The sequence below is a fragment of the Leptosomus discolor genome, chromosome 4 (assembly GCF_034619465.1).
Source record: "Leptosomus discolor isolate bLepDis1 chromosome 4, bLepDis1.hap2, whole genome shotgun sequence".
NCBI classification, from domain to species: Eukaryota; Metazoa; Chordata; class Aves; order Leptosomiformes; family Leptosomidae; genus Leptosomus; species Leptosomus discolor.
In genome coordinates, this window is record NC_141394.1 from 17,711,343 (window position 1) to 17,783,431 (window position 72,089).

The 72,089-nt window shown below is 41.9% G+C and overlaps 1 protein-coding gene across 1 annotated transcript; it reads right to left on the reverse strand.

Annotated features, from left to right (window-relative positions):
- Positions 1-9,508: 9,508 nt before the first annotated feature.
- On the reverse strand, positions 9,509-34,804 carry SMAD1 (SMAD family member 1). The gene is made up of 6 exons (XM_009958083.2): positions 34,405-34,804; positions 20,795-21,052; positions 17,915-18,031; positions 13,856-14,077; positions 11,530-11,786; positions 9,509-9,652 (listed from the first exon to the last, which is right to left on the reverse strand). The coding sequence occupies exons 1-6, from the start codon at positions 34,802-34,804 to the stop codon at positions 9,509-9,511; spliced, it is 1,398 nt and encodes a 465-aa protein (XP_009956385.1).
- Positions 34,805-72,089: the final 37,285 nt, after the last annotated feature.

The window sequence follows — 72,089 nt, forward strand, 5'->3', positions numbered from 1 at the left end:
AAAATTCATACTTCCTCTGAAGAACACAGCATCTTCCAAATCATTGTGCCACATGAATATTACTTCCCACCTAGCCTAGGTTTGATTCTACACACTACGCATGTTTCACTTTGCCAGACACCACAGTCTCTCAAGTTTAGTTTCTTAACACTTAGTCCATCATCACTTTGAAAGGTGCTACGGTCCAAGTAATGAGTATAAGCACCTGGGCCCTGGGCAACTGCTGTGCCAGTCAGTAGCTCCCAGGTACTATGAAAATGGGACTGAGCTCCATTTTTCAGGTACAGTAATTTCAGGTACTCTACTCTTTCGATAGTCAGAGAAAATGCATACAGAGTTCACAACAGGTGCTGCTAGACAACAGCAACAAGCACAGTCAGCTCCTACAAACATCACACACCCGTTTGTTTGGCTGTTATCCTCAGACCTGCATTCCCATGCACAACAAACCCATGCTGAGCAAAGTAAATCACTGCTTTCTGTTCTTACCTGTGCCTTAGAAACAGGGTCTTATAGAATTTCCCTTCTGTGGACAAGGCAAATTTAATTCCTATCGCAGAATTTGTACCTTAGCAGTGAACCAGCAATGCCAGGTTAACCATGTCAGACTTGCAGTCTGGAAGCTACATTCCAACATCCACAAACAATAAACAGGATACTTAAAAAAACCAAACAAACCCAAACCAAACCAAAATAAAAAAAACGAATAAAAACCAGACTAAACACCAAACCAACACAACTGTTTGTTTTTCCAGGTATACACTAAATACTTTCTCATGGTACCACATTAACTTGTACTCTCTTTCCTCAACCAGCCCTTCTACTATGCTCTCAAAAACCTCTGTAAGAGCTCAGATGAAGAAAGGTTTTGGAATCAGAGGTAGGAACTTCACAAAGAGTGTTCTGGTTCTGCATTTGAAAAACCAAAACCAGATACAGAATATAATCCATAGATTATGCATGTGAAAATATGGAAATTGAGAGTACCTAATTGTTATATATGCCTTAAGAGGCTATCATCAGTCTATTGTTACATTACATGGTATTCTTTTCGAGGAAATTAAGCCAGCTTTTACTGACATACTAGCCAGCACTTAGAAGTACATTGTATTCCATCTCTGACAACTGTCTTTAATAATGTATGCTACCTCTTTGGTTTTTACTACTTATTGTCATCAGAAATTTCAGATCATCAGAGAAATCCCAACTTTGCTTCTAGCACTGCAGGTCCAGCCCAGTTCCTGTGTAACTAATAACCTTCACACACGCAGGCTTTTACTCACAACTGCTGTACGTAAAATATTTGTGTCTCAGATAAATTTTAGAAAATTACTTAAATGTGTAAGGCAATATCTGGTATCTACACATCCATCCAGCATGTGGAAGCCAGTTACAACCACATTTTCCAAACTTGCATGGCACTGAAAGGTTACCATATGGAGATGACTAGCAGTGCTATTTGGATGAGGCTTTCAGCTACACTCAGTCCCCTACAAGGGCCGTTTCCTGTTTATGTGACAGGCATGTCACATTTTTCAGGCATGCCAGATACAGTTGTAAAAATAATGAATTTTGACTGGACTTCTCATATGCACCCCCTGTGTGACGCCACAGGTATTTCCAATTCAAGGAGACACAATAATGTTTTACAAAACACAAGGGGTGACCAGAGCATGGAGAAAGACAAAGGGAAGGCCTCATAGTCTGCGTATGCTTTCATCCAGCTTATTATTGAAGGAAAACCAGTGCAAGAGCACCCAGACAACATCTGAAATAAACACCACACGCAATGAGATCACTCTCACTGCAATTAGGCAATCCCTTCCCCCCACTCTAGTCCAACGCAATGCTCATATGCAAGACAGCCTCCACACATGTTCAGCTGTGAAGTTCCAGGTCTGACCAACATGTCTGGGATTGTTCCATGTAACGGCACAGCCATATCCCAGCCACCCACCCTCAGCTGCTGGCACAAAAAGGAATAGTCCCTGTACTTTCTCAAGTGATGGTAAGGAAACCTGGCTGTGAACGCACTCCCTTGGTACTTCCCCAGCTAGCCAGTCTTCCTGTACCTGCTGTTCACTGGCTCAGCTCCCCAGCTACATCAGTGCCACCACTGCTGCTCCTCTCACTCCTCCCCAACAAGGCAGTCGCCGAGACAGTGCTGGCTTGAGCTTGTTTCTTAGAGTGACTGTGGCAAAGAACGGAGAGAAATTAGACTAGGAACATCTTTCAGTTCTCTTCATCTCCCTAATCAGTTTTGCTTATTGTAAAAGCAACACCATACCCACATCCAGTTGAAGGAGGGGGTGGGTGTTGGGAGGGAAATATCAGAGGCCACTACACTAATTCTACCTCTGAAAGAAGATCAGGAAATCAATTGCAGTTGTGTAGCTCTAACCCTAACAGCCCAGCCTGTAAAAAAAAAAAAAAAAAAAAAGTCAATGAACCCTCCCTTGCCACTGTATACACACGTTTTTTGCTTTCCTTCCATTGATTACTCATAATACTGATTAATCTGGGGCTCGTGTGGTGCCAACAGATCCCATAAGCCAGGATGGGTGGCCCCTTACTGAAAGTACACTCTGCTGAATCACACTCCTCAAACTTGAAGTTCTTACCTCAAGGGAACTGCTTTAAATTGCCACATGTGCCCATGCCAACATTAAGGCATCCCAGCACTTTTCTAGGAACTGTTTTGAAGATGAAAGATTTCTAGAAAGTTTCATGTTTTAATATTTTCATTACAAGAATCCAAACAGCCGCTTTCTATCAATGTAAGCTCACCAAATTCAAACTAAGACCTACTGCTGTATCTGTTCAAATTTGCTCCTGTGACTTAGAGGAATCACAGGAACACTTAGGGCAATGATAGGATTCTTGAAAGACCAAGAGCATTACAGTGGGTCAGAAACCAGACTGGCCACAATGCCAAGAATGTATTCCAAACTAGCGCCAAATCAATCATTACCAGTAGGGGTACAAAGAAACCCTACACCCAAATTAAGAGCTACCCCATGAAAGGGTATTTACAAAGCTGCTCTCCTGGCATAAGATAAAAATCCAGCTCCTGGAACCGTAAGTTTTCAGAGCATGCAGATCAAGGTAGCTTCTTTCGCATGGACCAAACCCAACAGACACAGGGATCAAGCTGTGTTTGAGAGGTTTGTAAAGTTTGTTTGTAGTCAAACCATTGCCCAAGTCATGTTCAAAATGAAGCCATGTTTGGATCCAGATTTTAAATAGCGCTGTTGCCAGCACTACAGCCTATGGTGATTTTGACTTGAGACTGGTCCACATGCTTGAAGAAATATCTGATGGGACAGCAGCCATCTTCCAGTCTCCACATAAACATCTGAAAACGCTCAGGATAACCAATCCCAGAAGTATCAACAGCAGGCAGAAGTGAAGGGCTCAGAGACGAGACAGACCCTGCTCTCCCACCAAGAAGCAAGTGCTGCAGGAAAATAGCAAGTCTTACGGCAGCACTACACACATCGAGTCTCATTCTCCTGCTTGCACTAAGTTCGACTCAGTAATCTAAAGAAACAGAAAACCAAGAAGTTCAAAGTCATCACATAAGGAAGGGTAAGGAAAGGGGAAGTTAGGCACTCTATTTTTCTTCATATAAAAGAATGTTTTTACATGTTACAGGGATACTGGGGAAAGAAAGAAGCTGCAACAGGAAAATTAGAATATTATTTACAAAGGCAAACTGCACTGTTCCCATCACATCTAAGCAAGGGACCTGTCCACTTAAATCAAACTCTCTGAGCAACAAAAGCCTGTTTATAAGCCTGTAACAGAATTACAGCTTATTTTACGTTTACTACAATACAGAGCTGTAAATGGCAGGTTCTTATCACAGCTATGCTTAAGCCTTGTCTACAATCTGAAGCAAGTGAAGGTTCTCACTTCTTCAAAATTTACATACAGCAGGCTCCTCTGAGATTTACGGATTTAAAATCTCAGATGAGCTGGCAGGATCATGAAGAGATGATACAGATCTTTCAACTCATACCTTAGCAGCAAGATAAAAAGGGAAATCGCAACCCAGTTCCTAAGAGAAAACTTAGGAATCTGTACCCATTACAATAAAAATTCTTACATTCCTGGAAGATGACTGAATCAAATTCCAGACTTCTGGACTGTTTGTAAAATTTTGGGATTTGACGTTACTTTTTATGACTTCATCTGCACACAGGTTAACATACACTGAGGATTCACATGACAATTTTAACTGCAAAGCACTTATCAGACCCGAGTAAAAACTATACCCACCTTGTCCATTCACTGCAATAGACCTGCTCATCTTTGTACCCATGTCAAGCCCAGGGGATGCTCACATTCTAAATCCTACTGGGGTTACTTTTGTGCTTGCCCAGGCTTGTCTCCATTGCAACTGCTTCATGACAACTAACTCACCATATACCCTATCAGATGTAGCTGTTGCAGCTGAAGAGATCATCATCTCCCACAGCTGGGATGAATGAAGTAGGAGCTGCCTCGTCACCCACCTCAACTGAAGGAAAGTGGGAAACTGGAGCCCTCTGCCTCAGCAGTTCACAGCACTTGAACGTACACAGACAAAGCGGTGGCAGTTTGCCACGCCACACAGACGTGTGACCTGCAGTGGCAGGGGAACCGGCACAGCACTTCACAAGGATGGCAGTCCCTGGGAACAAGAACCACTTCAGCCAGCCTGCACTTATCAGCAGCCCCTGTGACTGAGAGCCAGGTCCCAGCTACACAGCTCCATTTGTCCTGAAGAGATTTCCCCTCTGAGCAAGTCACCAAGGCGAGCAGAGAGTATAGGACCTTTGTTCTGCAAACCATGCAAGTTATTTATTCTGGAGCCTGCTGGGCAAGAGAGATGATGAGAACAAGTGCCAGGCTTGCTTGTGAAGATGAAGGCAGCAGAGAACACCACTGCTAAAGACAATGCTTGAGGACCCTGGCTGACAACTTCGGTCATTTCAGATACTATCATAGAGAGGAGGGAAGGGAATCTTAGTAACTGTGAAAGCCTTTGAGACAATAATCCTAAGCAAAAGTGAAATCCAATAGCATGAACCTGTCTCACTTCACCTTCCTCTTCCAAAAAGCACTTGAGAGAGCAGGGGTTGAAAAAGCAGAGCTTTTCAAACATATGTACCTGGGGTGGCTCCCTGTGCCTACAGCAACCCCTAATTCTTTACCCACCTTTGGCAAGCATACTGTAGAGGGTTTTTTGTCTGACTGAAACATACAGTGTCCAGCAGGTATGAGAAAAGATTCAGACAGAAAGCTATTTGTAAAGACTTCAAAAAAATAAGGAAAGTCATCAAGAACACAGGAGTCAGAGAGGGGGGCTTAGGGAACAGAGAAAAGAGAACATCCCCTAAAAGGGTAACATGACAAGGATGTCTCTGTTCATGGAGCTGTTCAAGTCAAGGACAGAAGGGAAGAGAGTAAAATAAGAGCCATTTTCCCTTCTCTGCCACACAGAATTACAAATGTATTTGAAGAAAATGAACTGTGAGATGATGCATGTAAAAAAATATATTCCTCTACCGTGACTGGTGATGGTAGAGTTATGTTGTGTATTTAGGCACGCATCCAGAAAAAGGTGACTGCCAGTTCACAGTTACGAATCATGAATCTCAAGAGCAGAATAAGAGGCTACAGTGTGCTGAACGAACCAGCAGCAATTAATAAAGAGACCATCAAAACACAGCTGACTTCCAAAATGTCAATCAAAGGTTTAAAGTGTGGCAAGACAAAGGAAGAGTCAAGGAGACAGGCACACCGAGAAAGCACCATATAAATTTCAGATATCTCTGCACTGATTTATTGTCTTCAAATGACAACAGTCACAGAACTGCATTCTTTGAGGCTAGAAAAGACTACTGCAGTTGTGAAAACACAGCTACAGTAGCAAGAGAAGTGACTTAGTAAGGGAATGGCTTTATCAAACTAGATAGCAATACCAGGTTAGTGAGCATTAGACGATCAGGTCCATGATTCCAATACAGGATATATTAAAACATGATTTATTTCTCTCCATACCTTCCTGAAGTGACACAAGTAACCATGACTACCTCTCTTAGCTTTCATCAAGTCTTTTAAAAGTTCACCAGAGACTTTTAAATGGTTAAAAAGTCATCTCCGCCTGGGGAGAATTATTTTCTTTGCAGCACTTAGAAGCCAAAGCACAGATTTCAAAACACATTCAGCTCGACAGAACTATTTGTGTCCATGTCTACTGTTCACTGCTCTTCCTCAATTCTTTTTCTAAAAGCTATCCATAACTTTTTTTTCAGTTTCTCCTAACATGGACTGTCTTGGCTTTTCACCTTGAAGTAGTGTCTTCTGTGTTTACCTCTATTGTTCAGAAGACTAGACCCAGGAAACTATGGGGAAATAAAATTAAACAGGCAGCAGGGACTCACCTGGTTACAGAGTTGACACTGCAGGGCTCTCTCTGAGTTTCTAGCTCTCATCATTCTCTTGTTTTCTCAGAGGTTAGCAAGGAACCCTTTTCCTTATGTCTTGTCCTGTGCCTTTTCCAGCTTTCTGACTCCAGCTATGTGAAGCAGAGCAAATCAGTAAGAAAACATCTCTAAGATACTCCAAAAATCTTCACAAGAGCCTCAGGCTGGCAATTAAGTCCTCCAACCTAACTTCTGTCCTACCTCCTATTTTTCTGGCTATTAGTCTCAGGTGTTACTCCAATCCACTCAGCTTATTTAATAAAATGCAGCAAGGATACTCTGTGCCATCACATGAAGGTACACTTTTTCCTTACACCTAAGGTCTCCTCACCACAAACAAGAAGCTGGATAACAGATAGAGAAAATGTTACGTATGCTGCACTTCAACAGTATTAACAGCACAGAAAAAATTCACAACGGAAGGAACTTAGAAAAACTGGGACCCCACAGAAGTATTACCACTGAAAGTTTCTGAGACGCTGCAGAGCTAGTGTTTTCTGATTTTAATCCCTGTTTAAGGAAAACAGAGAGGCATTACAGCCCAAAACATACAAGACACTCAAAAGCAGTCACCATGTGAAACTGACTTTTCTTACTCCAAAGCTATTTCAAAGTTTACCAAAACTTGCACAGGATCATCCAAATATGAAAACATCCAAACAGGAACACTCTTAAGGCTTGCATGACAGATGGTTACAGTACTGATAAAAAAAAAAAAAAAGGGTTACTACATCAGTGCTGCATTCCAACAAAATGAAGGAAACTGGTTGGGAACAGCTGGGAGTTAACGTAGCAGCGGCTGAAGATGGAAAAAACAGACAGTGACAGAACAGCAAACAGCATTCTTTCTCTTTTTGGTCATCCTTAAATTTTATTTTCAAGACTTAACATTTGTGCTAGGACTGCTTCTTTATGAAAAATGTATGTTAAACTGAATTAAAAAAAAAAAAAAATCTGTTCTTGGAACTTACAAATACAAAAAAGTTACTAACCAAGTTCTCCTAAATAGGGAACTTGAACATTATGGATTTTTTTTACCCCTTAGCAGGGGAAGCAGTGTTAGTTTTAAAAACATATACTTAACCAATCAATGGAATTAACTTTTTTTTAAAAAAAAAGAAAAATATGGGATTGACTCATTCTCCAAAAAGAGTTATTACTCATTACAGTGACTTACACACGCATACAACTGGCTGAATGTACACATTCATCTCTTGCTCAGCTTTCCCTCACGCTCCTGTTAGGACTGCATGGTCCATTATAGCTGGGCACAGGCACTGGATCTTCAGTCAACCCTCCACCTCTTGAACTCCATCATCCCAGCACCTGACAGACACTTCACAGCTGCAAAAGGACAGTCCTTCCCTCACCTCTCCCCAGAGCAAAGGCAGAGGTGTTGGGAAAGGAGCATAAAGGCTCTTCATCACAACCATGGCAAGGAGCCACTAGAGCCTGCTCATGGTCTAGCCTCCGCAAAATCTCTTCTCGTACGGATATTTTATGTTGAAAACTCACAGAAATTTAACTAAGTGGCTAGGATACTGCAGTTTTAATACAGCCATACTAATCTTGCCTGGTAAAGAAATCTTTTTCTCTAGAGTACTCACTTATCTCACATACTGAGTTTAGCAGGGTTACTAACCTGTGCTAATCATAAATGTCTAAGCTCCGTGTGTCTTCATTTCTAGCTGTTCCTCCTCCAAGACCGTAGACTCTTAACAAACCATGTAAAGATACTAAGAAGTCGACAGGACAAGGTTTTAATCAAATGTAAGCAATAACAACAGGTTTTATTTAAAACTTCCAGTAAAGAGGACCCACTAATTTTGGAATAAAGGTACTTGAAGTACTACAGCTTACGTGAATATAAAAGATGGAAGATAAGAAAATAAACCAAGCAGTAAAAAAAATAAAAATTAAAAATATATATTTTTTTAAAAAGTTTGAAATAGACCCACGCAGGGATTTTTAAGTCCTCCAAACAATTAACAGTTACTAGGTTTGGCAAAACAAAATTCTCTTACAAAATTAAAAGCCTACTTCTGTTACATAAACTGTATAAAACTGCTCAATAGTTAAAGAGCACTGTACAATTTTGTCTTGAAATACACAGAGCTGCAGCCTTCAAACTGCAGGAATTAATCATTTTGTCCTCTTCACAGGTAAAAGAAGTAACCAGCTGTGCAATTGTTTTGGGGGAAAACGAAGAGGCAAAAATAGTCAGAATTAACCAGATGAAGCCACTATAAAAATGAAATGCACAGCAAAATTCAGACCTCAGTTTAAACTAACAAGCTAAGTTTACAATATATTCTACATTTCAGTTGTCATTTTCCCTTCCCCCTCCCACCTCCCCCCATTCAAATATTCCTAATTTCTTTATGGTCTAAATCTAATTAATTTCTAATCTTTCAAATACACCGTACATACATTTAGCAAAAAACATACCTAACATTCTTACAGCAGTATGGTCAGGACACAGTTTCAAAGATTATTACACAGTTATTGAGATTAAATTTTATGATATTTTTTTCTTTTAAAGACAACAGCAACCATCAACTTAGACAAATGGCTTTAAAATGTACTGCAGAGAGCCTGCAAGAAGCAGACTTCACCAACATCAGGTCTTAGCCCCAGAGGACACAGGCGGAAAACTGTGAGTGCTGAACGTAAGGAAGAAAGAGAATCTCAGAGTGCCAGCTACAGGAAGATCCTTCGGGAACTCGGTCTGACAGATTGTGGCTTTGGCTCAGTTGTCCCGGTTGCACTAAGCCCTGCAAATCAACTTGGCAACAGTACGTTACAATGTAAACTAAAATTCTTGATACCAACAGAATGTCAAAGGGTTTGGTGGTTTTTTTTTTTTTCCTGAATCCAACAGTTGGTCACAGAAGTCAAGTATTTTCATGGCTCTTATTCAGCTGTTGCCAGTTCAGGGGAGGGGGAGCAGGGAATAAATGTGTGTGTCTGACTCATACGTCCTTCAAGTACATGCAAGGCTCAACTGTTTCCAAAATGCAGGAGTTTGGGACCTTTTAAGACACTGAAGAAATAGGATTATGAGGAGAGCCCATCTGAGTAAGTACTTTATCCAGCCACTGAAGCGGACCATGAAGATGTATCTCTATCCAGCATGGAGTGCTCGTTACATCTTGGCGATGATACTCAGCTCCCCAACCCTGGAAAAACAATCACAAGTGGGGAAAGAAAAAAAAAAAAAAATCACCTTGTTTTATAACATCAAATACATGAGAAGCATACTTCAATCATCATCTCTCTCACCAAAATACTCTAGCTTCAACAGTCATTATCAGCAGGATAGCATAACACCCTTGATACATTATTATCACTTTTCAACAAACAAATCTGAAGTTAAAAAAAAAAAAAAATTCAGTTTGGAGGAAGTGTCATTTTGAGATCTCTTGATCTCTTGGAATGGAATTCCTTAAATTCTTGAAGACATAACCTGTGGCAGCGCAAAATTTCCTCAAACCTCACCAGCATGATGTCCCAATAAAGTCTTTGAACAGGGGGATAATCAAGTCTCTGCCAAGACCAAAAACAGAACAAACTGGGGGGAAATGCTGCCAAACAGACCAACAAATTAAAAAATTAGGTCATAAACTGACATTACGGAAGTGGAGGTGAGGCATCTGTTTGACAAGAATCAAAGTATCATCTGCAGGATGGACACAAACTGAGCAGTAAGTCAGACACATTCCTCTTTGGAGAAAGAGGTCATTCCCCAGTGGGCCATTTCTCAAGTAAAGACAAGATAGGTTTTGTTTCAGCTCACACCTGATTCAGTTACAGTAATTACCAAAGATATAAGCAGATATTTAAACAACAGTCAAAATCATTTTGTAAGTGAAGCATTTTTGGGGCAGGTCTGGAGACAAGACTCAGACAGCGGCAGGTACAGTTTGCTCTGCTCTGCACTAACCCCTAATGAAGAGATTACCCAGCTCCCAAACACAGGTGGCAGCAGCTCTTAACACTGCAGTGCAACATCCAATACACAGGAGATCCTGTGCAACTGTTCAGGCAACGCTGGCATACAACACTAAAGGATGCAGAGCTGTAGACAACCTATTCCATTTCAGGAACCCCTGTCCTAACACATCTGGAAGTTTCTACCCTCCTATCGAGCGCAGCACTTCTTGACAATTCTTGATAATAAAGAGTATATTACCATCTTCATTTGACTTCTTTCATGTATGTGACCAGCCCTTTTATATCAGTACCTATGTTGACACTCACAGCCACATCACAAATCTTGACCCTGCATGCCCTCCCAGAATAGAAAGGTACGTATATTATTCTAAGTAAATACTGCAGCTCCTAATTTGGGAGCTGCTGGCCAAGACAGATTTAGAGGATTATGCTACCTACACTCCCACAACCACTACAGTGACTTACACTGCAGTCCCAGCTCAGCTCTCCAAAGACACCACCCAGGAACAGGAGCATGAAGTTCAGATGGGCTTCTAATAGAGCACAAGATGGCACAGACCATAACAGTGGGCAAAAGCTGATGCTACATAATGAATTGGTGGCTCTTCCACTTTTAGGCCAAGTAATTAATGACTCAATTGTTTTCAAAACTTACTTGTACTGTATCTTGCCATATCCCACAAAATTAAAAAGACAAGCCCTGTAATTCCAGAATAATCACATAAATAATTCTATACACACATACATACTATCTATACACAAAATAAATACAAGAATTCAACTGAAACACTAAAAATTTACAAGAAGCAATTCAATTAAATTCAAACAATTAACAGACATGATAGAAATGCTTCACAAGTGACCACAGACTTCTGTGAAGAAACACCTTCTGGCAAGTCACCTCAAGCTTTCAAAGTATGCCTGACGGATTTTTGTCCACAACGACAACTTGGTTGCATTAAGATCTGTCTCACACTTAATGAACATTATTCCACACTTAAAATTCAAAGCTAGTAACAGGTCGATGGAGGGAGGCACTGGAGCATTAAGAAAAAATGATTTATTTTGCTTACAAAATAATCTCAAGCAAATTTTCACATACCTTTACAAAACTCATACGGAGAGTGCACATCTTAGTAAGCTCATACACTGTCTCAAAGCCATGGTTCACTGACTGAGCCAAAAGCTGAGCAAACTCTTGATTATTGAAAATCTTCAAACTGCAGCCACTGGGGATTTTGCAGACCGTGGTGGGATGGAACCCATGATGGTAGTTGCAGTTCCGACTTTGCACAAAAATACTGCTGTCGCTAAGACATTCCGCATACACTTCCCCACCAACGTAATAGAGATGAACACCTGGGGGGAGAAGGTTGACACAAGGAGGTTAGACAAATTCACACTGTGTATCTATTTTTCATGCTCTGCCTCCACAGAGATATGTTTCTGCTTAAAGAGATAAACATTAATTGTGTATCAGACCATCATCTGTCTGTCTTCAAACTTGATTTTTACTTTTCTGTTTCATGAGTATGCAATTTGAAAGGAGGGTGTGTATGTATGTATGTATTTATAAGAGAAATCAGTCATCCCTGCATTTTAACACGTATATCCAACAACAATAAACTAGCAAGCACTGCAGTAGTTTTGATGCAGTACATTGGGATTACTTGACCACTTGAACTTTTTCCTCATTATATTTATATAAAACAAAAGCTGGGAATGCAAGAGGACAGAGCAGAAATGTACTGCATAACTTGTGGATAACTAAAGCGGCCTCAAGCTGGATTCTCTGGAAAAGTCCTGAATGCTGTTTTGGGTAGCAGGAGTTTTTCCAGATTGCTTTAATTCCAGAGAGCTGGAAAAAGAAAATGGCCCTTATATTCTTCAGATGTAGCTGTCAAATGAGGGTACACACCAATTCTATAGTCCTTTCCCCTTCTACTGCCTGCTCCCTCACCTGCCACTGGGGCAGCAAGCCCCAGAAGAGCAAATTACAGGGAATCTTTGTGGAGATTTGCTACCAGTAGGACTCAATTCCAAAGGCTCTGAGAAAACAAGAAAATTTGCCTTTTGTGTTTAAAAATGGATTATTTGCTGTTTAAATCTTTCACCTCCCATAATGTCACAAATCAGAGAAGTGAATGCACAGAATTTAAAAACTAAACTGAAGTCCAGTCAGAAAGCCTTAATAGTGCTCTCTCATGCAAGACTTTGTTGCTGACTATGCATATACCTGTGTGGTTATGTAATACTCTCACCTGATCTGCGAAAACATTTATGACTATGTCTTCCAGTTTGGGATTTACTCCTCCTTCCTCAAAGACTAACAGCTCTACGTCATCATTAGTTGTCCACATTCACTTATTCAACAGCATCCTTGTCTCTTCCACACTCTGCTGCGGCACAGAGGCAGTTAAGTGCTTCAGCAGAACTCTGCTTGCAGCTGGGTTATTTTTAACAGGAAAATGAATGAGGTGTTAAATAAATATCCTGAGACTTGGTAAGATGGATGGGGAGGAAAAGAAGGGTGAAGTACTAGGACTCGAGCAGCACAGCACAGGTGTGGTGTACTGCTGAGAGCTGCACAAGTCCTCCTGCAGACAAAAGCTCTCCAGATAGGGGGCTCAGACTTGAAGTCCTGACAGTTCTCTTCAGTTTCAATTCTTTCCTCCTCTAAGGAGGAGGAAAGTACTTCATTATTTGGCACTTACAACATACACCCCACTGTGTGGCCATGCTGAACCCTCTCAACTGTCTCAGAAAATTTAGAGTTTAATAACGTAAACACCCAAAAAATTGGTCTGGCAGGAACGCGCCCCATTGCAGGGGGCAATGTCAGTTTTGCCTGTCATTTGCATTACAGGCAAGTTCTCAGAAAAAGAGGACTGGACGTAAACCAGAAGCTTTTCTATTTTGCAGAACACTGTCACAGCCATAGAAGAAAAGCACAAAATTCCCACTGAAAGAATCACTAGCCTGTGAAAAATGCATTTGGAAAAACTGTTTTAGCTGGTTGCCTCTCTAAATATGCGTTAGGATAGCTAATTTATGTTGGAACTAAAGCTAGGTAAAAATTTGGTGCCAAGAACTATAACTTGGATTTCCATCCACACCAATAATCAAGATAAATCAAGACATTTCACTAGACAAACCAACTTAAGCTCTCATTCTAATTAAGATTATAGCCTTTTGACAATTAAAAATTGATTAAGGGTAAAAGCTTCCTGTAATTACACACCAGGTAAGAACCACACTTTGCTTATAAGACCTGTCCAGAAAATTATATATTTACCAACACAAGCACTTATGCCATGTACCTGGAAAGACCAGCTTGCTCTTGCGGCAAGTGGCCCAGGTTGTCATGTCTAGGGGAAACGGCCCCCCAACAAAACCCCAAGAAACAGATGCAAAGATCCAAACCTCACCTTTGCCAATATGCCGCCTAGTGTTCTCAATGGTGGAGTTGCGGTTAACGTTTGAAAGCAGCCCCAGGCAAAATCTGTTCTTGTTGTTTGAAGGATCAGTGAAACCATCCACCAGGATGCTGGTGGAAGAAGCATGGAATGCCTCCCCGACGCGATTATTCAGCTCATAGTAGACAATGGAGCACCAATGTTTCGGCTCTTCGTAAGCAACTGCCTGAACATCTGTAAAGCAACAATGGAAACATTACATTCTAACAGCACTGGAATACAGGCTCCAGATGTAAAGATTCATAAACCTGCAGATTTTGGCTGGAGATCACTGAAAGATGAGCCAGATAAGCACTCACAGCGAAATGAAGGCCTTTCCATCTTCACTTATTTTTGAGCTTTTCATAGCCACAGACATACAGTAAAATAATTTCACCTCAACTTTACTTGCACAAGACTCACAAAGGCTGTCACTGCCTATTGACAGAAAGTGCTCCTGGGCACATACCAAGCAGAGCCCCGATATCCCTGCCGCATGTTCTACAACATGCTATGGTGCAGGCCCAGACAGCAGAGAAAGGCTGCAATTATAAAAAGCTCAGAAAGCTCAGCTTCCTTTCCAATTCAGTACATGAACTTCTACTTCAGTTCAAATTACAGGTCACCTCTGTACTGACTGCAAAGCTGTACAGTGACAGGGAAAAACAGCATCGCACAATTGCACAACAGACCATTTGTGACTATGGGTACCAAGAAGCATAGCAAGGTAGCTTAAACAGACAGTCAGCCGATCAATCTTTCAGCATTCGGGGCATGCACAAATAGTCCTCCTGGGCTTCTTGTGGGAAGTGTGGGAGACTTTCAAAACTAAGAGATTGACATTTGCCTGCAGAACATGCATGAAACACATCTTCAATATGATCAAAGGCTAAACAAGGGCATAATGCGCAGCATTCTAACATTATGCTGGGCTGAAGAGCAGATGAAATGCAGGAAGATATTATTTAATGAGAACCTTTTATTCATCAAGTGCTACCAAATGCAAAAACTGCAACTGTTTATCACCAACAGAATTGCTTGTTAAGTAATAACAAGGACCTTTCAGAACATGGTTTCCTGGACTCTGGTAACAAGAAGCTCCTCCTCAGCAGCTCCTAACTGAAGCTGGGAATTAAGCAGAATGCCAACAGGAAATTCCTGGTTCACGACTTCTACCCATCAAGCTCTAAAAACACATGAAAGTCTTGAGGTAACACTTGTGACCATGCATGGGGCACAATTTCTCCAGATAGTATCAAAGGTCTTTACCAAAAAGAGTTTCCCAGCAGGTGTCCAACAATTGCACAGACTTCTTCAGATATCTCCACCCACTGCACATTCTTTCAAGTGCCAAATACAGCTACAAATTACTAAACAGCCTCGAAATAAATGGAGGCTAGCGAAGGGATGTGATTCCTTTACATTGATTCTTTTAAATGAAGGAGACTATTTCACTGCTAAGACTAGCACAGTTACACTTGCTGCTAAGATACCAATTTTGCAGATTAAAGCTCCAACTATAGGTCAAAGTGCTAAAAAGAAAGTCAGACTGGTATTATGGGAAAACTTATCTCTCTGGCCAGAGGTCTCCTTCTCCCAGGCCCAAGTCTTTACTGAAATCAGCCAGCTAAGACCAGTGTTCATGTTTTCCTCTGTTCACAGATCATACTGCTATGAGTTTTCTGCCACTTGCAAAACAAACAAAAAGAAGTCCCCCCCAAACCATCAGTACATAGTGGATACAAAAGCTGGCAAGTAATCAAAAGCAGGATAACACATCCTACATCACTGTGCAAAACTTCTGAGTATAGTGTCTACTGCTGACCAATAACTTGCGTAAAACACTGGTGAAAAGGAGCTCATTTTTCCTGACACCCTAGCATTTTCTATCCTTTCACATCACTGTAAAAAAAAAAAAAAAAAAAAAACACACCAAAAATCAGTCATTAATTATCAGTAAGAGGTTACTGCACTTTTAATTCCCATGAAGATGCCAGCAATTATCAAAGCTGCAGCTTTGCCCCAGTTCTCAAAGTCAGGAAGAAATCTTGCCAGCTGGCCATTCTTACAGAATGAATCATATCTCTCTCACACAGCTTTCATACTAACTTCCTTACATTTGCTTTAAGTCATGCAGAGCAGGTGCGTTTAGTCTCTCTATTCCCAGCATGGGCCAACAATGGAAATTACACAACTTCATTGACAGGATGCAGCTTGTTAAATCAAATCTCTTAAGACTAACATCATGAAGAAAATGCTTCTAAAAAGTTTGCAACAAAAATGCTGCAGTAAGTTCAGAGTAAAAACTCTTCTTCTACAACCTGCAGCAGATTTTTTTAAAATTAGTGCAATTACAGCATACATATATACACACACACAACCAATAAACGCATGAATACACACAGAAGTAATGTTTTGTTGTTTTGGGTTTTTTTAATGAAGGGACAGAGATGAAAATCTGTTGAACTAAACTACTAGAGGGAAAAATACTAATAGTCAATTTTTGAGATGGTTGAATGTTAAAAAGCAAGAAAAATGAAACCCTTTTCTCTGTATCAACTCTCATGTAATAGAGGAATTCTACAGTGCTCATGGATTTTGTGAGAGGGACAAACATTCAAAGGTCTGCAGTTAGGCACAAACATTGATAATTTTACTTTGGGCCAGCAAGGACTATACATACACACAGAGTGTACGGGATCAGCAAAAAGTGGAAATGCTACAGTTGGGGTTTATCACATGCAAAGCTCATTCCACACAGAGAGTAAATAGGTTAGCACAAAAGCTATCCAAGTTGTTCCAAAAAGGAAAATATACCTCCTGAAACCAGACATTAAGCTTAGCAATGAAACAAGTAAAAAACAAAAATAAAATAAAAATTCAACTAACAGTTAAATTGTTCATATACTTGTGATCTTGATAATCATTCTGGCACAGCATCCAGCTTGCTGCTCTTTCTTGGCATGGGCCACAACTGTGTAAGCTTATGTGTTCTCTGAAGGGGCTATTTCTCACCATGTGATGAATGCACTAAATCCTTGACTCGGCAGTCACAGCTGGCTGCAAAGGCTTTAAAAAGCAACGTGTAAAAAGACGACTGTGTCACAGTACATAAAGCAACATGGGCTTTTTTAACAGAGATTTTAAAGTCTGTAGCAATGCCACACCTCAGGCAGACAGCTCTGAATTCTGAACCAAGTGCTATCGCTGCATGACTCAAAGATAGAACAAAAATGGGTAGAGAGAGAAGAACAACACAAAATATGAAGAAAACCCTCAAATGCCCTTATGACCAGGAGAAGGGTAAATTATTAAAAGCAGAGCATACTCTTTAAGGACTGAAGTTTAGAATTCAGGACAAAAACATAATAAAAGAAGACAATTTTGTGACATGTGCTGTCTCAGAGGAAAAAATACAGATATTCCAGTTGCCCATGTAAAATGTCTCTGGGTGTTTACGTAACTGGCAGTACTAGCATGCACCCTCTGATCAAGTCTTTGCCTGGAGAGCTATACTTGACCATATCTACTGTCATCCACAATTCAGTAGGCTTTACATAACATCATCTGCATTGTTCCAATAAATCAATGTAGTCACAAGAGAGAAAGAGATTCCTTTCCTTGCACCCGTGTAATTTCCTCTGCATCGCATGCAGAGATGTGCAGCATCATAGAAATTCTTTCTGCTTGGTGGTTAGTGGAAGTTCCAGATGCAAAACACAAAATTACTTTGGTCATTAAGTTGGTTGAGAGTAAGAATGTAATAAACCCCATACATTTTACATTTTCAAAGAGTCATGCAATAGCTTCTTGTCCTAAATATTTACATTTGTACATTTTGATTTCCAGATTCACTATTTCATCCCTTACAACAACACAAAAAAGTTACATGGCTAGGGTTTTTTTTATTTTCTATCGCAAAAAATTTCCATCAACATACATCCAAAATTAAAATTCAGTTACTAAAAGTAAGTTCTGAAAGTTCTTTACTCTTATGAAGCAAAGCAGAAGACAAGAAGGAAGCGTTTTTACCTCCTCTGTGTATGTCAGGGGGAATTGCGGGTGCCATCATGTTGGTATCCATTGGCTGGGAGGTATCATGTGTCATCTGATCTTCCGGAGGCAGGTAAGCAGGAGGGGGAGTATCAGCTAAATATAGAAAAGGCAGAGATACACGAGTCCTTTCCTCTCTTTAATGTATATACACATACCCACATAAACAGCTTTAGCCTGGAAATGCTTCCGGCCTGACTCAGCTATAAACTTCCACCCACCAGAAATCTGAGAAAGCAATCACGGACCTTGAATCAGAAAAGCAAAGAATTAGTGTGCATATTAAGCACAACTGCAATAAAAACAAGTCACTTCCCCCTCATCAAGCCACAAAAGAAAGCTCAGCTATGTTTCCAGCCCACGTTTTTTGTGGGTTGAAAGTAACAAATAGATATTACGGCATAAAGAGGTCTCAGGACCAGGCCAGGAGTAGATATCAAATTTGCTAAACGTGAATAGAAGTTGGAGCAGAAAACTTTCAGTTTAAACGTTTCTGTTTCCAGCATGACTATCAGCAAAGTATGCAAACATCCCAGATATATCCAGGACCTTAGTACACTGCGAAGTATTAGCTCTACTTCCTTAGATTGGGAACAGTAGAAAGTGTTTAGGAACCCAAATTCTCTACAAGTAGCCATCTGGGTCTGGAATTTATCTGTCACTGTCTCTTACTGGTTGTACTGCCCCATTCTAGAATCACTAGCATAAAACTAGCCCACGCACCAGGACCATACTCACTAACACACTGCTTTCAGACGTGTTTGAAGCGTCCCAACCGGGTACTCCCATTGCCCTTCAGCTGCCTATTTTGCTTCTGGGACAGCTTCCCAAATGGCTTCTTAGAAGCTGCAGGAAGTTGCCAATGTCACCATTTCCCAATACACCAGAGGACACTCTCCTCCAGATCAATTGCACAGAGGTACATGCAAAAGAGAGAAATCCTTGCCTGATCCCTGCAAGCTTTTGCTGCAAAAGATGAGATTAGATTACGATTGTACAATCTCTGGTGAACACGGCTGCTGCTCATCCCACATTTCCTTCCATTACTGAGAGCACAGGTTACAAACTACCACAGTAAATAATTACAAGGGCCTCCAAAACCCTGAAATCCAAATTAGCATCAACAAAAGGCAGGAGAATCATACCACTCCTTTGTAAGTTCTGACTTTTTGTAGGGTGGGGTTTGAGGGTTTTTTGTTGGTTTGGTTCCCCCCCCTCCTTTTTTTTTTTTCCTTTAAGAAAACACATGTTAATGAAATCTATTAACTGCTTATTGTTTAGGAGATATTCTGTTGAGAGCTTTACATCTAATGCTGGCAGGTATCTTACTAATTCCCTGACTTGGTACCCTCAGTTGGACAAGAGAGCAGCAGAGAAAAACAGAGATGACAACAGGCCTGCATTAAAGCTTAACAGTCTGCACTGGAGTTTAAGTTCCACATTTTACTAAGCCTTAAATGTTCCTGTGCATGCAAACATGATGTCAGTGATGCGCAGATACGGAAACAAGACTGTAAGGCCACAGGCAACAAATTGGCCAGTACCTATAAAGTTTTCAAGATAACTGCTTTGCTCCTTTTTTTGTATATTCCAAAAGTCAGCCTTTTTTCCCTATTAGTGCAAGACAGACAACCGTCCAGAGCTAAGCACCAAGGACGTCGGTATCTTGACCTCTCCTCTAATTCAATTTCTTCACTGCAGCTGCTGACTTGTCCTTACAGGCATGCGGACAGAACAGACCCTCAAAGATCAAGCAAACTTCCACAAGCCAGCATTCAGGAAGACCTTGTTAGAGAAGCCTTTATCTCTGCTGGAAGAGTCCCTAGCCACACCAATCATTTTTTTAAAAAAAAAAAAAAAAAAAAAAATATGGGGTGGAGGAAAGACAGCTGGTTTTGCAGCAACTTTTTACATTTTTTAGAAAAGCCGATACAAACTCTTTCCTTCCCTCTTGCCTCTGCAAATTCAGTAGACTTCACTCACAAGAGAAAAATTTTAAAGAGAAACAACTATAGGCAGCAGCAATCTATGGATGTTAATTTCATGTAATAGAAAACAGATTTTCACACGTCTGCTGCTTTGTTTACACACGCCCTCTCCCAGCCCCTGAAGAAAACACGCAAACAGAACATCAGTAAGCATTTGTATGGAGTCCTTCTCCTAGCATTTAGATCAAGAAATCTGTCACAGACTGCTTCTGCAATATTTTTATCCATCTGCATGTAAAGACAAAAAAAAAAAAAAAAAAAAAAAAAAAAAAGACAGCTTCACAGAATTTTCTGACATCAGTCAACAGAGAAAGGTTGTTACTTCTTTGACTTTAGGAAGTAAAACATCCTGAAGATTTCCGTTCAGGGCCTTAAGGAACTGTTTTTCAGTTTATTTGTTTCTTGAAATTACATCATTATGTGGAGAAATTTTATCAAGTAGCAATAGCATGATGCCCTCGAGAAATATCCTTCTTTTGCAGAACTAAAACCCTCTGCTGAATTTATGACGATCTCCTTCCTAAGCAAGGATGATCTGTAGCATTATGCTTCTTATGCATCAAACACTATGCTTTGTGGACTAAACTGTTGAATTGGTCCCCAAGACATTTTGAAGCCCTCCCCCTGCCCCAGAAGAGTTTTACTATAATGTTTTAATGTTTCAAACTGTGTTTGAAAGAGAAACAATATTAAAACTCTTAATATTACTACTAGACAAAGCAATTACATAGACTTTATTACCTTTAATCTCTCAGCTCGCTATTAAAGACAAGTGTTGGCCGATAATTTGCAAAATTAAGCAAAAAAATCATGACACCAGTGATGTCCAACCACCTTCTCTGTTCTGAAGGGGAACTGAAGTTGACTGTACCTGGCATTTGGAAAGGGCTTCCTGGGTCTGAGCTGGCTGGAGAATGCGGGTAGGTGCTACTGCTGCTTCCAGGCGAGTTGGGATAGCTGCTGTTGGGCGAGTGGGGGAACGGGTGACTATTGGGTTGCTGAAAAGAGTCCGGGAAAGTAGCGTTGTGTGGCATGTGGGGCTCGTTTTGTCCCAGGTTGCGGAATTGGGCCAAGAGGCTGTGCTGAGGATTGTACTCGCTGTGCCTTGGAACGAGCACCGGAGGAAGGACTGGAAAGGGAGAAAGAGAGAAAAGCCATGGCATTAGAGACTCAGTTCTGAAGGACTAGACTATAACGGGAAAGAAAACACATTTTTCCTCCCCTAGGGCACATTCACATCTGTCTTAAAAACAAGGTAATCAAATCTCAGAGCGCATGTCTAAGCAAGAACTCTTTTCCTTATATCCGGTTACTGCATAGCTTGAATTTATAGCGATCACACTAGCTACCTGGTTTGCCAGATGGAGCTTGTTTTCACAGAGGGCCAGGGAAGAAGAGCCAAGAACAAACCGCAATTCTGCATTTTAGTTTTATTCACGCAAAGAAATGCTGGGAAGTAAACGCATTACAATGCTGACAGGCAGTTCATTTCGCTGCACTTGTGATCCTGCTAATCACGTAATGGCCTGTAACTCAAAACCTTGCTAATAAGGACAGATATTTTTTTTTCTGAAGACAATACTAATACTAATAGGCCTTGAACTCAGTCAGGTCCCAACAACTGTAATTTTATTTTTAACCTGGACGATGTTCTTACAAGTTACTATTAAAAGTTATTAAGTCTTCAAGTCGGTTTACAAAATGTGTAATTTAAACAAAATTATGTAGTTCAAAAAAACCAACTGAGCAGCAATTGAGCTCCAACTATATGCTACTACGGGATCAGAGAAACACACATCAGAAACTACCAGTCTTACCACACTCCCGAGGCCTCCTCACCAGCAGGGAAACAAAAGTCTCTTTTTAACTGGGAATATGAACATGATACCAGATAGACACTAAGATAAAAGAATCAGCTCTTTTTCCAGTGCCTCAGCTTCTGTCTTTGAATGCTTCACAGCAAAGTCCAAGCTACTCAAAGGATTAAAAGCTGGTCTTGTTATAGATTGAGATTCTTGGGTGATGGGGGGAAGAGGAGAGGCAAAAGCAGGGAGAGGGAGACCAGCATGAAGTGGTGCAAGGGAAATAAAAGTTATTCCTCTCTGCATTTGCTCCCCTTCAGAACCTCCATTTCCCAGCTCCATTGCTGAGCAGAACTGAAGAAACCCCCTGGCATGTCGTGCCTTCAAGGGAGGGTGCCAAAAACCCCACAAAACCCAATCAAAGCAAGCCAGGCTACCATCCCCTCTCCCCAAGATTCCTGCCACGTCCCCAGGACGTGGTGGGCACACAGAAGAGGAACAGAAGCATGTATATATGCCAAGCCTATACAGACATAGCAATCACTCAGATGAAGAAAGGTGTTTCAGAAACAGCTGCTTCACCAAAAGGATGAATTACAAACTAACTGGGAAGAAAAAAAAAAAGGCAAAAAAAAAACCCAAACCCAAAAAACCAAAAACATCTTGCCAAGACAAACAGGTTCTTCCAAGACACTGGGGCATCTTTACTCTTCCAGCACTTTGTTCACACAGAAGCATTCAGATACTCATGTGAGTGTGCTGGAGTCCGAGAGTACCAGGATACTGCTCGATGCATAGACCAGGCCTGAGGTCTAGGTCCATGTTTAAAACAGATACAAAAGTACGCCACACACAACTCACTCTCTATTCCTAAAGCAAGTCACAAGTTTACTAATTAAGAAAAAAAAAAAAAAAAAAATCAGGTTTCCCTTGCTCTTTTTTTTTTTTGGCATATGCCTGAGAGAGAAATTAAGCCATCAGATTTTTGCCCGCTAGTGGCATTAATGCATGAAAAGTTTGATCAGAGAAATCTTCATTGAACATACACTGAACGCCGCCCACCACTGAAATTAAGGCCACCTGTTAAGAGTCAGAAGAAGGTTTTAAAGATTTAATCTGATGTCTCACTTTCTTAGAGCAGCTTCACTGAGATTCCAACAGATCTCAAGTATTTGAGGCATATGTCACTCCTAAGTAGATTTGTCTAGACATGGAAGTTTTAATCAACTCCACTTTACAAGGAATATACAAAGTTCCTAATTATGGCATTTTCTGAAACAAAACACATCCACCTGCCATTCTATGGAAGTTCTTAATTGCAAAACACCCCAAGAGAAGCCGCATCTCCCTTTGGTTGCATTAGAGGCAAGGGACAGTCTGCATGGCTTTCTCACACGTCACTGGAAAAAGTCATTAAAAAAAAAAAAAGTTATTCAACATTTAGGTGGACATCACAAATCCCCTCATTCACACATGGCAAATGTCAAACCCAATCTCTCTGAATATTAGGATCTCTCAGAATTAAGCTTATTCTGTTAAACCTAGCAGTCCTTTTGCAGTGAGGTCAAGCACTATTTAATTGTCATAGTCAACATTTGCTGGGCTAATAAATTACCAGTGAAAAAAGTAACAATGAGATCATGTGTTAAAAAGTATTTTCCCTTTCCTGTCTTTATGATTCTTCCTTACTTTTCTGAGCATGAAAAACACAGCTTTCCTATCTCTTCCCTTCCTACGGATGAAGGTCAAACCATTAACTTTTCTGAAGTTAATTTGTGCAGAAAGTACATCACCTACCTTTCCCATCCCCTACCTCACATTAAACAATGACACACATGACATCACAGGAAGCCACACGATTTATAGCATTTTAAAATAGCAGAAGAACAGGATATTTTCTGTATGTTTTCTATAATTAAAATAAAGCAGTGCCACATTTTCCCAAGGTATATATGCATGTTTTCTCCTGTTGGGCAGAACCACTGGTGAAGTTTAAAAGGACTCAAAATAAGAACAAGTCTCCTCTTCCCAGCTCTCCTGCATGCAAGTCTACACTTCTTGTTCAACCACTTCAACCTCAAATGATTAAATGCCAGCTTTTTCAAAATACACACGGAAAAGGCAGAAGGGGGAAAAAAAAGAATACAACTGGTAGTGACACAGCACAAATAGTCTCAAAAAATATCATGGCAGAATTTACTTCCCAGTGCTGCCCCTAATTCACATCCTCCCTGTACACATGCAACCTTAAACGAGGAAAAACCCCAAAAGGCTACATCAGGTGGGACAGAGACTACAGTGCTCCAATTCCAATTAGTCCAACTCCAAGACAGCCGCTCACTGCCATGACCTGATCTCTCTGCAGCTCACTAGGAGTCACAGAGGAGTTAATCTGAATGCTGTTCACTCAGGAGTGAAGACATGAGCAGGGACCGAGCCCTTCACAAGTGTGGAAGGATGCCAGGAGTTCAAAATGTAAAGGGGGATGCATACCCTTCCTGCTCCCCTTGCCCCTGTGTAAGGCGCTGAGCTTCTGGTCAGGTTGCAGACCTCAACCATATGGAATAACAAATTACTGAGGCTCAGTACAGCAGGGGAGGAGGCTGATCTCTGTTGCAGCTGCCAGCTCCAGGAAGAGGTATAATTGAAGGGGAGAAAGCATGAGAGTTATTCTGTGCTAAGCCAGCACACCTGTTGCTATAAAATAATGAAGCAGTGCACATCCTTGCTGTGCAGATCTCTGCAGGACACTGCTCTAACAGTTTGCAGGCAGAATTTCCCCCTTCCTCTTCACTTTCTTCAGTGGAATGGAACACAGGCACAAAAAACAAAGACAAGATTTAAAAAAAACCTATTGTTACTATTCAGTAGGGATGCATATATTTAAAGGAAACATACTGTTAAATACACTGTTGGCTTAAAAAGCTATTGCAGCAGATTTGCAAATTCAACCTCATTAAAATGGTTAAAACCAGCTAATGGAGTAGAGCCACAAGTCATCCAACAGCTTGATTTCTACACTGTCTCAAACATAAGAATAAAAGGTTTTATGGGCTATACCGTGGCTAAATTTTGCTCTGAGATTTTGCATTGACGTGGATTGGAGTTGAGAGTTAATACATGACTACTAACAGCAATGCTACTAGTAATGGTTGAAGAGGAAGATAAACCACCTGGAAGCCAGGCTGGGTATGTTTGTGGAAATGTATCTAAGAAGAGATCCTGTATCTGTCAAGACAGCCTGGGAATTGAGTAGCTTGGGTTTACCATGCAAATAGTACCCAGCGTATGCCTGCACCAAGCAAGTGGAGCATATTAAAGAAATTACAGCTACAGGGCAATTTCACCCACAGGGCTATTTCATCTAAGACCAAAGAATGCCAAAAATATAGAAGATAGACCAAAGACAACCTGGATGTTCAGATAAATGTTCCAACTAACCACACCAAGAAAGAAATGCTTTTATGAAAATGTAATGGTGGCCTTTGAAGAAAGCTACTGATCTCTGCTGTTTGTATCTCCAGGATGTCATCCTGTTCTTCAGAAAACTAACAGGTGTGTTGCTCTAGAGTAAAGATTCTCTTGCGTTTCTTTTTTTGTTCTATTTTCACATTCCAGAGATAATGATTTTAGCAAACACAGAAAGTCTCTGATTTACGACTATAACTTCTTTTTTTTTTAAGTTTCTCTCTATAAAAAAAACCAAAACTAATCCAAGCCAAAGGACCTGCTGTACTTTCAGTAGCATGTTTTCCATCCAGATGGCTTTTAGTTATCTTACACAAGCCCAGATGACAGCTAGTTTCCCTCAAGGGCTCTTTTTTTTTTTCCCAATTGCATGTTACATGAAGATTTGGGTATATCTCTCTTTCCATGTCTAGAAATTGAAAGAACAAGTAATGAAATACAACAAGGGGTCACATATAAGAAAGCAGACTTTGATACTTTGATCATCTTTCCTAGGCTAGGTAGATTCTACTTCTTCTGTGAGCTTTATAAAATAACATTAAATTAAAAAAAAAAAAATGAACAATTGCTGCTGCACTTTCTGCTCTTAAAAATCACGATGACCTGGATGACGTACGTTCTGTAGAAGGGTTTGTACAGGCCTGTACCACAACAGGGCCTTCAGCCATAATGAAGACCTGAGGGCACTATCATTAGTGCACTTTAATTTCCAAGCATCATATAGCTGTATTTTCATACAAATTTATGCAAAGCCACTTGTTTTACTAGAAAAATGGAACTGTGGGTTGGGAAGGAGGGAAATCCTCAGACACCAGTTTTTGCTATCTGGAAATGGGTATGAAAACATGGGGTGGGGTGAGGAACTTGCAGCTTGTACTCCATGCTATAGATAGAAAATCCTGCAAAGACAAAGTTGTAAGAAAAATGAAGAGTTGGGAGAGAGAGGAAAAAAAACAAGCCAAACAACCCCCGCCCCAAAACACAGCACCAGTGTTAAGCTAACAAATTTCAACCTCTTAAAGACTCCTAGCTTAATTTCCTGCCTTTGAAGCCACAGCAGTCAATGTTGGCTGTGGCATCCTGGTGAGCAGTCCAGTCCCACAGTGGGAACTGAGCAGGTATCAGCATATGCTCAGCTGAACGTGCTTAGTTTTGCTTGCTGTCTGTAGCATTAGAGAATCACTGAAGCATGCCGACTGGAAGGTCTTGCCAAGATCTTGCTTGTAAACAATAAAACAAGTAGAAAGAAAAGTTTTAATGTCATTAGGTTTTCCCGTGTTGCCTAAAACAAGATCCGGCAAAATTGAATATTCTTTGACCAGAGGACAAGTTCTCACATACAGATACTTACATGCCTACACTTAGGCTAGAGTTGACTCTTGGTTAAAAAAAAATTAATAGTGTTGTGGCAAAAGCAATCTCTAAGGACCTAGCTACTTTATGTTGTGCCAATACCACCTGGCTTAAGCGAGGCTGTGCTACTGGCTGTGGTAGCATGGCTTTGCTTCACTGTTTTCTCAAAAGCAGAAATGCCAGCCTTTTAGACTTTTGCTCCAAATCTATGTTCTAGTAATTGCAAGTGAAAAGGCTCAATAATAGCTATTCAGCAGCCTGATAAACATGCCAGACTTTCTATTCCAGGAGAAAGCCGAGAGCTGTCTTGTCTTCTCAACTCCTGATTTTATTTCGCAGTTTCAGTAGACCCCTCAGCTTGATTTGTCATTTTACCTAGTTACAACTAAAGACTTGCTTTACTGGCTTTACTTTTACATTAGACATCTGGTCTAAATGCATCGGGCAAGTAATATTAGTACATTTCCTGCATTACAATATTCAGCTAACATTAGATTTTATTTGCGGATGCTCTGATAAGCTAACATTTTGATTAAATTGACATTTGTCAAGGCCAATTTCATAACTCAGTACTAACTGTAGGCACATCAGTGAAGGAGTTCTTGTAAGCACATTTGGGGAAGACGCAGTCCTGATACAGGAGGAAGTTACACTGCGATAGTGTATATTAACTTAGACACTTACACTGACCAGAGTTCAAATTACCTGTGCAAAAGCCAATTTCACCATCCTACTGAGTAGGTTAAAACTTGGAAGTCTGGTCTTTTAAGTCAGAGGCAACAACTGAATCTGGTTAGTTTTAAAGAAAGAAAAAAGAAAGGAAAAAAAAAAAAAAAGGGTATCAACATATCCTTCTTGACAACTTATATCCCTTTAGTTTAGCCCATTTTTCTGACACATGGTGAGGTTAGACAAGGAAAACCCTGCTGTTAGACCATTCCCTCCTTTCTGCCTCTCTATTTCAATTCCTCTCCCCCAGGTTGGTTCTGGTGGGGAATTTTAGGACCGAATCCTGCAAAACTGAAACGAAGAAAGCTTTACACTACTTGCCAAGCAAGCTCACAGTTGCTTGCTATTTTGGGGAACCATCCTATAATTGTGCCCACCTGTTGTAGCATGCTATTTTTAATGTTATGCCCAACAGCAGCATTACACAGCGATACATCAAAACTTCTCAGCTATACACTCTCTGCTCCCTCACCCCCAGCCTTGCAGAGGTACAGAAATCCCGCTATGGAAATAACATGGGAACAACGATTTTTCTAACTTGGTTCCACATATTAACTCTGAAGGGACACACCGGTTTTCCACTCCGTTACGCCCCCCAGAGCAGCTTCCCTTTTGCCTTCGCTCCCCCAGCTCCTCTTGCCCTCCCTCCGAGGCCTGGTGCTGCTGGCATTGCCCTCCGCCAGGCCTGGTGCTGTGGGAGTCGTGCTGGCAGCTGCTCCGCTGGGCTCCCTCCGGCCTGGGCCATCAAAGCTCTTCCATCTGGCTGGAAACAGCACAGAGGCTCTCACGCCAACCCCTGTTCTCCCATGTGCTGGGGGTTGGGAGCCACCAAGCAAGCCCCAGGAGCCCCAAAAGCCCAGCAGGCAAGCTCACGGTCCAAAAGGGACTTGCTGCTTAGTCCCAACTTTTCTCTCCTGGCTCCATGTTTGATCCGGACAGACTCACAGCACCTGCCAATTTGACCGTCCCAGGAGCCGTGTTTGAAGCCTGCCGCTTGCCGAAAGCAGCGTTAGTGATCTGACAGGTGACCTGCCGCAACAGGCTGCGTCAGGTTTGAAGCGCAGGGGGAGGCCACTGTGACGGGTTTTTAAAGATCCTCTTCTCCATTTACCCTGTCCAGAAACAGTTTGGGAATATTAATTTTCTATGTAGTGATCCTAGGCCAGTTGAGTACAGGGGGAACAGGATGGGGATGACTGACCCATATCATTTTTCTATAAAGCACCTAGAGAGAGAGAGCTCACAAGCCTGACCAGACCAATACACACAACCAAACATCTGTGTGATTTCAAATGGCATTATAAAGCTCCTTTAAACCTGCCTTATTTTTCTCTCACGGAGAACCAGAGCTGCAGTGCCATACAGGGGAGCGTTCAAGGAGCATTTACTTCCAGGACCATGTGAGTCTAAACCTGCCTTATCCAGGATTTCTACCATTTCAAGTTTCCTTCTACATCCCTGGTGCCTGCAGTAGGTGTGCAGTCTTATGGAGACTCGCTTAGAGCAAAGAGCAGATGAGATCAAAGACGAATATGAAAACAATCAGGTTAAAGTCACAGGCAGGAGTCCATGCCAGGAGCAAAAACAGCATGACACACCTACCACTCTCCTCAGAGCCTGGGGACCTGGCCTGTTCTTGTGGCAAAAAGCAGCTGTACATTTAGGTAAAACGTTTTGTGCCAAAAACAAGCTTGCTGAAGCAGACATCCACTTCGAATTCACAGTTACAATGGAAAGGAACACCACAATCTTTCAGTTCTGCCTCAAGTTCAACTGTTCTGACAGGGCATTTGTCTGCATCACAAAAAAGCAACTGCTGCTCATCCCCCGATTTGGGTGGAACATAGGCACCATCAGCTTCATAAAGCCCCTTGATGTAGAGCAGACTGCAGCCAGCTCTCCAAAGAAGAGAAGCTTAACACAGGAAAATCATCCAGCCTTTTTTATCTATGCTTTACTGGTAATTGCAAAAAAAACGGAACTAGTTATTTTCTGCCTCCAAGTAGCTATGCTAGTGGGCTGATCCACGCAACTACAAGATTTTGAAGGACAGACTGGCTGCTTCTGGACTGACCAGTTTTAGTACCTCTGGCATTGCCTACTTCAAGCACAGTGGAGCATCAGTAAGCACCTCCAGAAATGAATATCGAAAAGTTAACAACTGTGTTTCCCAAGGCAGTTTTAAGCTCACTGGGATCAACAAAGAGTTTCTCCCAAGCCTGACCCCTGAGAAGGTATCAGCAGGTTCTGGACACTCTAAGGAGAAGCATTCACATGCTGAGCAGGGGGTTAGCCATTTACATAAACACTCTGCACCTTCAACCACTTCCACACGCGAAGCATAAAAGAGCAGTTAATTCCTCTTTTGCCTCCTTTGTAACATATTATAAACTCAAATCTTCTTTAACCTAGCAGGCTGATGAGCAAGGACGCTTAGTAGAGGCAAACTAACACAATTCTGCATCACATGGAACTGAGAGCTAGTGTTCACTAGTACTTCAAGAAAATTAAATATTCAGTTTCTTCATCTCCCTTACTACCCTTTAGCTAAGACAAAAGAACTAACCTCATCCCCTAAAGCCGCATTAGAGGGGTGATGTATTATCATTTTTCTTAATAGCAGCATCAATTTAAGCACCGCTTCATCCTCCCTGCTCCCTATCCCATTCTCTTTTACTGTTACAACAAATGGGATCCAGGCTTAAAAAAAAGAAAAAAAAAGAATTTTTTTCCCCCCCAAGTTCTGGATTACATCTTTCACCTGACCCCACTGACCTAACTGAGGACAGAGGCAAGCAACAGAGCTGTATCTCCACAGAAACCAAAGGAATATAAGAAGGAAGGATCTCAGGAGCGACTTCCAAATGTCATTTCACACATTATCCAGCAAAACCTAAGAGGTTATTTGTGGCATTTTTGGAGAAATGAGGAACATCATATTAATTTTTTCCTCACAGCCTCTTCGAAAGCTCTACACCTAATTATTTTTCAAGTCTTGATTATGCTTAAGGATAGTCCCAAACCAGGTATGAGCCTGATTTCTGGATATCTCTAAACCAAAAAATAAAACTGAGAAAAAGCAGATTCAGCCAAGTGAGTGTGCCAGTTTAGCTGAGCATGCCAGTTTCTAAAAGGCATCAAATTCAGACCCTGCCCTCCTTAATTAAAAGCTTTGCTTTGCCTTGCCAAGGGAGAAATTTGACAGCCAATAACTACCTTGCACCAGAAATAATTCTGCACGCAACAGACGTACAAAACAGCAGCAGTGAGCTACTGTAACACATCCTGGCAGTCAAGTACAAGATTGTATTCCCATCCCCAGGAACAAAATAGCCTCTACTTTCTCCTCTCACTTCCCACCACCTCCACTCCTTCCCACATTTCATCCGCAGGGCTGTTGTTGGTACAGATGGTCCTGCAGCCACGAGGCGAGCCCCTGTGCTGCTTTGATCAGCCTGGAAGATAACGCAGCAGGGAAGGGAAAATGTGACCGTGATCTGGTTCAGCACAGGCCACACAAACAGCTGTGCTGGCACAACGCAGCGAGCAGGAGCTGTTGATGCACCGCGCCACGAAGATGGGGTCTCCATCACCTGAGGGGCAGCTTCCTGATACCAGGCACACCGAGTGTCAGGAAGGTCCATCCTTCATCACCTCCATCCTGTGCCCCCACACTGCCTTGCCCCCAGCGAGCTGAGGGCACCGAGCTTGCCAAGCTAAACGTGCCAAAAAGCAGCCTTCTGTCTGTTCAGTTTTCTGGATTGGCTCACCGCAGCGTCAGCTAGAGATCCGTGCCTGCGCAGAGACTCTGGGTCAGGTTAGGCATGAATATGGTACCACCACGTCACACCCACATGCCTGCCAGATGCCACATTCCACTCCTTGAGCAGGGGGAGCAGCACAGCCTGCACTCAGGGACACCTGGGAGGCTCCCTGTTTGAGACTGCTGATAAGTTTTCTGCCTCCTCTCAACTATTTACAACCGGTTCCTACCCAGCCTGGCTAAATGAAAAGTCTCTTCTTTGGATTCAGGTGTAGCTTTGTAGCTGGCAGACACACCACAGTCTGCCAGTTCTCATATTTTCCAAGCTTATCTTCTCAAGCTAAACAGCAAGGATGGAATAAAGTGTCAAGGTACAAAATCCATGCATCTCTCTGGCACTGTGAAAACTGAGATGCATCCATAGCACTGACTGCCCAACATAAAGCATTACACGATTTTACATATTTGAAGATTTAGCACTAATCCATTCCTCAAAAACTCACAGAACACTTAAATCGCATCACAACCAGCAGAAGAGTGAACATGTAGATGCCATCCCATGTAGATGCCACCCCATGCATGCACCATATGCTTCAGCTCTGCACAAAGCAGTTAAATACAGACCACGCTGTCAAGGAGACCCAGAATTTCACGAGGTACCTTGCACACGCAATGCGCATCGTACACAATCTGAGCTTCTAATTTTGTTTGTCAAGTGAAAGTACGTTTCTAACCCTCCTGGCTGCAATGACAGCCTTGGAAACATAAACTTTGATATCTGCTCGACTCCGTAAACTGTTGGAAACAGTGACTCATCCTTGAATTCCCACTACCCATTAATCTCAAAGCATAAGCACTTATGCAGCAATAATGGTATTTTAATGTCCTGGCAAAAATGGGGAAAAAATGGTTAGCAGAATTTGGGAGCGACTGTCAGGAAATGAAGATAAAGACAATGCTCGGAGGACAACAAGAACAAGGAAGGGACAGGAAAAAAGAAGTCAAAAGTTATGAAGCCCAGCTCTCCAAGCCAAACAGGAGTTCAGCTACCACCTGTTTCCAAAAGCCACGTTTTCCCACTCATCTCCGAACAATATCCCTCAAAACAACAGCAGATCCATGGCTAAATAAAAAATTCTCTTCCTCTTTATATCCAGCCAGAGACCTCAGCAAAACCACAGTGGGCTTCAACTCTACTCTGGCACTTTGGCAAGCTGTTAAACGCTCGAGACATAACTTCAGCATCCACATAACACTGCACCTCCAGACCCTGATTTAACAGAGCAGCTCAGCAGAAGCGAACGCTAGCTCCTGATCAGCAGCTACCTCCAGAATAATTTAAGTGGTTAGAGCAGCACACTGTGCTTGTGAAAGACCGAATACTTCTGTCGGCTCCATCTGACTACAACCCTAATGCAGACAAGAAAAATGCCCAGTTGCTTATTAGGCAATTGACCAAGAGTATCTCGTTTTTTCCTGAAGAAGGGTACTCTCTGGACAAAAAAGGAAGCATTGTATTTCTGCCATCTCCCACTTCATTAAGTTACAGAATTTTTTCTGGGGAAAAAAACCCCAACCAAACAGTATCTACATGACTATAGAGACTTTTATCTCATCCAAAAACAATTAAAGAGCAATCCAGAATTCAGGCTTACAGTCAGTAACATTTTGCTCCGTTTTCCAAATACAAAATTTGTAAGATGACTTAACACCCAAACTCCAGCATTCCAACCATTTGAAATACTTGGCAGCATTCAGCTAAAATGTACATTTTAGTTAGACACCTTTTGAAAGTTTTATTCTATTTTTATCTTGCATATCTCACTGAACTGACAGGACATTTACAAATACCTATTTTTAAATATGATATAAACAGTCCAAATGAGGACATTCTCAAACTCAGTAACTCTTTCCAAGATTAAAGCAAAATGAGTTAGAACATGTCATTTGACATCACAGCAACAGTAAAAGCCCAACTATTGCTCAACCTGACAGAAACAGATGTCTTTAAAGAATCGTAATTTTCCGTATTTTGGAACACTGAATGCAAGCAACTAGTGTAGACATATGCAGATAGCTAGCAGCACCAGGACATGACTATTTTACTATCCCAATTCCGCTTAACATGGAATTGTTCAGAATTTTAACCTTTTTTTTAAAAAAAAAAAAAATAAATTTTTTTAAGAACTGTTATTTCAGTGCAGAGTTCCTTTGTTCAAGCTTCAGCTGCATAAATACATACCTTATGGGTATTACATCTGCCATTCACATGACTTCCAAGCTAGTATTAACACACCAAAAGGAAATATTTAACAACTAGATATGCACCATGCATTGCAGATCCAAAACAAATGCAACTTCCATCTACAGAAAAACAAGCTTGAAACAATCGTATTTCCACTGTAGTTCTTAAGGTGTCCATACCACCCTGCAGGGACAGCTTCATAGTTCATGAAATGCCTAACACAGATGGACTTCCCAAACCTAAACCAGGGAAGTCCACCCACGCTTGCAGTGCATTTCTGCAGATGTCCCTGTTCAGCCTCACAAGCAGCTGGAGACTAGTGTAGATACGTGCAAGCACATTTCACCTTAGTCCCCAGAAGTATTCCCTGATAATAAATTTGTGTGAGTAAAATTAAGCACAGATTTATCAAAAAGAGGTTTGGCCTTTGAAGAGGAGACAGACAGAATGGGTTGCACCTTAAAAAAAGAAGTGTTGAAGTGGGTTACAGGTAAGCAACTGTGCTTGCAGAACAGCTGACAGTAAAACTTCATGTACAACCAAACGCTGCTATCAAAGCTTTAAGTTGCGGGGAATACACTCTGCTGCCTAAAATCTCAGTCTTTTGAAAGGCCAAAATTGTGGGATATCCTAAAGACAGCATTATCTTCCGGGGGATGAAGAAACGAAAGCGACAGAAGTGAAATAATAATTTGGAACTAATAATAATACCACCATTACCACAGTATGTCAGAACGCTTTTCACGCACAGACTGCAACAATCCTTTAAGTTAGCTTGCAATGTTTCATGCAGATTCACTGATCTGCACGATTCAGTAAAAACAAAGGAATTGAGGGATAGTGGTCACCAAAAAAAACCAGGTGATACCAGGCCCAGCAGCTTAAGGCATATACTAAGACTGTGCCTCTCTATAGTGATAAAACATTTACACAAGTGAAGCATTCACTATGCGAAAGGGAGAGCTGCTAATTAATGCCTACATCCAGATAAATTGCAGAGGAAGAATCTGACATGTGCAAACAGCCACTTTTGCTTATTTAAGCTGACGAGTCACATGATTAATTGCCATACTTTGCATTGTTCAGATAAGGTGTAAAGGTACAAACAAGGAAGAACCTACCAGGACTCTCCACCCGCTTGTAGTGGTAGGGATTGATGCAAACCTCCTTCTGTTTTGAACCAAAGGGAAACTCGCAGCATTCCAGTGGTTTCAGTTCGTGATGGCTCTGCAGGTCCGGCCAGCGCCACACTCTGCAGTAAATTACATGCGGTAGCCCTTTCCGGTGTGAAACTTGAAGCCTGCCGTCCAAGGAACGAGGAATTGTGACACAGTTGCTGGGCTGACCAGGACAGCTTAATGCTTTTTCCAGCTCCTCCATAGCACCTTTTTTCTTCTTCAGTTTTTTCACTAATGCATCAACAGCTTTCTCTGCCCACTTTTCTTCTTCGTCCCCCTGCTTCCATCCCAAGAGCCTCTTCACAGCTGGGCTGGTGAAAGAGAATAAACTTGTCACATTCATGGTGACCCCACTGTGGTGATACCACAGAACCAAGCAGTAGAGACTGTCCTATTCTTCCACCACCACCAGGGTACAGCTGATTATGTCAGTAGTCAAAAGCAGCCTATATATAATTCTTGTCCTTTCTCCTTTTTAGTCCTCCAGTCCCAGGAAGGCAGTGCTGACATCCCCCCTTGATGAACGCAACCTTCTCATTATTCTAAATCCTTCCGGCCAAGAACCTGCAGGAGAATATCAGATGGAGAGAAAAGAAAAAGGATTTAACCTTTTGAATTAACATACAGCCGTTAAAAACATCCCCCCTAACCCTCAAGAGTAGTGTAACCAAAAACCAACTGGCAACAAAAAAACCAACAAGGTGTTGACAGCCTTCAGAATTGGACTCAAGGCACATCTGATGAAGACTTCTAAGCAGCAGGGCCTGCTGCTGAACCCTGTATATCCCTCTCCACAAAACAGCCCTGAATAAATGAGGTGATCACCCTGGAAAATAACGATACAGCATTAAAAAAAAAAAAAAAAAAAAGGTTGGGGAGGGGGGGTTAGCAGGAGGAGAGGGCAAGGGGTAGGGGTAGGTGGTAGGACAATTCCTCATCAGCTCAGCTCCCTCATCCAATTTGCTGTGAGACCTCAGTGATCTTTGTGCCATGCAGCAAGGGGGACAGCCACTGCATTTGCCAGCTTCAAACAATACTTCTGCTCGGTGCCCAAGCATGGCCTCACTTAGTACCATGAGAAGCTCTATAGGAAAAGCCAAAACACAAGAAGCCATGGCTACATTTCCACACATACTCCACAAAAGGGCAAGGGTCCTCTATTAAAAACATAGTTCATGTTAAATCTAGCCTAAAACAGTCCCTCAGATTTCACTTTCACTGTTAAGTGTGAAGGACGCTCCCCTCTGCCTATCAGCTGTTGCAACCTTAACCAGCAAAATGCCCAAAGGAACCAGTTCAAGATCACTATTGCTTTTTTTTTTTTTTAATTTTAGAGAGCAGTTGGAAGCAATGTGCTCCAACAGCATTGTGCTACTCAACCCTCTCCAAACTGCCAGTGATGCAGCTCGACAAAAATCACTGCACTAGACTTGTGCATACCACAATACAAAAAAATAAATAAATAAAATATTTCAGCTTCACCTCCAACTTACTTTGAGGAACAACCAAAACACAGAAGAAAGGAAACTACAAAGATCCTTGCCCTCACTCACCTGACATGAGAAAGAAAACTCCACCTCCCCACCCCACCATAAAGCCCTCACAGCTCATAAGCGGACTGTGAGGGAAAGATACCATGAACTTACTTCACCAATTACATCCTGACCTTTCCAGTTGCAATGCCTGCCTGATGTACTCAAGGACACATGAAGGAGTGGGAAGGAGGAGGAAGTCCTGATAAGTGGATTTTAGACAGCACAGCGGTCCTCGAGTTGGGAGACATGGAACGGGGATGAAGCGATGCGTGAAGAGGGGGAAGAACTCCACATACAAAGAAGCTCCTGCTGTGGACAGCAAGTTTTGTACTTCCCCAGGCTAGGAGCAGGCAAAAGGCTCTGCTGGGGGAAGCAGGAAGGACCCTGCACTGGCAGGGAGGAGAAAATGAGACAAAGAACATTAAACCACTGATTTTCAAACAGAACATGAAGACAGACAGGAAATGTACCCTGGACTGGATACCAACAGGTTGCAGAGGAAGGGGGAAGGGGAAAAGGATATGAATGTTTTTGTTGCTGCCAGGAAGACACAAAAAACCCCAAACAATCAGCCACCTATACACACAGAATAGAAGGTGTCAGCACACCCGCGTCAGATGGCATTTCATAGTGATACTAAGAAAAGACTTTAAATGCTATGCCACACTTACCCTCTTGACTATCATGCATTGTAATGGTTTCACAGTGTACCACTATACCTGAAGCACTTTAAGCTGAAAACCATCCACTTGATTCAAATTAATTTGTCACTAAACCAATTACCTAACTGGAAAGGCTCAGTTTTATTAGGCTGAATGCATAAACTACATTTATGTGAATAATGATTATGGACTAAGACACAGACCATGTCTACCTGCACTTCATACTGGTACTTCCCATTCCTTTTATGCCAAGAATTGTATTTGAAGTAATAACGTCAATGTAATGGCACATTTGCATGAGCCTGGGGCAAATTTAAGCATTTATTTTGTTACCTGAGCATGTGCTATACTGTTAAACAAACTGAAACTCCATTACTGTCACTGACTGTAATCCTGGTATACTTTATCCTTACATGCACTGTAAAATGCTCTATTAAAGTGCTGTGCTAATTTAAGAATTCTATTACTAGAACCCCAGTACATGTGCTTCAAATGTGCTGTAACTAACAGAGTCACTCTCAACTCATATATAGTCTGTATCTCAATCAATATTCTAAATATCTTTTCTCTGTACCTTTCAAACAAAAGATACAAGTTCCACACACAAAAGTTACAAGTTCCAGTGGTGTATCACCAAGTAATCCAGTCAAGTTTCTACTTCACATCCATCCCAATGAAACAAAAAAATATTTTAAAAACTTGAGTTGAAGTTCTAATTGAAGTACAAAATCTAAATCTTGATCCAAACTTCTTTCAACATCGATAATGAACGCAGACATGGCTCCACCTAGGCCTGACCCATTTCCACCAAGCTATTTTAAAAAAAAAAAATAAGTGGCCAACCTACTCGTGAAAAAGAAAAAAAACAAAAGTCCTGTCTATTAAGACTGTATGGTTACACCAGTGCCTGAAAATACAACCCTAACATGAGGCAGGACACAAGCTCTGCAAAGACTAAGACGACATACAGATGCAGCCCCAAGTAGTCAGACTATATGAACAGATTCGTCAAAGTTTTTGGATCAAATCCTGCAACACACACATATCCCACTCCCAAAATCATACACTCCAAACAACATTTCACCATCACAATCAAAACTATTATCTTAACAACTGGCATCTCTGTAGCAACAACTGCAGCAAGAAATACGCTGGGAGCAGGAGGAGTAGCATTAGGTACTGTACTTGTAAACATGCTCGGAAGTAATGCAGCTCAGCAGCACCTAGCCAGCCTCCAGCACAGGGACTCCTGCTGAAGTCTTGCCTGCCCAAACAAAGTCTAAGCACACTCCAAGCCCTGAAGAAGCCACAAGATGAAGCAAAGGGGAAGAAAACCCACAGGCTGCTGTGTACTACTCACACTATGCTCCAATACCAGTATTAAGCTAAAAAAAAAAAAAAAAAAAAAAAAAAAAAGCAGCGTAGGTGGAGTTTTTCGCTTCCAAGAAGCAGAGAGTGTGTCCGCAGCGCTGAGTCCTTGCCAGTACATTCCGTTTCCCTTTCTGCCACTCTTGGTTTTTGCAGTGCATCATTTCCTGTATTACTTTTGCACAAAGTGGTCTTATCAACTGGAAGTGCAAAATAAAGATTAAACCACAAGTCAGTAGATGACACAGTTCGCATTTTTCTTCCCCAAATACACATGCCCTTTTGGGAAAGTCGGAGTGAGTATTTCCAATAGCTGAGTGACCACCAGCCCTTGAAGGGTATGTTTATTCACAAGGTATGAGTGAAACAGAAACCTAGGCCAAACAACAGGACACTCTCCAAAAGGCAGCCTGGAATCAGTTTAAAGGAAATTGAGTTGCTACCCACTTATCAGCCACTCTTTACACTCCAAAACCCATGCACTTTTTATTATGCGTTCTGCCTGCTGATGGGTGAGTTGGAACCAACAAACTTTTAAATCCCAATGCTGCTTTATTTGTCTTCCTTCACTGCTGCTGTCTTTTGTGTAATCTTTGGACTAACATACAAACCTGCACACAGCTTGTGAGAAGCCTATAAAAAAAAGTGAGCATTATACATATAGCTGTTTAGCCAGCCTTGTATTTAAAGAAACACATTTAGTCAAAATGCCTAAGAGTGAAGTTCTATTTTTCTAGCCCTCAAAGAAGAGATAGTTACTCTGTCAGCAACATTAAGCAGACAGTAAAACATTCAGTGAGGCTGTTTTCAAATTCCCACAAGAGATCCCATAGGAAACTGTCCCACTTTGCATAAATGACTGGTTTTGGTGGGCGGAGAAAGGGTTAGGTCAATTAGATTATCTTCTCCTGGGGGGGTAGGGGGGTGTGCGGGGAGGTGAAACAACTCCTAGCCCAAGTTTCAGGCAAACAAGAAGTGGCTCTAACTCTTCCACTAATTTCATTATTTGTATTACAGGCTGTGATCCAGGCAAAAACAATCCTATTAAATATTTTTAGTATATGCCTGGCACAGTTAGACATAAAAAGGGGCAGGAACCACAATGAAGAGAATCTACATATTTGTTAATGGAGAAAAGCACCTAGTCTTTGACTACATTTTAAAAATTCATTTTATCTTATTTTATTCAACATAACCTCCTCCCAGCACCCATTACTTACTGACAACATAAAAAAAAATACCAAGCAGAGATTTTAATTGCTTCTTTAAAAATATTTAGTAATTTCCCTTCTCTGAAAGACACATCTTTTCAGCAACTATGTACTCAGTACAGTATCTAGACCTTTTTTAAAAAAAAAGAAAAAAGATCAGTTTTCGGCATAGAAGCCAGGGAACTGTCACTTCACTCCTGCAAGAATGATTTCCGTGGATTACTAAAAAGCATGCAGTCTGTAAAGCTAGAACGTGTCACCACAGATTGTGCACTAACTTCCTCTGGCTCTCTGTTCTTGGAGCAAGCAGCAAAAAGTTTCGATTCCTTTCTTCAAGTGATGTGACTTGTAAAAGAAAAAGTCCCAAGTCTTCTGCTGAATTACATTGGTTTTAATGAAAGAGTTCTTTCTTTGCACCTTCTTATGGTAGAAGATCAGATCTTGCTCATCTTGGAAAAACGCATGGAAAGCCAGCAGAAGCCTTAGTGGCATTACAATACACATGCAAAAAGAACTCATGACAGAGACCTTATTCAGAACCTGACTTGGTTTCCCTTATATTTCTGAAATGGGCAAGATGAAAGAAGAAAAAACAATTAACTCTTTTAAATGTCTTGGCACGGTGGAAAGAATCCAAGAAAACACTTACATATGCAATCCTGTGTTAATTGCTGATATGTATCATACTGTTCGAGGAAAGAGGAGCACACTGGTGTCGAAAATACTTCAACATACTTAAGAGGAGTAAGTAGCTGTTCTCCTGACGCTGCATTAGACTCCCTTACTCAGGCCCAGCAAGGATACTTCCAGCCTGTTCTGCAAAGTAGCCTGTCTTGGATCCTGAGAGACAGACCAGAACACCCGCTCTGTGAAACCTCCTCTAGGACCATTGGTCACACTTTTGGCCGGGGGACTGCCCTTCCAAGAAAACCTCCCATATATCATTGTTCAGCCCACATAGAAAATCCTTTTAGACACCTACATGCACCCTTTATTTCAGCAGATGGACGGAGAGCAAGAGCTGTCACGTAAAGAGCAGGTCCTGACTGCACACCAGCTAACTTAACAGCAGCCCGTACAGTTTCTTCTAAGAAGTATCTAGCTGTTCTCAGCAAGCAGGGCAGTAATGTCTGCCCTCAGAAGAAGGACTTGCACAACTTCTAACTTATTTAATGAGACAAATCAAATCCATGAGTTCTGAGAGTGACCTGAGCTCCAAAGAGCAGATTTGCCCCTTGCTCAGAATGAGACAGTAGGGCCAACATATGCTTTACCGATGCAGGGGAAGAGGGCAACAGTGATCCAAACAACAAAACCCTCACTGCTCAGTTACTCCAGAGCATGAAGAAATAACCTTAACTACCAATATCTGCTAGCTCCCTCACAATGCGCACCACAGTTTAAACCCAGTGCACAGTGCCCAGACAGTTTCTACAAAGAACCGCAGCTTTTCCTCCACTCACCTACCCACTCAGCTTCTGTCAGACAAGGCACTGACCCTTGCCCTTGAAGTCTTGATTATCACGATTACAAGAGTAAAACAACAGCAAATTCTTGCAGGTTTTCTGGATTTGTACTTTGCCTTCACAAATTGAAGTTACTAGATTTGAAAGACTTATGGTAGCTTCACTGTTGCTTGCTTCTCCAGAGAAAATACCTACTTTCCATATGCATTAGAAATCAAATCCTGCCTTACAATCCAACTAAAATGGCATGGAAGTCTTTGTAAGCGAATACCTAATTGTGAGAAAAGAACACAGCAAAGGTGCTCTCCCAGTTTTAACATGTGCATCAACAATTAAATTTGCCCTTTTTCTGATTAAGAACACCTCGTCCCAATGCATCTGCAACTGTTTTGCCATACTAAGAACTGTAGTCCTGAAAACAAATTTGAACACCACATCTTGCAAGAGTCTTATCTGCACCTTCATTAAAGCACAGCTCCTCCCTGTTTACAAGAAACACTATCATGTACGGCCTCTTAAATGATCACCAGATCCTCAAATCGTACCGTTTTCACAAGAGTCGAGAAACAACAGTAAATTTCTAGTAAAATTCTGCTAAATTTTACCCATTCCTGCATTCAAATGCACATGAGACTCCACGAAGTCACAAACTGCCAGCTCTTCCTTTAATGCCTGCTGGTCTCCTTGCCACGCTGATTTGACTTGCCAAGACTACAGGAAAAAACTACCCTCAAGTTTGCCAAGTTACCTGGTCAGGAAGCTGGATAAGCCTGTGCACACCAGGGCTAGTACAAGTAGGATGCATCAAAACCACCCAGGTGTGGACAAATCCCTTCTGGTGTCAAAAAGCAGTCAGACTGAATCGGATGTGTTATCAAAGATTATCTGTGATTCTGTGATTATCTCTTAAAAATGCAACTTAGTATTTTAACTGAAGTCAGGAAGGAACTATAATTTGATGATTCAGCAAAAACTGTGGCACAGATGGGATTACAAAACTATGAACTTCACTAAAATAACCTGTAAGATGAATACAACGCTGTGAACCACAAACCTTGCCAGAATGGAGTGCATGAGGTGGGTTTTTTCCTAAATGCTGTGAAGGAGGTGGCTCTTCATTTTTCACATTCTCTCGAAGTTGAAGGCCTCTTAAAGAAATCCTCAAATTAAGACAAAACATTCAAAAGAAAAAATTATCCAAACAAGCTGTTGTCAAGAGACAGAATGAATTACCAGCCATCACCACAGGCATTTCATTGTGCATCTTTGGGGCAGGTTTATCCAATTCATGTGTGTTGTGGGGTATTTAAACTCACACGTTGTCCCACCAGGCACTGGGAACACTCAGCAGCACAGGAGCAGGCAAGGAGCTATGTCGGCATCGTTAGATGACACAGGCCAAGTCCTGGAAAATGCAGAACAACCTATAGTCCAGTTTGGAGCACTTGCTATGGCTTTGTGAACACAGGATATCCACAAAGATACCATAACTAGTCTAGCTATTAAATTAAGTTGGAAATCCTTTTCTAGAAGGTTAAAAAGCTGGAGAAAACCGGGTTTTTTTTTCCCTTTCATCATAAAACTCCTGTATAACTCCCCTTTTCCATAAAGACCATTCCCTTTCCTGACTTTTTGAACTGTCTTTAGAAAACAGGTGTTGTTTACAACAATAACAAACACACATCTGTGTGGGTGTGTTAATACACACAAAGGCAGGATAATTGAAACCTCTTCCTATATTTAGATCTGTCTGGTCAGCTCTAATTGCATAATTTAATCAAAACCCTCTCCAACGGAAACACATCCATATTCATCACAGGCATCAAAGGAAACATCTTTACAAACTATATCCTTTTACAAACCAACACATGGTCTCATGCCACTTGTCCAATTGTTGAATCCCTCCTTTGGGAAGGGCACGGAATTTTATTTCTTTTTATCAGCTGAAAAAAGCATTTCCCTCCAATTCATCAGCACAGGGAGGGAGGAACTTCCTTCACAGGTGAGATGGGGAAAATTTACTGACATGCCACTTTCAGGGATTTTTTTCTTCTTTTGAAGCAGATAAAACATAATTTGCAGCATAAAGGAAAACCTTTAAAAATAAAAATACCCATCACCATTCAGGAGTCAAAATCTTTGAGTAAAGCTCATAAAATGCAAGATGGGTTTTTTCTTCACAGAATGGCTCAGCCTAGCACAGACTGCATGGATTTAGAAAGACATTTGTCAGCCCTAGCCAGAGTAGTGCTACAATGGGGTATTTTTAAGCAGGGAAGCCCACCAAATGCACTCCAGTTATGCTCAGCTTATACAAGCCACTGCTCCCACAAATAATTCATTTCTCCAAGAGCACGCACCAATACGGTTACATCAGCTGCATTAAACCACTTCTGAAGATGGTGACCCAGACCTCATTTATCAGAGATTAAGTAAAGACGTTAAATTACAGCTCAAGATCCCCAGCTTTAAAGCAGAGTGTTTCATCACAGCAAGAGACAACAAAAACTACAAAAAATTACTTAATCACTAATAAAAGCATTATTAGGTGAAGCCTCAGCAAAGCAGAATAAACTGATGAAAATTAAACCAAAAAAGGAATGGCGTTAAAATAAATAAATCAATCTTTTCACAGATTAGTCCTGCACCCACCATTTATATACCTGAAATAAGAATAGCCTCTTCAGTTTGCCAATATTGAAGACATTTCAATGCATGTCACAAGACACATGCTTTACTTAAAAAAGGATTCCTGTAGCTTTCCTCTTTTCTGCCTTATTTGCAAAAACTAAGGAGGTATTTTTTGCCTTTAAATGACCTTCAAAACACTCTATTTTCCATCATGTCTTTAAAACGTCAAGAGGCAGAGTGGAAGATCTATGTTAAATTTTGTGAAGTGTCCCACAATTCGTAACTACCATTCTGGACAGAGAAAGTGTTTAAAGATGATACAGCTTTCCATGCCAAGTTTATACAACCCAGAAACAAACATCAAATTTGCCAGATTTCCACCGTCCAATGAAACATTGTTTAATTACGGCATGCCACTAGTGGCCTTCTGAAAACCGGGACTGGACCTCAGATGACACAAAACCCAGTCTGCTCCTGCTCCCCGGGACAGCAAACAGCAGCTGCACTATCACATCACAGCAAACACTCCCTGGTAGTACCTTGGTATTTGTCAAGCCACCTTAACTTGCCAGACCCTTTACAAATGAAAGGAGCCAAGATTGCAGTGTTTAGAGATGCCCCTCCAGCATACACACAAGAAAATGAGACTCTTTTAAAGACTACGATTTACAGGCAGATACAAATTTATGGGGATCCTCCAGAGATCAGGTCAAGGAAACCTCGGGTACACATTTAAATACACCAGCAAACACAGATCTAGGTTGATCAAGGCCTTTACTGGTGTAAGAGGTACAAGTCTGAGCTTGCCTACACTAAAAACCTGAACAGCCTTCACCTACACCCCAGTGTAGTCCAAGAACGAGGTACAATTTCACCAATAATAAAAGCAATACTTTGGAAGAATTAAGCTATTGACACACAACTATGAAAGCATTTATATGGTCTCTTACACTCACAAATGTTTTCATCTCTACAAATTACTCTGTGGAACCAAACGAACAACTCTTGGTTCAACTGAAGACCAAGCATTAGGAGCATTAGTCTTCCCCTGAACCACAGGCACACTTGGATCAAAACAGGTATTGCACAATATTGTGGCTGGAGGCCAACAACCTTCCAGATGACAGCTGGTTCACCAATGAAGTCTAAAAGCTCTGTTTTCAGGAGTGTTTTAATCCAAAGAAGTCTACTGAGTGCAACTGAGTTTGCTATCAAGTGTAGTTTTATCCTGCCATACCTAAGTCTACAAAACCCTGTCAGCAGAAGGAGTACTGTCACGGAGAGCGCTGGGCTGCTGCTCAGGAGACACAGCTCCCATTTCCTTTGGGAAAGGCACTTCCTCACGTCAAGCCTCAGCTTCCCCTGCTAACAAGTGTAGAAGAAAACTCTTGAAAGCTACTGACTGAGAGGCAAATATTTGACAAAGAAAGCTAGAGTGGTGACCACCAGCACAAAAAGTTTGCTGGCAGAATGGCACCAAGTCAGCTCTGTGCGAGCACATGCCACTACCCCCTACCCCCAGTCAACACCTCCACACCATGGAGGAAGAGGGCAGTAAGTCACTCAGCACGAGGCAGCCTGTCCTGAGGAAGAACCGATCATCACTGCAGTGAGGGGCCAAAGGGCAAAGGCATCAGGGCCAAGACCAGGGCACGTACTGGCGCTACCATGCTCACCACAGCCGACATAAGTTCCTCCTAACTACTGCCCACAGGGAACAGCCGAGCACAGACCCCGAAGTCAGACGCACCTTTCCCCTCCTAAAAGCACAAAACGAGGGTGTAGCCATACTGAGGAGTCAGAAAGAACTAAAAAACCGCGCGATGTGGCAAAAGCAGCTGTCACAGCTCTGTGCCAGAACATCTGCAGAATCTCTCGTCAAACTGTGTTCTCATATTCCTGAGATCAAGGCTTTGGAGGAGTTTGTACAAAGGCTTCAACCCACAGATATGAACTGATAGTTCATACAGCACTTGGGAACCGCATAGCTTGAAAGGAAGTGAGAGAGAGACTCCTGCGTTGTCTACTGGGAATACGGAAGTTTTACAACACAAGAAAATGGCTGTAATCTATCTATCTGATCCTCTGGTTATCTGTAAGCTTTTTATGATTTTGGAAGAAGAATCAAGCCACATGAAGAATTACTCATTACCCTTTCCTTATACATGAGCTTTTATTATTAACAGAGCCTATATGATTCTGCATATGGAATTAAGGCAACCTGCTATGCATTCCACCATAATTTTCCAAGACCAGTTTAAAGTTTCAAAATTCAGGTTTTCCAGAGTTGCAACCTTACAGCTGAGACACCAAAACAGTATTTCCTGAACACCATATGCACTGCAGGGTCAACAGCAGGCTAGCTAAGACAGCCATAATGCTTCCCAAATTTTCCACTTCTGCCTGCTACTGAACAAACAGTCCTAGTACAGAGGACAGAAGGAGTCAAAGCCCCAAATATGTTGCAAAGTGAGACTGCAAGGATGAACTTCCAGGATTCACAGCTTTCCAAGACTACTTACTTCAGGGCTGCAATCTAGTGCACAAAAAGAGCACACAAAGATTTCAGGCTCCTTGTCTTAGAGCTGACAATCTAGATTCCTTAAATTCTGGGGCTGAAACCAGTACTCCCTGGCTCCCAAGCTAACAAGCCTTTAGACTCAAACGACCCTGACTGCTGGCTGACCTGGAAGATTGAGTGCCCTCATGTCCAAAGTCAGGGGAAGCAAGAAGCTAAGCAAAGGTGTGATGGAAACCTGCCTATATTCCGAAATACAAGACTTCACCCAAAGCAGCCTGCCACCAGCACTCCCAGTTCACAAGCCACAGGAGATGCACCGAGTCTGACCGTGAGCAAGAGTCATAGCTGATAAACTAGTGGGGACAAGGGCAAAGAGCATAGTTATCCAAGTGAACTGGAGTAAACAGCCCTAGAGTGTTTATGCCAGTTATGTTAGGTGATGTTTTCTGCACAGAACAAAATTTCAAAGAAGCTTGTAGCCAAGCCAGAGGGAAAAAAAAAAAAATTACAGTTGAGTTCCCAAGGGTCTGTATATTTCCTTGATATAGCAGGAGGCTACAAGGGAATTCAACTAGAACCTTGCTCCAGCACTGCCACTAGGGAAAATACCTAAAGTTTGCATTTTAAATTTGTAGACAGTGTAATTCCTTGAAGTTAAGAAGTGTATCACAAAGATGCAATGTTTGAAGATGTTAAATAGCTAGCAGTAACAAGAAAAAGTAAGGGGTTTTAAGTACATTTACCACATACCATTAAAACAAGCGCTTTCTAAACTCTTTTGAGAAAAGTGGACTGAAAGCCAAAAATTTCAAAGTGACTCATGCAGGGGTGCAGAACCCAGGAAATCTACAAGCAGTGCATTGGCTTACAGCACGTATCGGCTTCAGGTGCCCTAACTGTCTTCACTGGCAGTGATTTCTGGTAACACCAACCTGCTTTTAAAGAAGAGTTTTTAATGGATTTAATATTTAGCTTTTCTCTAATTTCTTGATAATGCTGCTAACAGTACCTGCTGTTTCAAGTTGTTTCAAGTTATTTTTCCTCTAAAGAGGAAAAGCAAGCTTCTACTTGGAGGACATTCTTTTCCCCATGAGGAAAAACACTTGTCCTGTCTCATACAGAATGTGCACTAGATGTGCTCTGCTCATACGGCTGCATTAAACTAGAAAAACATTTCTAATATAGCTTGCAGTTTATAGGAACAAACAGGACTTGACCAGAAAAGCTTGTTTTAAGCGTTCCTCCCCATCCATCCTCCCTCACCCCCCATAAAATGCACTGTTATCATTAATTATTGTTGTCTTGCCACCAGTATAACTTCACTGGGGCTTTGTGACTGATGTAACTGTTGGCAGCCTAACCTCACCGTGCTAATCACCAACATAAGTATCTGGGAAAAAAACCTGTAAATTAGACCTTTCCTTGGCAAGCATATTAAGGAAGTCTTTATCTGTGAGTACTAGAGTACTCTTTTAACTGGCTACCTCCAACAACTGCCTTGGGCCAGCAAGGTCACAGGTTTACAAACAGATGAGCAGCTCTAATGGCTGGCTCCCACCCAAAGAGAAAAGGTTTCCCTTTACTACCTGGTGAGAGCTTTGGTACTCCAACATAATCTCCCCTCTGCTTACAGTCTGTCAGCCAATTGACCTTCCTAACCTGGCAAAAAACAACAGTAGTGTTCCGCAGAACAGCTGGATCAGCTCAGAGCAGGATGAGCACCAAAGTCACCCAACCAGCACACACACACACAAAAAAAAATCTGTGGCTGGGGTTGAGAGGAGCTAAACTGTTAAGAGTTCTCTCCATGTTGTGGAGCTGCCACCCCCCTGATTTTAAATTACATCCAAAGATTAGCTCACACTCAAGACACAAGTATTTTGGTCGACTTACAAAGCCTTGTCTCATCCCCAGAGCAATGAGTTCTGTCCTAGCTGGGTCTGAATAATCTAACACTCTAGCAAGCACTTCAACCCCCCTCTACTATCACTGTCTTCTGCTCTAGGTAACTAGGCAGCAAACTTCAGGGGGAAAAAAAAAAAAAATGATTTCATATCCATTTGTCCAAAAATATCACACACTAGAGAGCTTTAAGCCAACAGCATTTATAAAATATTTTCTAGATGAAATCTAATACGACACATTACAGAAATTATAATTAAGTTATCTTAAGTTTTTAAGTTAATAAAGACAAAGACTTTTCCTTTGGCTACTACATTCAAGTGGAAGCACTTAACACTGACACTAGCTAGCATGGATAATAAAGGGCCTGTTATTAAGTATGCCAGACTGTAAAGCCAGCCAACAGCAGGCAAAAAAAGCAAAATAGGAAACTGCAATAGCCAAGATGGCAACCTGTATGTAAGCCAGGTTTTCCAAGACATTCAGCAAGTTCAAAATTCACGTTTTTCAAAATAGTATAGTTCATCACTGCATTCACCAGGTAATTAGCAGAACAGTGGCGAAGACATAACCAATGTCAGTTTTATCTCTCTCTCTCTCTCCTCGTTGATAAAAAGGCAGAAGTATCTGACAATAAGAGAAAAGGCCAAGAGACTGTGTGAAGGGAGATGAAACTCTAGTCCTGAACATTGGGAGATTCATGGTTAGATCTCAGTAAAGCCACATGGCCTGAGTCTCCTTCTCCCTCTTCCCTCCTTGGGCAAGGAAGCACACATTTTAGATGTGTTTGAGATTTCCTGAAAGACTACACATTTGAAATTAAACCAGCGTAACCACATTATACATTTAACAATCCCTGAAGCCATCATGTATGTATTGTCAAGTTTATGAGAAGGTCTAGGTAAATTTCAAACCTACTTTAATCACTGTTGTGACAAAACAATAATGCTGTTGTCATACAACTGGAAAAAGAGGACCCATCCAGACATGGTCCTGGGCAACCTAGGTGGCGATGCTTGAGCAGCGCATTGGACCAGATGACCTCCAGAGGTCCCTTCTGATCTCAACCATCCTGTGACACTGTGAAGTTCTCAAAACAACCATCTGCTAATCATTTGAAAACAAGAATTTGGTCCACATCAGAAAAACAATTGGTTCAGGAAAACTGGATAGAACCCTACTTGCCTCCGCACAAATACAAAATCACATCAAGTGCTACTAGACAAGGGGTAGTGACCGAGCCCTATTTGCTGTGCACAGCCAGAGCCATGAGAGAACTGCTTTTTAAAGTAATACAGCATTTTCACCAGGAAGCCAAACTCAATGGATTCAGTGCAATTAATCAAAAATCATACATTTCAACAGAGGATAGAAGATTTGTCCAGAATTCTACAAAGAATAGACTGTCTGAATTGTGATGAAAATCTCAGTCAGATCATTTTGTTTCCCTGATTTTGACCACCTCACCAAGTCCTCTTTAAAACACCCTGTGACCTTACTGTACTTCTTTTAAGAATTTCAAATACAAACCAGGGAGAGCAGAAGGCAAAGCGAGAAAAATACCATGAGAAATAATCCCTCTCCAAATTTTACATACCTTTTATATTATTTTCAAAGCATTTGGAAGTCTTCCGAGTTGCCTCACTGATGCTTCCTTCACTGCCTACACCCTTGAAGTTTGGGTTCATGTATGGCTCCGTTCTATTAAAATGCAAGTCCTCATCACTGCCACCTTGCTTCACATACAGCCCTCGTAAAAAGCCACTTTTCACTGCTTGTGAGCTACTGAAAGATTCTGATCTACAGAGGTTCCCATGTCATGCTCATCATTACAGCACCAGATATCTTAAGCAACCATGACTAATCCCTGTCATGTTCACATACTGTTTGTCTCCCAGCCCATCTGCAAAGGCAAGATGGATTATTCTAATACACATGGAGTAAGGTCAACAGAAAAAAAATAAATCATCAGACAACTTGTAGTTGTACCGACCTGAAGAAACTCCTCCCTCAAGTCCTCCCTAGGTTAAAATAAAACCAAATACAAAACTGCCTTCCCCAAGGAAACCACAGTCAGGAAACCACAGCACTGGTAAAAATACGTCAAATTGCACAACAGACCATTTAGATAAAGACAAAGACTTTTCATCAAACAGAACTGCATTTTATTGATAAGCCAGTTTTAGTAACTTTTCATGACCTGCGAGTAGAATCTACACTCCTACGCAGGTGCTAGTGGCCTAACTTGAAAGTAACTTTCTTGTTTCATACAACACTGCTCAGAAACCCTTGGAAAAAAAAAAAGATGAGACAACTGGCCAACTGTAAGCAAAGGTGTTCTGCCAAATTCTTTCTCCTATCAAAGGCAGAGTTTGTTATGCAACATCTTGGGATAGCTAGAAAAAAGGACAAAGAGCTAAAACAACAAATGACAAAAAACCCACAACCTGTACTCTTTGCTATTCTTCAGCTTTATAATTTACAGGGACACCACAGAAAATTAAACCACCAAGTTAAACAGCAGGAGATGTCAGTTCCATACCACCTTCCACCCTCTCTCTCTCACATGCTTCCAAATTTGTCTTGGAGAAAATTTTTGAGAGCCCACTCTGCTCTGCCTCACGAGACACAGCCAGTTACAAGCAACCTATTATGTCCCTCAACATGTCAGCTGAATGAAAGTCCTTACTAGTAAGATACATGTAAGACAGCAAGACACTTCATTAATTCCTCCCACATCAATATAGAAATGAAACCTAACAGATACAAAGGTGAAATCTATTGGTAGAACGGTGTCAAATACGCACTCATTAACAGCATCTGACCAAACAGCGGATGTTTCCGCCTCCTATCACCCTCAGAAACACATTTAAGTAGAAGCCACAATTTGTTGCAACATGATTCTCCAGTTATTTACTTCATCTTTAACCAAAACTGATTTTATGCTTTTAAGCATTTAAGCAGCATTTAAGTGTTTATATATAAAAATATTTATTACATACACACACCTTGATAAATTTACAGGCTCTTCTCAAATATATAGGATTAGTCTACTTTTACCTTCAACTTTCAGCAGCAGCGAATGTTATTTTAGGCATTCATATGTGCACAAGCACATACAGCATACCTATCAAGTGTGAATAACCCTACATACATACCAGCCTAAGCATAAGGCATCTTTAAGAGTCTCATGCCCCGGTTTCATTACACTACGCCAGATAGAAGGCTGCTATTACTGCCAATGCCTTAAAACGCTTGAAATCAGAAGTCTGAAGTTTTTTGTAAGAAAAATACCCTCAGTAAATCAGTCTTTCACATAAACACAAAAGAACGAGAGACTAATTCCCAATATTGAACAAAGTGAGGAAGCAAGCAAAAGTATGATCAACTATGGTCACTGCATGCCCCAAGAAATCTGAACGTAAAGGATTCTCTGAATTCATAGAAAACTTTTTGACCTGCTGCCTAAGTATCAAGGGTTAGCTCTCTGTGCACACATGCTTTTTTGCTTTCATCTACCTAGACAAGTTTTTAAACACGTACATCAGTCTTGCGAACTCTGTAGATGAAACTCTGTAATGCTGTAAATCCTGAAATCCAGCTTCTACTCATGCACACATCCTCTGTATCCATCTTCAGCTTCCCCTCGAATGACAGTTCTGAGTATTGAAAGAAGGTCCATCAGTTGAAGCTGGAGGGCAGATGTGATTCTTACACCCAGGCTGGGGACAGAAGCAGGGAGACAGTGAAAACTCTCAGGATTCTGTCTCTAATCACTTTAGCATTGTAAAAAAAATTTTAATGGGTATCTTATTTCCAAGTTACCCAATACTGGATTGATAGTCCATAGATCACTTTGATGTGGATTGGCATTTTAATGACAAAAGAGTTGCAAGTTAAACACTTCTGAATACTATTAAGTGCTATAATTCAGACTGTCTATACCGACTTATTCAGACAGTCTCATCTGCTGCCATGTTGGGAAAAGCATTCCCTTTATAAGCACAGAAATATGAAATAACGCTTCAGAAATCACTGGTGAACCACATTAATGATTTGCTTACATGCCAAGGCAACATAATAGTTGCCTTTGGATGATACTGCTTTGAACAGTGCCTAAATATAATGAATTATATAAAGGCAAGTTGGAAAAGAATTTGCTTTCCTCCTTGTACTCTAGACTTCGTCTGTGCATGCTAGGGAAAGCGTGGGGGAAGAACAAAATGAGAAAGACCGGTGACATCCATTCTAATATCACTCTCCCAAGTGGATACCCCACACTGAAATAAAAGTGACATATAGTCCAGAACAATTACAGAGCTACGTCTGAATGACTGAACCGTCCCGGTGTCGAGAACAGCTGTACTAGTCAGGTTCCCTACATTGGATTAAGAGTTGAAGCTTTTTTTTTTTTGCCCTCTAGACTTGCCAAACTCAGCTTTTACACAGTCTCCCAAGACAAAGCACTCGCAAGAAGAGTACAGGGGAGTAAAGGAATCCGTACTCGCAGAAGACCCTTCATAACCTAATGACAGCTCAACCCAGCAGCTGTGCCACACGGTGCCACGCTGTGGTCACACAGCTGTGCAACACCTCCACCCCAGCAATCCCAGTGCCACAGTACGTGACACGCATCCTCCTTCCTTCCTCAAAATAATAATTAAAAAAAACCCAAAACGGACCCATCCACACAGCTCAGCAGAGTTCAGCCTTACGTGCACTGAATACTTGACCCCACAGCCTAATCAGAAGTAGTGTGTTCGATGTTTGCTCCTATTCAACCACAATGCACTTCCAAAGCCAACACATGCCAGCACAAAACTGAAACAGAGAGAGATCCTGTATTCATTCGGGGAAAATGCTTTACATTCCTTGAAATTAGCCTGTTTATTTTATGAAATGTTTGGCTTCTCTATCCTGCTAAAAAACAAAGCCGCCCCCCACTCAAATACACACAAACCCGAAAAGCTTCTGTAATGCAAATTAACGTTTGTCCGAGGAGGAGGATAGGGATCTTTGTGGCAGCCATTAGCAGCCAAGAGCGTCCTTCCCCTCACCCCTGAATCCACCCTCTGCAAAGCCCTTCACAAAAGGCCCAACCTAACATTTTCTCTGGTTATTTTGAATCTTGAAGAATAGCGGCATTCTAATGGAAATAGTTATAGAACAGCCTCCAGGGATACAACTCTATCAATTAAAAAGTATCAATTTAAACTAACTTCTTTCCCATCCCAAGCAAAAACTGCTGTTCTAACATAAAAATCCTCTATGCTGTTCTAAACTTACACCATCATAGCTTGAGCTAAATACCTAGAGAAGTGCAAGATGGCTGCATAGATGAGCCTTTAAGCCACCAGCATTTCAAGCCATGCTTGCCAACTTAGTGTTTATGTTCTGAACTCGAATTTTCTGTTCAGTGAACTTCAAAGGTAAACTTCTAGGAAATGCGTATCGTCTTTATCAAGACTTGTAGAATGCATTCAATTTTTTGAGACACTGCTATACCCAGAAGAAAGGCCAATGGAAGAACACTAGTCTGCAGCTACTAGAGGGAAACCAGTGATTTTTTTACGGGCAGAACTGAGCTTTCACCGCTCTGAAAGCACAAGCGGGTGAATTTGTAATCAAAATCTAAACCAAAAATTAAAAAACAAAACAAAACAGAACAGCCCAAAAACACATTAGTAGAACCCCTTCATCAACCATAAAGCAATTTGCAAAATCTGATTTTCATTTTCATAGATTTTATGGCTTCAATAAAGTAGTTTCATTTACTCATCTGCATTGACACGGCAGAAGAGAGCTCCATATCCACATTTTATGAGACACTGCACCCAAAAGCAAGTTTAATTCTTTTATCTGCCACTCAGAAATCACCTTAGCTAAAGTGCATGCTGTTGAGATGCAACTGAACCTGCAGACTATCGGATTGCTCACCACTAGTGACCTTTTATTTTCTCTGTTTCTCTGGGTCTGTATCCCTCAAAATTATTTTTTTCAATTTACATTTGTGACTAAAAATAAAAGATGCTTCTTTCTTAGCTGGGAGAAACTCAGTAGATGTGGTGCAGAGTTCACACCAGGTATGAGGAGCTGGTTTAACCACTAATGCATGTAAAACTCTCAAATCACCAAGCAGCACAATGACTAGTAGAAGAAAAAGCAGTTTTCGCAGGATTTTCCCAAAACATTGCATAGTGATTTTATCAACAGAAACAGCAAGACCCAAGATGTTTAGTATATAAGAAATGTTTTACCATCTGTGGCATGCTACTTTCTAAGCTACTGAGAGCAGAAACATGAATCTGAAGCCACAGTTGCCTTCACTAAGAAAAGTAGAGTGACCTATGCCAACCCATATTCAAAATTACAGTCTCTGTTCTAAAATAAGTTTGGTTATGTAGTTCAAGATGCAACCAAGATGCTCTGTCTTATACAAGAACTCAGATCTGCAGGAGCTTTTCAACAGGCAGTTATAAACTTCAGTAGGATAAAAATACTAGGAAAAAAACCCCATCCAAATAATTAGTTTGTTTGCCCTGTTGATATCTGACAGCACAGTCTGCAGGTAAAGTCTAGCTGATTTTGAGGCTTGTGAAAGGACATACAAAATTCAGAGATATTCACTCATAACCACAGCCCCACACACAAACCTCCAAGCTGCACATGCCTTCATCTAATTCAGTTGCTAATGACTGCAAGAAGATTAAGAGTCAACCTAAATTGCTTCAGCATTTATGCTTCACAGGGCCACAAGCTTTAATTTCAACTACTCTTTGCCTAACAAATAATAAACACTGTGCTCTCTTTATTTGATTCTTAAACCACCCGTATCTGAAGCACAACGGGACATGTCACAGACACTTGCTTCACTGCCCTCATAATAGGGTTTAATTATGATGACTGAACTAACGGGCTCACATCATAGACTTTTACAGGATGACCCTGTGTCATCCTGATGTATCATTTTGCACCAGTTCAGTGCTGTAAATCAATTTAAGATCTACAGCAGGTTGAAAAGGCTGGTAATGATGCTTTCTCTGCAGTCCCTGGGGACTCCACATTATACACAACTTACATTATTTATAAAGCTGAGATGATGCCTCCATTAGGCTTGTGAGACTACTCAAATGAGCTTTTATTTTACACACACAACTTGGGCTTCATAGAGCAGAACACTGGCTATATGTAATTCGCAGTGCATTCATGCTTCAATTTAAAGAAAACAAAAAGGCACAACCCCTTAATTTTTTAAATTTAAATCTCTGTACCAAGCAAAGAAACTCATCATTTAATCTGAATAATTTCCCAGTATTCAGAAACACAAGTAGCACTTTTACTAACCTTTGGATTGCTTTTCTTTACATTCAACTCTTTAGCGTTCAAACTACAGGGGAAAAGCAAACACTAAACTGATCAGCTTTCAAACATTTGATTTGATAGTTAATATTTATACAGAAACAGGAAGATCTCCATCTGTTTATTCAGTCACCTTTCTCAAATGTATTGGATCATCACATCTTCAAGGGTACACAAAAAGGCAAGCCGAACAAGATAGAGTAGGAAAAAAATGTATTTGATTACAAACCCAATGGTTGATGGGGTCAAAACCAAAGCAAGGACAAATCCCTACCCTTAGGGTAACCTGATCATGCCTTGAACTGATCCTCTCTGGTAGCTGTGGAAGCCTTCTGGATCGCCCAAATCAAGGGATATTTCTCTCAAGCACCTACTTACAGTCTAAAGTAAATTGCAAGATTTCATCCCTAAGACCAGGGCAAGAACTTCAAAAAGGGCTAGATATCTTTCATTTTCATACTGATGCTCTTACTGTCAGTCTCTTCTTCAGAAGCAAGCATTCATAACTTGCACTAAAATCCAACGAGAACCTCTAAAAAGCTTCACAGCACTACTCTCTTGTTCAACGGTAAAATAAAATATTAATCAGTTGCAACTAACAAACTCATCTCCCATAATTCAGCAGAGTAATTACTGACAAGTAAAAGGCAAAATTAAGTCAACATTAACACCTCAGGTTCCCTCACACGATTTGCTCCTATTGTTTGACAGGACAAGGTGCAGACAGTTAGCCACATGAAGACAAACAGAATTACAGACACACACCTGCAAAGAAAAGTGGTCTCTGTGGGCTGGGTTAGCTTCAGTTTTTAGTCTTATTCTTGAGTGCTGCTTAACAACACATGTAACTACAGGGGGGGAACAAAATTAAATGAAGTTTTCTCTTTTTGATTTCCCCTCTGTGTACAAAAGAAATTTGAACTATCAGCTATGACATGTTTAAAATACAGCTTTTTCCTAAGCATGTTAGTTTCAAGATGCCGTATCTTTAAAAGCTGACTGGCATTACACACTGACATGTCTCAGGCAATGATCTTTTCCATTTGCTTGTATCTGAAATACACATTTACTTTTACTCCTCACCACCTGGATCTAACAGTGTTTCTCTTTCCCCAAATAAAACTGCTACCATTTTTACATGCACTGAGCATCACTTTTTCCTAAAATATACCAAAATAATGATTATTTTTCAGAATAAGCTCTAATTATTCAGATACCATAAAAGCGAACTGTAAGGTCAGACCACATATCTTCTTCAGATTGATCTACTAACAAAAGAGCAAGCACAGCAACCCTTCCTCAGTCAGAATCCCACTGACTTCAGGTTATTAAGAAGAAAAAAAAAGTCAGGATTTGGCCCAGATCCTTTCGAATGCATGACTGAATATTTCCACACCAGTAAATTTTAATAAGCTTTAAAGATCTATATTCAGGATAAGATTATTTGGTTGTAGAGCCCGAGTATATAAAGGAACTATACCGAGGACGGGAAAATCTCATGCATCCAAACCTTGTTAACAGAGAGGGAAAAAAAAAAAAAATTAAGTGAACTTTCCTTGACCTCTAAGCACAGATTTGTCATTAAAGGAGGGGAGGAAAGAAAAAAAAAAAAGAAGAAGGAGGGGAAGGGGGCTGCGGAAAGAAAGGAAAGGGGGGGAAAAAATAAATGGAGAGGGATATGGATCGGCCGAGGCAAAGGAGGCGAAAGGCTTTTCCCCCAAAAAACAAAGGAGAGCACTTGCCCCGTCTGGTCGGGGCTCCGCCGCGTCCCCCGCGGGGCGCACAATGGGCCGGGGCCGGGCGGCGGCACAGCCCCGCGGCCCCGGCGCAGGGCTCGCCGAGGAGGAGGGCGGCTTCCCGGCGGGGAAGGGCTCTCCCTCCCGCCGGGCCCGACGCGGCACCTACCCACAAACTTCCAGCCGGGAGCGGCCGGCGGGGAAGCGGCCCCGGGTCTCCCCCGGGCTGCCGGAGGGACGCCATCATGCCGGGGAGCAGAGGAGCACAGCAGAACCGCGCTCCCGTCGCGGCGCGGAGGACCCGCTCCCCCCAGCTCGGCCCCGGTCCGGCGCGGGGGGCACCCCCTCCGCCCTCCCTCCCCGCCGCACCCTGCCCCGGATCCGGGGACCACCCGGGGGAGCGGGGGTGAGGGAGGAGGAGAGCGGCGCGGCGGCGCGGGCACGGCCGCCCGGCGGGGGCAGCGGGGAGAGGCAAAGGGGACGCGAAGTTGTTACCGGCTGCCGGGCGGTGAGGGGGGGGCCGGGGCAGGCAGCCGGGGGGGGGCTCCGCGCCGCCGGCGGGCAGGGCAGCCCCGCGCTCGCGCTGCCTCCGCGCCTGGATTGATCTGGTCTGGCTGGCGTCAGGCAGTCGGAGCCGCCCAGCCGCCGCTCGCCCCGCTGCCAGCGCGCTGCTCACCGACACACGCACGCACACACGCACCGGCCCAGCAAGGGATCCTCTCCAAATTACCGCCCCCGCCGCGCGCGGCTGGGGCCGCCGGGCCCCGCTAGGAGCGCTGCGACCGCCGCCGCCGCGGGAGCGCGGCGAAGCGCCGGGGAGGGCCTTAGTGTCTCGTCCCGTCTCGTCCCGTCCCGTCCCGTCCCGTCCCGGTGTCGTAGCGCCAAGGGCCCAGCCTCGGCCGCCTTAGCTCGGCGGTCCTCGGGGCTGGCGAAGCTTTACAAGGCGCTTCTGTACCTGCCGGAGCGCGGCCGGGATGCTGGGGCTTTAAGGAAAGCTCCAAATACGGTGAGACTTGCAGTTGAAGTCGATTCCTGTAACGCTCTGATTGAACTGGGTTGCATCCTGCCTCTTGCTCACAGGTCATTCAGTCCCTGACTTCGCCTGTTCTTAAAATTGAAGTAATTGCTGTAACACCTTCCAGTAACAGCCCGCTCCATCCCCAGGTACGGTACGTGCGGGCCTCGTCCTGGCCGTAGGTACTGCTGCAGTTACTCCTCGTTACACCAGTAAACCTGTGAAAGTGCACGAGCTTCTTGTGCAACCAAGTGTACGGGAATGAAGTCTCGCCCCTGCGGCCCGCTGAAGTGAGCCCGAGCTTCAGGGGAATCTGCAAATGTCCGCGCGAAAGCGGGCGCGGCTGGAAGCTTGCAGCCCGCTGGAGGAACAGTAAGTCCCTCTTGCCTGCGACGTTTACAGGAAGCTTTACAGTACTCAGGTGAGCGTTGGTTAAAGATGATTCTTTAACAAATACTTCGGCTTTTACCCAGTTGTCGTTCCTGGCAGGAGATATGAAGTAACAAGTGCAAGATGTTTCTACACAGCAAAATATTACGATACACCTATACTGGCATAATTGCATCTCTATACACACGCCACGTGTATATGAAGCTCTAGGTTCGGTATTAACCTCATTTTAAAACCCAGCAAAGCTGAGGCCCAGAGAAGTTCATGCCCTGAGAGTTTTACCAGATGAACGCTAGTCCTGGACATCCCCACTTGCCCACCCAGGTGCATTACGAGTCTGGAGACACGGAGCCGGAATGGCTTACCTGAGGTCACAGAAGGAATGTAACAGCAGCAGTAAAAAATACCCGGTTTTATGGCTGTGAGGTTATTGGCACTTCTTTCTAACTTCATAATCTAAAATCCATCCATTTCTTTGTCATGTAAATACTACAGAAATTGTAAATGGATAAATTGTACTACGTTGTCAAGTAGTGTGCTACAACAGAAGCATAGTGAGGATCTCCTATACAGAATGATGCCACAGTATTGATGGGGGAAGTCTGGAATAAAATTAGTATTTTTTTCTGCCTCAGTTTTGAACCTTAAATGTCTCAAGGTGAGTGAACTTTGGTAATCAGCTTTAGCTTGTGTTTCATGGTTGTACTGTACACAATTACAGTTAGCAAGTAAACTTTTTATGTGCAATCACACGCAGATATAGTGCAGCAGTGGGCTGCATAAATAATTGGTGAAGGTTTATCTCAAGCCAAACTAAAATGTCTTTAAATGTTGTCAATGTAATGAAGATATTTGCAAGCAAGGTACAGAAGAAACATGAGACTGCCACTGGTTTTTGTACTGTGGTAGCGCTTAAATCAGGGCCAAGTGTCCTGGGTCAAGAGTGATGGATGCAGCAGCAGTATCTGCCCCAAGAGCTTGGCAGTCTCAGCGATCCAGTCTCACAAATACATGTAAAAGGTCTTAGAGGGCCCGAGGCCTGCTCTGCTCTGCTCTGCAGGCTGACTGGGCAGGACTGGGGCAGGCAGCAAGCTCCATCTGCCAGATCCTCATTGCTCGGGTATCTATTCAGTGTATGATTCATGCTAAACAGATATGACAAGAAGATAATTAGGGAAGCGCTGCAGTTTGTCAGGTGTCTTGTTAGAACCACATTTTTACTGCTTTTGTTGTCGTTAGGGCTGACTGGTTGGTTTGCTTTGGCATGAGAGAATCAAATTATTTTCTACTTACATTGAGGCTTGGGGAGGATCACATTAATATGCTCCTTTACCTAAAAAGGGCTATAAACCAGCCTAGTATGGCCTTTTGCTGATGTTTAATAACCAGAATGGTTGTTCTGGAGAGAGCTGGTTAGAACTGACAGATCAGTTCTGTGAGAAGATCAGAGGGCAAGCAGAAACAGTGTGCCATGGTCAAGTCAGCGACGAGGCTTCCCTGGCCAGGCTGTTTTGGTACACAGCCGAGTGAAAACTTTAAGTCTGCCACCCACTTCAGGATGTTCACCTCCTAGCTAACCGTCCAAACCCAGTGCTCTGTGTGCAAGTAGTATCCCCAGTGTCTTACTTGTACATTCCCCACTTCTAACTCCGTCCGCTGCTTTTAATATGCCCTGGTTAAACATCGTTACCATCTGCCTAGCTTTTCTGAATTAAAGGAGGAAACTGAAAAGAGGAGAGCAGAGGGACCCGTACACCCGGGTATCCAGCTAAATGCTACTCCTGGAACAGTATTTCTCCTCAACACTGGGCTGAATAACTGTGCTATCTCAAGGGGCGACAGAGAACTTTTTTTATTCTGCAACTACATGATCATTCAGACTGGTGCAAGGAAAACAGGCCATGAGGCTGAGGCAAGGGAGAAAGAGAAGAAGCACCCCTTCTGCAGACAGCCTGACTTTTCATCAGATTAGGTGTACAGTCCAGTGACACCATCAGTCGTAAGGCCAGTGAACCTGAATTTGAATGGAGTTGGAGCACTTACAAAGATAAACTTCTAATAAGATTCTCTCTTTTTAATCTCATAGACAGGTTTTAACATCTCACCAAGCATCTGCCTAATCACCTTTAAAATCTGTGTCTCAGAAACAGCTTATCAGAAGGCAGAGTGTTAAAAGATACTCATTATGCCGTGTATTTTATATTACTATATTATGTAACAAATATTTATGAAATACTAATGCTAATACTGCTACTACTATCAGCTTTCCATCTTCCTCTAAAATTTAGAGGTTATATGCAGATTATGATTTAGTATTTCTTGTTAACCTCAGCCAGGCTTCATCTCGCTTATTCAAGAGATTCCAGGTATAGCAAGTGCCTTCTGGAGACAGTTTAGCTCCAAACTCAGTAACTTTGCTTCACCTTTGTGTACACCAGGTTTCTGCCAGAAAGTAGAGTTTCACAGATGATTAATTGTATCAAACACATAACTTATTATTTACATTAAAATCACTGGAGTAATTTTCTTTTTAGCCATTACAGCGTTCCCCTAGTGTGGGAAAATACCAACAGTATTTTCAGAGAGAAAAGGCAGTTCTCTCAAGAGGAATAATAGCTTTCTAAGGATACCTGGTTTCATTTATTTCCTTCTTTCCTGGGCTGGCTGGTAAAATTTATCAACCCCTATCCTTCATGGCTTGTCTGCTTCTTCTTTGAGTAGGTGAGGTATTAAACAAGCCTCCCACCTCAGCATTATTAAAATAGGATACGCAGACTGTTTAGCAACTACACAAATCTGTTTGGGAAAGATGCCTCAGGCAGAAGACAGCATGTGGGAGAAGGTAAGGATTATTTTTAGGAGGTCATTATAACTGTGCAGAGCTGCGTATGGTTTTCCAAACCCATCAGGATACAAGGACCTGCCTAGCCACGAGAGCACAGAGTTCATAGCTGTTCTCCACCGTCGAGAAAAGCACTTGGGTTTGAGCTCGTTCAGTGCTTCAGGCCTGCACCACAGCAGCAGCGGTATGGTGGCACGGGCTGACCGAACTGTGGCCTCCAGAGGCAGGCGGAAGGGGGCAGCCAAATGAAAGCAGTGGCAGAGCTTGCTCACCCGACACCCTGTCAAAGGGTGGCCCTCCTGTCTGCCCCCTTGACTGCCCACCTGCGCTGCCGAGCACTCTGCTGGCAGCCGGGGTAAAGGGGCTGTCAGGGCTGCTCTCCTTCCCCTCCACCTCTCTCGCTTCCAACTCCCCTGCTTCCCAGCAGCCTCAGCAGCCCCGAGCACCTGCCCAACGCTGACTGAGTGGGGCTGAGCACAGAGGCCCATCACCAGCACTTTAATGGGGATGAAGAATTATTGGGGTGGTGGTACCTTGAGCTGTTTAAGGAGAATGGTGCTTGGGGGAACTGTTCCGGTGCTGTCCTCACAAGAGTGATTTCTGCATCCCCCAGTGGAAGCCAAAGTAAGATGTTTTATGGCAAAAGTTGATCTGTCCTCATGCTTGAGTGTCAAGATTCAATTTTCCCTCACTGAAGAGACGCTTTGAGCTGGCACTGTGTAGGTTATGGACAAACAAAGAGGAACTAAGTTGTGAAAGGCCTTGAAGACAGAAGTCCTGCTTTGGTGTGTCCAGCCATTTTCTACAATGAACACTTCATGGGTTTGTCTGCGTAAAGTCAAACGTCTACTTGGGACCTGCCTTAGTTTCTTGACTTACTCTCATATGCAAAAGAACAAGAGCCCATTTCATTCTTCAAAGTTCTTCCTGAACTGGCCCACCATGGTTAAGTGGATTTATATAGAATAAATGTGGAACTAATAATTTTAGAAGGCTATTACATGTATTTCCCTCTGTTACATTAAATAAGGCTTCTGCCATAAATCTATCTGCAGATCCTGGAAAGGTCTTTGATCAGATTGAGCAGTTGTTCGTCTTTTCCACCCTTGAGATGATGGGATTCAGAACAAAAAGTCATTACTTTCCTAAGATTAATGTACACAGTTAAAGCTGCCAAGATCCCTATTAAAAATTACGAATCCAAAAGGTTTGGGCCGAAACAAAGTATGAAGCAGGGCACTCCCTTTTCTCCTTAATTGGTTGTTTTCTTTGACGTAAGGACTTTGCTCCAGCAGTATCACATTGCTGGTAAAGAAGGGAGGTTGCACTCTGTTCTGACAGCTAATCACATGCTGCCATGAAGCACGGTATTCCTGCCCACTGTACTGCACCAGTATTGTACTTTCTAGAGAATGAAATTCTCCCTTTGGATCTTGCCTGCATCCACATAGAAGCTTTTGAAGACAGTTTCAGTTTCTCCTGGCTATCACCTTAGCAAGAGATAATGGACTCCATGTAACCAAACATTATTAGTTCTTCTAAAATTAAATTTCTGTTCAGTCACTCGGCTTAAAAAGATTTACATAACTCGAATAACCTAGCTCTATTACTGGTTTCTTGGAAGACACTGCTAAGATTAATCTTATCTCCAATTTTAATTACTGTTTTCAAGTTCTTACAGTCCTTGTCCCAGTTACATCTTATTGCAAAAACCACCAGAGAATGATATATTAAAATTTATTCAGACAGGTGGCAGATACAAAATAAAAGCTAATAACTGTAGGAGAAAAGAAATCAAAGGTGGTTTGGCAATCCTGAGCTCTTACTACTTGCTTACTCCGTTGCTGTACAACCAACCAGTGCCTAATGGCTGGTGCCGTGTGAGTGGCTGTGTGTCACAGCTTGCTACGCCTGCCACGCTCGGCAGTTGCACTAGCGTCTGCGGGCTAGAGAGGCCTTGGGGTAGGACTGGATTGTGGCGATGGAAGAAGGCTGGGCAAACTGTGGTAACTGGCCGAATACAGGGCTCTAGCTCCTCCTTTATACCTGAAGAGGAGACAACTGTATTACACCATTGGACGAGTAACAAAATATCATGTATTGCATCTTCTACATGCATCCCTTTACTTCCACATTTTGTTGATATTTTGTGACAAAATACTCAGCCCATTTTATATAATAATTAAAAACATAACAGAAAAAGGCACCATGGCTTATTTTTATTCCCCATATAAATAGTACTTATCCTGAGTAATTTAGAAACCTCTTGTCAATTTTTCTAAGCTGGTGCAAGTCTAAGTCATGTTGTCCAAGTTCAGTGTCACTCTTGGCTGCGTAAGTCAGTAGTAAAACAGTCCCACCTTTACTCCTCTACAACGGCTGCTCATCCCTAACCCCATGTCACCCACCCCCTTTGTGCTGGCACAGTTGTTGGTGCAGCTGCGAACTGAACAGGCCCAGGGAATTGATCTGGCTGGGGAGAACAAATGTTTCAGGGGCCAAGCTCATTTTTAACTTGGATCGGTTCCCTGATCTGGTCCATTGTGTGGTTGTCCAAATCCTTGTGCTGATCTTGTGCAGGAGCAGGACTGAGGTGGCAGAAAGGGCAAAACTTATCTCTCTGATAATGGTGTGGGCTTCAGCCAATTTAAAGTGGTTATGAAACTGTGGTAGACTTAACAAGTTTTTTTTTTAACCAAGGAAAAATACTTTCATTTTGAGCACAACTGCAAACGTGGTTCTAGAAGAACTACACTAAGTATAGGAGCAGGGCTCACTGGTGAATAACAGAAGACTAGGAGGAAGCATGATAGGACTGAGGAATTCGGTGAGCTGGTGTGACCACTGCATATTAGAAAAGGCAGCTGTTGGAGACTTCATTAGATGGTAAAAAGCAAAAAACCTGTTGCCCTTTTGCTGTTCATGAGCCAACAGAGTCCAAAGAATCACAAGGATCCCACCAAAAATTATTAATGGACTCTTCAAAAGGCAGAATTGTGCTCAGCTGGCTTAAAGAAGCCAATACCTGGGCGTCGGGTCTGCCTATGTTCCCATGATTTTTTGTTTCCTGTATTCTCCAATTCCAGGGTTTTCCTTTGCTCTTTGCTTAAGGTGTGGAAGAAACTGAACTCCAGAGAGTAAGTAAATCAGTATTTAATTAGTCATCCCAAGGCAATGTGTTCTTAGTAAGTTCTCAGCAACAGACAGCCCTGACAATAAATGTATTAGTTTCCGTCTGCACTTTCAGGAGGAAATTACCTTGTAGGTTTTAAACTCCTGGCAGTCACACAAAGTGTTGAAAAAGGTTGCCCACATGACAAGAGCATTTAGACCAGTTTTAAACTCCGCTATTTTCTTGCTTGACCAAAAATAGCCAAATTTTTGACAAACAAGTTTGAGCAGCTTTAAAAGCAACTCCCTCTACAATTCACACACTATTGCACAAATCACATCTATAAAGCCTCACTATAAGTAAAAATTTAAAGGAAAAAAAATAACTTCAACACTTAAAAGTTACAACCGATCAGAATTAGTGCTGCCGGTATAATCTTGGTTAATTATTCAGTTTGGGTGCATCCTGGTACCAGTCTTTAATTGCATGCTCATATATGTTCCTTCCTAAAGACCCCTGTCTCATTCAGTGAACAGAACAAATAGTGGTCCAATAATGGAGAGTGATTTTGTTTTCTCCCCAGGTTCATGCTGCAGCTAGCCATTATGAAAACTGTTTTTGCAATATTTACTTGCAAAACTGAGACTGGCTCACAGCTCACAGCTCATCTCTGGACAGAAAATTAATCTTTTCTTGCCCTGCCAAATTTCATCTCTCTTCCTGAGTGGACAGCAGTGCTACAGTCCTGCAAAAAAAGTTCTCTCATGTTTTCAGCCCCGGCAAATCAATTTGTTACTCTTTATCCTGTTTGCAGAAACACGTGAACCATTTCGCTGACATTCCCTACACATACTCTGCCTGAAGCACACACCGAGAACAATTAATGTTTGATGAAGTTTTAAACACATAAAATCAATATAGTCTCAATGTAGGAAGTACTGGGCAACCTCAATTACAAGTGATGATCTCAGTGCACTAATAATATAGTTTAAAAGACCAAAGCATGCTACGCTTTGGTATCCAACCGGAGATTCTGCTGTTGTTGGAGGTGTCAGAGAGAAGGGAAAGAACTACATGGCTTACCAACACTTAGGAAAACATTCTTCTAAATACCACGGTCAATGGCTTTTAAAAATGGGGGAGAAAAAATAAAAGCAAAATTAAGGCACTCATTTGCCTCCTCAGACAACTAGGTACAAAGTAGTTTTCAGTGTAAAGCATTTTATCTGGACGTCTAAAAGTATCATTACAGACAAGGATCAAACGTTCAGTATCAACATCACCACAGAAGGTCCCGGAAAGCTGCAAATAGCAAGAGATAGCAATGCTGCCTTCCTCTAGCTGAAAACCAGTAATCTGAAAGTGGCCTTACAGTCAATGCACAGCTGGTCGAGCTTCTGCAAAGTCCAGTCACACGGTATGTGAATGCTACAGCTCGGGGAACCCTACAGCTACCCCGTCCTGCTCATATGCCTAAGGCCTTCACCACCTAGAAGACGGCACTGGTGGACTGTATCACCCTGGTTAAGCAAAGCATACACTTGTCAGAGAGTGACCAGATGGAGGATTACAACAATTTATGGCCTGCAGTTAGACAGGCTTGCACTGTGATCTCATCAAATCTTCAACAAAATAGGTCAAGCTTGGTCAGTGTTCAGATGAGATACACTCTAGGGAAAACAGACATTTTAAGAAACAGTTTAGGATTCGAATTTAGGATTCAGATGACAAAACTGCTAAGGCACTGTCCTAATTTTAGGCTAGATTCCCAGATGTCTGAGATACCCAAACCAGGTCCCTGGTCTGTTGTGTAGAGGGGCTCTGTACTGCTGGAACCATATTTCTCATTTCTCAGATGAGAAATAAAATTACAGTCATGCCTTGTGATTAATTAGATAAATCATTCTTGTCTTTGCTTGTGGATATGGCATTTTCAGAGGCAACGTAAATGGAGGAAGGGAGCTTGTTTGGCTTCTATGATCCTGGTACAACCTGCTAGCCCTCTCTCTGCAAAATCCCATTTAAAATCTTTTCAATACTAGGGCACCAAAAGCAAGGAATTTAAATTCCTTTAAGACTGCAGACATCATGAGAACTTTCAAGCAAGACATATGCAAAATAAAGCGAATTGTATCATCTGTCACTTTACACATACATTCCTTTTCCTTTACATTCACATTTTCCATCCATTCACACTCCCACTTACCAACCTTTACCTTAACTCATTTCCCCAGATGCTGTTCTAATATGGTTTCATCCTTATGTTGATTTTAAGCTCCTTGGTTCAAATCCTGTATCTTTTGCTTTGCCTGCAAAACACAGTATGCATGTAGAATCTCATGTGTAACTATCATGCTCCAAAAAACCATGCACATTTTTATCTCCAAATAATTGAAGACAATGGCAACTATGCTTCTTGGGAAATTAGGTAGTCAGGATGTAACTAATCAAACTGCAGTTTAACCAGGACACAGAAATGACAACACTGGCTGAAGAGGAACGTGCTCGTGAGGATACTGGTAATTGCAAGTGGTCAGGTCTCTGCTCTCCTGTCGCCCTCACAGTACAACACCTCCTGCGTGCTGTGTGGTGCAGGGTGCTGCACTGTGAGCGCTAAGGCCAAAATGAATTTATAACCCTCGCAGTCTTTCTATGATTGTATTGCTCAGATGTATCAGTCTACGAAATAATTAATTTCTATATTTTTTTAGGCTGAAAAGCATCCACATTATGTGCTTTGGTTTGATTTTTGTTTTTCTTTGCCTTATGGTCATTCATCTTTAACGAAAGCGAATCAGAGGAGCAATGCTTGCCTTATCGTTGATTTGTGGTGTATAATCATGTTAAAGACAGATCACTGGTCTCCTCCTTACTACAGTGCCATTTATAACAGACAATTACCCCTGCATGGTGCAGTTGTCATGATCTAGTAGTGATTGTGAATGCTCGTTATCAGTGCAGAGCCAGCTAAATGCTGTGTGTTTCTCTTTAAAGCTGATTTGATTTTTTCAGAGCTGTCTGTCATCCTTGAAGTTTTGTCTAGTGCAGCTCAGGTCTCAATCTACACAGAAGTGAGGTCCTTTTGATCTGAAGCATGTGGGGCAGAATCTGTGTACTGCTCCCACCTACTCCAGGCGAGGACTATAACCCAGAGAAAAGAACAGCAGCGTGTCTACACTGGGAAATCTGCAGGCATTGCACTGCATTGAAAGGAAGCCCTACTGATGGCAGTGACAATGTGCAAATGCCAAAATAAAGGGCAAGGGAACTTTAAATACAGTGGCATTATCTACAAAAAGGAAATGTACCAAATCACTCTGGGTGGTTTTAAAATTAACTGGAGAAGATGCAAAGAGGTTTAAGCCTTAATGATCTCATTAGCTACTAATTAGCTCTACAATTAATAACTGGGAACAAAATAAGGAGTGACACACTAGGTCAGCCACTGGTTTGCCAAGCCCTTGTCTCGTCTTTTGTACTGGGGCCTGCATGTGATGATTTTTGATTGTGTCTACACTATCTTTTAATAGTAATCAGGACTGGAATTGCATTGTGTTAAAGACTATGCAAACATACACCAAAATACCGCACTTGCTCTCTGATCCTGCAAAGCATGGGAAGAGCAGCTCCTCCCCAGCTGACATTTGTGCAGCTCCTTCTGGTGGGCATGCACATGCCTTAATTTTTTCTTTGCCAGCAATCTCCCTGCCTCCTGCTGTCCTAACCCAGTAAGCCCCACATTTGTTTCTCCTCTGCCTCTTTCTACAGCTTACACTGTGCCTATGCTCTATGACTATTTTTCTCTGTGTATTTACTCCCTGGTCTCACTCCTAACATTTCGTTCTCTCTCTTCCTTCCTCCCACATAATGAAGATCTCATTAATTTTTTCAGAGGAGTATCTTATTTACCACATTGATGTTTTAAATGTGTAAAAACCTGAAAATGCAACAACTTTGAGTTCCCTGTTCCTCCACTGCACAAGGAAAATGTGGCCATCATCTATCAACACACTGCCTGTGTGTTGAGTGTGCCGAAGGACCCAAAATATCTGTTGGGGGATGCCCGCTCTACTCTGGTGGATCTTAATAGAAGCAGATAACTATCAGATATCCAGCAGCAGTAATGCTGCACTCACACCCGTTCGACAATACTGGTGAGAAACAGAAATGGCTGAAAGTGGCCTTAAGCCTGTTAGTAAACCCACTGCTCCTGAGACTGGTCCCGTTGTAGAACTTCAACAGCATGCAAGTCAAGAGGCGAAGAGCATTATCCTCTGCATTTTTTTCTGCAAGTTAATTCTTAGAGCAATACACATACATACAGCTTGGTGAGGAAAGATTTCTGGAAGCCTTGAATGTTTTATCACTCTCAAGTGCCTCACTCCTTCTTAAAATCCATCAGGCTTCCTCAGACCCCATAGGATCTGTACTTTGAGGATTCCTGGACATGTTACACATTTCTGTATCCACAGCAATGGCACAGATCCCCCCAATTCAGCTTAACATATGTCATAAGCAGTCAGTCAACACTGAGAAACCACTCTGAAGCACTATCAGTTTGCTGAGAAGACTGCTGACTACAGCTCCCACAGTGCCAAGCTATCCAGAATTGGTTTGTATTCTTCTTGCTAGGATTTGCCATTGGAGTGTGTCTTGGACTGAGGTGTGTCTGTTTTTCCTTTTAAAACTCATCAGCCCAGTGGCTACCAAAAACACAAATGCTGCAAAAAGGATATTAGAAGCACTGTAAGTTATTACATCACTGGGGATCTGGCAAATGTTAGATCAATGTCCTTACATTAATAAAATGGATGGCTAAACATCACAAATACAGACCACTGCACCAACATATATTATCAAGGCATACAAGCTATCAAGAAGAAAGTGCCCTGCAGGTATGCAGGTGTTGCTTATGCAGGGGTGGGGCACAGCTCAGCAACAACATTTAGAAAAGGAGGCCAAGGTTTTTAAAGGGACCATGCTTCTCTTACCGGTAAAACAACAAAACCCATTAGTTAATGTCAGGGTTTTTTTTCCCATTAAAGGGCTTGCCATAAGTAGGAATGCTGTAGTTCTCCTCACATCATTTGTCTTTATTTCATTCATGATAAGTACATTAATCACCGGGTACACATTTACTAAGCAGTGGCTACCTAGGAGGACTTCAGCCCTTCCATCAGGCAGGGCCAGTGGAGTATGCATGACACAGCTTTCCTCCCAACCCCGCTTAGATTAGCACTGTGTTGCCCCAAATCACATTTTATTAATGGTTAGAACAAATGCCAGCTTAATTCTCACTTATTGGTCATATATACAGAGGCATACATGCAGCAAACACCTTGCTGACAGAACTTTCTTCCTCTTTATTGAAGGAAAGTCAAATTAGCCTTCTAGCATTAACATGTATGAAAGTAGACTCACTTATGCACTGTTACCAGCAGATCTTGTGAACCCAGAGCCTTGCTTTCAGCAAGACAGAAGTGATAAAATCTTTCCTCTTTCTTCAATAACATGACTAATAAATGTATAAATTCCCTTCTCCTCTGTCCCTTTGCCAATATCTGTCTTATCTCTGGTCCTTCCTTAGACATAATTTCAAACATGAAAGACATGTCTATACTATGAACAGGCAACTTTAATTCTGGCATGAGATCCATGGCACATTGCAGTTTAGTGCTAGAGAGCTGAAGCTTAAGATCTGGCATCTACAAAACACGGTAACTGGAATTCCTACTGCTGACTCTCTGCTTGCTTAGTGAGATACTGTGCCTGGGGTTAGCAGGCTCTATCTTGTAAAGGCAACGTTAGGCTCCACTTCAGATTTCTTTCCAAAGCAGGTGCACAGCTGAAAAAAATGTGGCAAGCATTTATGAAGTGGGTTCACCATTAAACATTATATCCAACAAGTAAGGGGGACCATCCTGAAGCCTTCCTGGAATTTTCGCAGCATTTCTGAGAGATCATATGCAAATTACTAGAGATGGGTATTACATGTATGCTGTAGGCAATAAACAAGAGAGATTTTAAGGGGCAGCGTATATTGACAAAGTAACACCTCTAAGAATAGAATACAACCACTGGCATAAGAAGTAGAGACACACTAATAAAACTGAGGAGGACCTAGGGAGTGTCCTTAAAGTATATCTAATAGCAAAAATAATAGTTTAAACAAGAAAGCCCAAAGAATGCAGAAGGCTACAACCATACTAAACCCACTCAGTTAACTTGCTGGTTTATTTTATCCAAAGATCACAGTAACTATACCTTAATTTGAGCACCCAGAATACTCCCAAACTCCTGCATGTGCATCCCAGCTACGTTACAGCCTCATATCAGAGTGAGACGTACTTATTCATCAGGTTCCCACTTTGTCTTTCACTGCAGGGAGAGAAACACAGGCACGTTAGCTGAGAGGGAACCATGGCATGCTTTGGCTAGGTCCCTGGTCTAGAAGGCTGGGAGATCAGGAGCATGATTGTCATTCAAGCCATTTTTACTTCAGCAACTTTTATTTACTATTTGTTCAACACCACATGACAACTTTCTATCAAGGGAATTTTTAAAAGTTAAGCTAACTAAAGTTGCGGTTTCTTAAGACCTGACTCTAAGTCAGTGAGAATCAACAGGAATCATTCCAGTGACTTTTATAGAGATCAGATCCTTTAGAATTGCTGGATATCTCAATTATCAAAATATGCTATGTTTTTTCAAAATAATTTAGAGCTTTCTCAGGAGTGAAATTTTTAATTTCAAAAAAAGTAAATACTTTGGTTTTGCGTGTTGATGACCCAAAACAGAATAACCATACTCCCTGAGTTATAAAAGATAAGTTTGTCCCCAGATCTGAATTTTGTGAACATGAGCTTTTTTTTTTTTCGCTTCCTGAGACCATACGTTTTTTCCTATGACTTTCAAGTGCGCGTGGCTACAAGCAAAAAAAGTCCCCTTGCACTGCAAACACTGAACCTTTGTGCATACGGAAGAAAACCTGCAGGCAAAATTGTTAAGTAGCAGAAATAAAATAGCTATTTCCAAAACCAGGTATGAACACCACAATACTGTGTGTTGTGACACAAGTCATAGAACCATAGAATCACAGAATGATTTGTATTGAAAGAGACTTTTAAAGGGAATCTAGTCCAACCCACCTGCCATGAGCAGGGACATCTTAACTAGATCAGGTAGCTGAGCCCTGTCCAACCTGAATGTTTCCAGCGATGGGGTATCTACAATGTCTCTGGGCAGCTTGTTCCAGTGTTTCACCACCCTCATCATAAAAAATGTCTTCCTTGTATCTAGTCTGAATCTACCCTCTTACAGTTTAAAAGCATTGCCCCTTGTCCTATTGCTACACACCCTGCTAAAAAGTCTGTCCCCAGTCATGATCATGGGCCAATACTGAGATTCTCCAGTGAGGAACCTGGCATTTCTGCATCATATGAGGGAAGAGTTAGGACATGTTACACAGACAGGTGTTTTTCTCACGGCATAATTCATTTCTATGAAATAACACTGAGGAGAACTGTAGTGTTCGTACCATTCTTAGCCTGCTTCAATAGGTTATGACATTTCTTTTGCAATTCTTTTCTAAACCAGAATCAATTCCTTTCCATATGAATTCCCCTTGCTCTGCTCACAGAGTTAGAAAGATCATTTTCTGGGATACTGTCCTAATGTGATAGGTTCAGTTGGCTTTGGACAATGTGTGTCTGGGGCAATCTTTTGTAGGTATATCTAAACAACTTATTTTGTGCAGATGATAATTTGCTCATGCTCCAAGCTGACCTGAAGCCCTCCAGCTTCATTAGCTTGGTGCTGAGATGAAACTAGTAAGAACTGCTAATGGTGCCAAGTTAGGGTAGCTCTATAACTTTGTTA

Bases quoted from the DNA above. Each gene is read 5' to 3' on its own strand.
- SMAD1 (XM_009958083.2), bottom strand. From the start codon at position 34,804: ATGAATGTGACAAGTTTATTCTCTTTCACCAGCCCAGCTGTGAAGAGG. The intron at 14,078-17,914 runs GTAAAAACGCTT...GTTGCTTTACAG, and splicing joins CCCTGACATACACAGAGGAG to ATGTTCAGGCAGTTGCTTAC. The intron at 9,653-11,529 runs GTATGTGAAAAT...TTGTTTTTCCAG, and splicing joins TCCGTATGAGTTTTGTAAAG to GGTTGGGGAGCTGAGTATCA.